Below are 72,089 nucleotides of genomic sequence, written 5' to 3'. Positions count from 1 at the left end.
GATTATTGAATTTGTTTACCGTAAAAAAAACCTTGGAAAGGCTTTTCTGTTTGGTACATGAGCATTATTTTGGGATCGCTAGATTTGTTGGATATCGGTAATGATTGATTGGAAGTGCTAACTTTGGGGATGTGTAAAGCCTTGGAATTTGCCAAGCATTTGTCAATATGAGACCTAGAGGTAGAGTATGAAGATAGCTCCATCATTCAAGAACTTAATATGCTTTAAGATTGAAAACCTTCTGCACAACCTGCTAACTCTTCGTCATGCTTTCAGGTGCATCGCATTCTTTTGAGGTGACACAACATACTCAACTCATGTACTTGGTAAGATATTCTAGAATGTATTTCAAATTCAATATTGACTGATGTACAAGTTTTATAAGTTCTCAATCAATACCACTATTGTTTTGTTAAAAAAAAAAAAAAAAAGTTTTGTGAAGGCCTTTTAATTTTTTTTTTTTAAATTATCAACAATCAAAATATATTCAGGGGAGAAGGTGGAAGCAAATGGGACTGGGAAGAAGGAGGCCAAGGTGAACTGAGGTGAAAGGTATTGAATTGTTGGGGAGCTTGGGAAGTTGGTATTGCTATTGGGTTTTTTGTTTTTTTGTTGTTGTTGTATTTTGTTGGGTTTGTTTATGTGAAGAATAATGATTAATGGGTATTTGTTTAATTATATATTGAACTAAATTTACAATGATGGGCATGGATATCTAATGTTATCTGCACTTTTTTGTGTCAGTTGTATTGGATTTAGTTGCCAAGGTTAGATCTTTTTGGGTCCTTTTTATTATGGTTGTTAGTGAGGAATAATGGTTAATTATGCATTGAACTTAATTTACAATGATCTATACTACTAGACATTGAGTACATTTTTGTTGTGAATTGATCTGGACTTGTTGACCGGTTATGCATGGCATCATAATTCAGCTTCCAAATCAGTTTGTAACAAAATTGCAATAGAACTTATAATACCTAGAGCAATTTTCATGTGAATTGGAATTATAGGAGAGGACACAATATATGAGTTTGTAATGATACTATTAATACTAAATAAAGATGATTCCAAAGGGACTATTCTTTATAAAGGTTGCCTTTTAATATATTTTCTTGATGGTTTATATATTATCTAAATTACAGACCTATTATCTTGCCATTATGTAATTATGGTGTACATTTTTTGTGTTAGCTTTCATCAAACTCCTGACAAATTCAGTGTTATATCTATTTCTTACAGTGATATTTTGAATTCGCTTAATTTTCAGGTGGCTTATTAGAAATAGGCCCCCAGAGATTAAGAACAAATGTCCCATCAAATTATCATTTACAACAAACCCTTGATGAATATCCTCCCTCAATGTACTGACTCGACTTTGAAGATTAGTCCCAAATGTTTAGACAACAATATTATACCAATTCATTGGATATATTTGCACTATTTTCTAAATGATTTCCACTATAATAAATTGTTATTATTTGTTTCCCCCTATTTCTAAGTAAGTTATGATGTCTGTTAGTTGATGACAAGTACACCAAGTTTTGATTTTTATGTCCATCTTCTTGCTCAAAGTAAGTCAAGCTTTAATTGCTTTGAAGATATTGGATGGCTTTGAAGATATTGCATTTTTGCATGCAAAATAGAGAAGCATTCTAGAGAATTCCCTTCATTCAAACTCATTTGAACGCAATGAAAGTAATACAAGTGGTGGTTGCTCATTTCATATATTCTTCCAAGTGTTCTATTGGAGAATGGAAGTACATACATGATGTGATTTGAAGAGAGTAATTTTTACAAATTTTAGTGGATATTGGATACTATATGCTTAAATATACTAAATTATGAGAACTAAGTTTATGTTGGATGCAAAGATCATTAATATGTAAAATGATCCCGCGCATTGCGCGGGCTAAACACTAGTATATATTAATAAGTAAAGCTTCAAGAAAATCCAATTAGAGTCTAATTTTGCGCCACATGTCCCATCTAATCAAAAAATTTAAAATTTTGAACCTAGTTAGTTTAGTGTAAAAATTGGATTTCAATTAGGATTTAATTTTACAACACATGTTCCATCTAATCGAAATTTTAAAATTTTGTACCAAATGAGTTAATTTAGAGTGAAAAACGAGAAGTCTAATATAAATAAATCATAAAAAACATTATCATATATCTAACGCTATATAAAATTAGAGGAAGAGGGAGTTTGCACCACATGTCCCATGTGTTAGGACATATGTGTTTCACTTGTTAGGGATATATGTCATTATTTTATATAATTGGCTAATCTTTTGACAAAATGTATGTTACTTGTATTTGGACAAATCTAGGATGTGTTTAATACTTCAAGAAACCTTATTTCTAGTTCAAGTGTTAAATCCATGCAAATCTGTTCAAGATTCAAGTGCAGAAAGTGTTGTTCATTAAAACTCGACAGCTAGCATTTATCAAGACTTGTAGAGTTGTTCTAGCCTGTGGCTCGACAGATAGGTATCTGTCAAGGTTTATGAAGTTCAGTTTTTCAGAACTGTTTTTCATTCAATTCGTGATTGTATGTTTGAGCTTTCTTTTCTCACAACCCTAGAGATTTAAAGGGATTATTTTAAGGGCTGTCACAGGTGACATAAGTTGCACAAGTGTTGAGCAAAATTTGTTCAAGCAAATTGTGACCGGAGACAGAATTTGCCCTAGTTAATCTTTCTTGTGAAGAAGCTAATGTGCTTATGCACCGTAGGGTTTTGTAACCAAGGAACTTCTCGATCTTCATCGTGTGATGAACTGAAGAACTTTGCAACCAACAACCTTCTCTAGTTGGTGATTGAAGTCGCATACTAGGATCCATGCAATTGGTTAGTCACGTATTGGGAGCCGTGCATTACAATGAGAGATTGTCACTATAAAACAAGTCCAATTGGGTATTGGGGTAAGGGTTCAATTGTAAGTTGGTATAAGGTGCTGGGATTCCTTTACTTGTAACCGCTTGTTTTGATAATAGTGGATTCTCAGGAGTGGTGACCTTAAAATCACCTATTGAGATTTTTGCTGTGTTGGTTTTCCTCATTTGTAAACAAATCACTGTGTCAATTTATTTTCCGTTGCATACTTTAGTTAATTGGTGATTTGCTTGTGCTGCCATGTACAATTGCATGTTAATTTGATTAATTAATAAACTTGGCTAATTAATCAGTTAATTTATCATAATGGGTCAATTCGTTTTTGGCCTATCACCATGTAATCTAAGTTTTTAAATTTTTGTCCAAATGAGTTAATTTAGTGTAAAAATTAAATTTCAATTAGAGTTTAATTTTGTGCTGTGTCCAATATAATCTAAGTTTTTTTTTTTAATTTTTATTTTTTTAAATTTTGTACCAAATGATTTAATTCAGTTTAGAAAATGAGGAGTCCAATATAAATAAACCATAAAAAAACATAATTATATATCTAACTTTATATATAAAATTAGAGGAAGAAAGAGTTTGAATGGTTTTATATATATGAGCCCTTTTTTTAATAACTAATGTAAGGTTGAATTTATTCAACCATCTAATTGGCTTTATTCCGTGCCAAATTTGCTTGTATTTCAGCATTTAGTAACCCTGTATTTAGGTGGGCTTGTTGTAAGGGTAGTGAGTGAGATAGAGTGAAGTTTGCTCAAGAGTGTGCAAGAAAACAGAGACTCGCGAGTGACTCGCGTCTGCAAGCCGCCAGACGCAGCACACGTGCAAAGCATGCCAGAAGGTGAACAGTCATGCTAGCTGGAGCACTACAGGACAAAACAGGACAACTGGCCATACGGTTATCTTGCGACTGGATCTCGCGACTCAGTCAAGTCGCAAGGCCAAGCCGCGAGCCAGCCCTGTTTTGAAAAACCTGACGTTTCACATTCCTCTCTCACCCTAGTATATATACCCCTTATACCCACAAAAGAAAGAGAGCTTCCAGAGAGAATTTTGAGAGAGAAACCCTAGAGAAAAACAAGATTAATTCATCCACAATCTTCACCTAAGGGACTCTTCAAATTCTTCTACTCTCTTCCTCTCCATTGATACATCCTTGAGAGGTTCTTGGCCAAATCCTTTTCTCACCATACCCATATCTGTGAGAAGGTTTATTTGGTGCTTTGGGAAGCAGTTAGGAAGGTACCAATTCATATTGGTTGATGCTATGGTCTAGTAGTGGAATCCGGGCAGCTAGAAAAGAAAAAGTTTCGGCGCAACCTCGTTGGAGCAAGAAGGTTGGAGGGCTTAGGTGCACTCGGTAGATTAGGCTTGGAGGGTCTATTGCTGTCCATGTATCCCAACTACATTTTCTAGTGGATTGTTTATCGCTTGGAGGGCGGCGGAGAGGTTTTACGCCGAGGGCTTCGGTTTCCTCTTCGATAACACATCGCGTGTTGTCTTTGTATTTGCATCTTCCTTCCCTTTTATCTTTGCCTTTTATTATCTGCTGTGGGTTGTGATTTTAATTTGGCTTAGATAGTTTTTCCAATTCCATATTATAGCTTATGTTAATTTTCCGCACACTAGTTGTTTGACATAATTCTTGAATTGGTTAAGTTGTAATTTGGGGGTCTAAATGTTCAAGGGTGTTTATACACATATTTGAACTTTCAATTGGTATCAGAGCGGGTGCACTTGCTGTGGTTTAATTACCTAAGTGCGATCCTAGACCCCTTAGCTTTGGATGAAGCTATGAAAAAGGGCATGCTGAATTGTGGTTTACATGTTTGTGATAATGACTCTATGAGTATGTTTGAAGGGTGTCCTAACAATGAACTCTTAGAGTTATGAAAAACAAAGAAACATGCTAGAATGTTTGTTCACATGCTGAAATATTTTGAAAATGAGAATCACATTTTACACAATAGTCTATATGAGTCTAATTTGTTGGTTAAGAAGTATAAAAAAAGAAATAGAATGTTGTGTGAGGAGATTGATAATCTGAAAATGAAATGTCAATCTAACAGAAGCATGAAAACTAAAATTCTGTTTGAAGGTCAAGAATGTTTGTCTCATGAAAGCTTATCCATGCATACCCCATTGAAGGTATTTAATTCATGCTTATGGTATCTTGACAGCGAGTGTTCTCGTCACATGACAGGAGATAAATCACTATTTAAGACACTCAAAAAGAAGGTTGGTGACTATGTGACTTTTGGTGATGGAAGTCATGCTCAAGTTCTCGGTAAAGGGACTATTGAGATACCTGCATTACCTCTGTTGAAAGATGTATTATACATCAAAGGGCTGAAGACAAATCTTCTGAGCATCACTCAAATATGTGATGAGGATTTCCTTGTCCAATTCTCAAAGAAGGGATGCTTAATCATCAATGAAGAAGGGATTCAAGTCTTGGAAAGAAAGAGGATTACCGACAATTGCTATGGAGTGGTTCCTACAGCACCAATTTCCTGCAGAATTGCTCGTGTTGACATGTTGGAACTTTGGCATCAAAGATTCGAATATGCAGACTTCAAACAACTGGCTAAAGTCTCCAAATTCGAAGCTGTTGAAGGACTTCCAAAATTTGGAAAGGTGGAGAAGACTTTTTGTGGTGCATGCCAAATAAGGAAGCAAACAAAGGTAAGTCACTACAAGGTGAATGTGATCGCCACTTCACGATGCTTAGAGCTCCTTCATGTAGATCTAATGGGGCCCACAAGAACTGAAAGTCTAGGAGGAAAAAGGTACATTATGATCATTGTTGATGATTTCTCAAGATACACTTGGGTTGAATTTCTTAGAGAAAAATCAGAAGCGTGTGAGAAATTGAAAATTCTTTGCAAGAGATTACAAAACGAGAAAGGGGTTCCTATTGTCAAAATAAGGAGTGATCATGGTAAGGAGTTTGAGAATGCAAGATTTGAGTCGTTTTGTGAGAAGAATGGAATCAAAAGGGAATTTTCAGCTTCCAAAACTCCTCAACAAAATGGGGTGGTTAAGAGGAAGAATTGGGTGATTCAAGAAATGGCAAGAGTTATGCTACTCAACAAGCAAATTCCTCAAAAGTTTTGGGGAGAAGCCGTGAACACCTCATGCTACATTGGTAATAGAATATTCTTCCGAGCAGGAACAAAGAAGACCGCTTATGAAATTTGGAATGGAAAGAAGCCAAAAGTGAAGTACTTTCGAGTATTCGAAAGCAAGTGTTGCATTCTCAATGATTGTGAGAACCTTGGGAAGTTTGATGCGAAAAGTGATGAAGGCATCTTCCTTGGGTATTCTACTAATAGCCGGGCATATAGAGTATTCAACAAGAGAACAAAGATGGTGATGGAGTCCATCAATGTGGAGGTTGATGATGCTATAACGAAGGTAGAGATGGTTGATGATGGAGAAGGGCCAAGCTCCAAAGAACTCACAACTGAGGGTGAAGCCCAAGATATTGAAGTTAGAGAACCTACACTAGAAAAGGAATCAACTCCTGTGAACTCAAAAATGGAAACAAGATCAATGTCTAGGACATCAAGTCCTCTCACTCCTCCGGAAGTTCATCCTCCCATCTCTCGGAATGATGAAGTGTCTACCTCAAAGAAGCCATCATTAAGAGTGATCAAAAACCATCCGGGCAGTAACATCATTGGATCTTTAGATGAAGGTTTCCGTCTTAGAAAGGGAACCTATTCTGCACTCATGACCATTGCTCATGTTAAGTCTTCGGAGGACTTGAATTTGCTTTTGCAAGAGCTTGGGGAGCATAGTGATGAAGAATCAATCGGAGTTGTTGAAAAATTAGATGCTAAAAAGGATGAAAGCATAACCAATCTTCAAGAGAATTACAACTCACTCCTTAAGAAGTCGGGAGAGCATGCAAGGGTGGCCAAAGAGCCGGTTGTAGTTGCCCCTACTGTGGAGAAGGCAAAGGTTGAAAAGAAGAAGATTGTGGCTGACCAAAAGGTGTTGAATAAGCCTCGGAACCAATCTATGGTTAGGTCTGAACTCAGAGGGAAATCTCTTCCAAGATCACAAAGAGGTTCTAGAACGAACCATGTTTGCCATCACTGTGGACTTCAAGGACACATCAGACCAAAGTGTCATAAGCTTAGAGCATTGAAGAATGCAACTGATCAAAGGTCAAGAGGACCAAGAAATGACAAGAGAAATTGGGCTGGCGAACCATCAAGAGATCGAAATGGTGATCCCGGAATGATAGACGTGATGAAGATGATTGGTGCATTCACCAACTGCTTGGAAAGCTTCACACGAAGGTTTGAAAGCCCTAACTTCCGTACGCAATCCTATAAGGATATCACCCCAAACGCAAGTGACGTGTGGATGAAAAATGGTACTCATGCATAAGCATTACAACATGTTCATGCATTAATTCTTCCTATGCTTTGTGACGGTGTTTGATTGTTTGCTTATTGTTTATGTTGATGGCTGTTTGTTTGTTTATTTGTGCTTACTTTTGGTCATTTTTGTTTTTGATCAATCTTTTTCTTCTTATGTGTCAAAAATCCAAAAATCACATAAAAAATAGAAAATCAAAAAGTTCGATTGACATTGTTGAGTTTTGTCTCAAAACTTGTTTTGCCTTGTACCTTTGTGCTAATGGCTTTGTGCATTTTCGAGCGTAGCTTGTTTCATTGCACTCTTATCACTGTGGGAGAAATCTTGAAATCTATGTCGTTGTTGTAAATAGATCTTCAAACTTGTCATGAATGATTAGTGAATGGTTATGTTGATCTTGAGACATGCATAGACTTGTGTCTATATATCTTCCCACTCTTTATTTTTGTTTTTGCTAAAAAGAGCTCACCAAATGTAAATCTCCAAATGAAAAGAGATATTGAGTTGCAAAAGCCTGTCGCACATACTAGTATTTGACTAGGAAAAAGGGAAAGCGACCAAAAATTAAAGTGAAAGTTTATTCAAAAATCCAAAGGCTATCTCATCAAGATGAAATATAAAATATCACTCTCACAATGAGAGGTGATTGTCTCAAAAAGGATCAAAAAGATTAAATGGTATGATTGAAAGTGGAGTCAAATGTAAAGCTCCAAGATATGTTATCAAGTTTTGTGGGAGGTCATATATACATATTTCTATAATTGAGATGGATCACATGATTTAGTGCTAATTGTGTATGCCTTGGTTGAATTGATCATTGAAGCTTCACATTAGACTAAGGACTATCTCATTGTTGATATCCACATACAACACACAAGTTTATGTTCAATAAATGCCATATTCATTTGTGTGATTGTACTTTTTGAAATGTGTTTTCACATGCTCAATTTTTGTTAATTTAAGCACAAAAAGATTTTTGAGTGTTTTAGGTGTTTTTGGAAAGTATTTTGTTAGAAAAATCTGAAAATTTTCAAAAATCCATTTTTGCCCTGTTTTGGCAACTCAGTCGCGGGAAAGTCAAGCCGCGTGCCTTAGTCGCGTGTTCGTGGGTCATATTTGGCGACTTGTTCGCGAGTGGAAGGTCCAGTCGCGAGGGTTACACAAAGATTTTCGCGGCTCAGCTCGCGACTCCCTCGCGGGTAGACCCTCTAGTCGCGAAAAACACTTAGAAAATTTTTTCAAAATTTTGTCTTTGAGTGTTTTGGCGACTTGACCTGGCGTCTTGTTGGCGACTCACTTCAGTCGCGAAAAACGCGTGTTTTGCATATTGAGGGTTATTTTCAAAGTTGTTTTCAAAAACTTTTCATTTTTCCCTCTTGCATCATTATCATTGTTCATACCTTCGTCTCTTGCCCTCTTTTCTCATTGACCCCTTTGTCTATTCGTTTCAAAAAGGGATAGAGTATACTCTAGAGTAGTATACCGTAAAGTTTTTGTCATTTCTATATGACCCTCGTGCACACTCTTAGGGGGAGAAATTCTATTTCTTGTGCACATTTGTAGGGGAAGAAATTCATTTTACTTGTCCTTTTATTACTTGCTATACCTTAAGGGTCTAATGTGTTTGTGCAAGTGTTTCAGGTTACAGGTTTAAATGTTCCAAGTTCATCACAGCTCATATGATTCATGATAGGGGGAGTGATATGATTGGGGGAGACAGAGCGAAAAGAGCTTTGTGTTATATTAACTATGTTTTTGCTCTGCTCATAGTTCATGATTATGTTTAGCTGTTTAAACTATTTTTAAATCTTGTACCCATGTTGCTTTGTAAGCTTTTAGGGTTATGTTTTATGCATAGTTTGTAGGCTTTATGGTTTGTACCATGCTTTATGCAGCCTTTTATGCTTTGTTTAAATTAGTACTTCTATATAAATGTATTGCATTTTCTTTTAAGTACTGTCACTCTTGTGCCCTTGTAGGATTGTTCTTAGATGCATATACTTAGTGTATTATGCATTGGTTGAGTGTTTGACATGCAAGAGACTTGCATTGAGCTTGTTAGCTTGTATGTCCTAGTGTTCATTCCAAGTGTGAATGAGCATTGTGGTCACTACCTTGTAGTGATTACTTGGTTGATCAAGCCATGGTTTGTTTCTTAACTCCATCTTTGCTTGATCACATATTGCTTGTTTTATATGCATTTCACGATTTTCTGCTTACAATGATCATGGTGTATTGTTGTGTTTCAGGAGTCTTATGTTCATATGATTCAAGTGTTTCACAGCTTCTAGAGTTAGGTGTGAGTGAGTTTTGCTCAACTATTCCCAACTCACATGTTAAGTCTAGAATCTGTTTTAGGGTTTTGTCATGGAATAGCCAAAGGGGGAGATTGTAAGGTTGAATTTATTCAACCATCTAATTGGCTTTATTCCGTGCCAAATTTGCTTGTATTTCAGCATTTAGTAACCCTGTATTTAGGTAGGCTTGTTGTAAGGGTAGTGAGTGAGATAGAGTGAAGTTTGCTCAAGAGTGTGCAAGAAAATAGAGACTTGTGGCTTGGCCTCGCGGGTGACTCGCGGCTGCAAGCCGCCAAACGCAGCACACGTGCCAAGCATGCCAGAAGGTGAACAGTCATGTTAGCTGGAGCACTACAGGACAACTGGCCATACGGTTATCTCGCGACTGGATCTCGCGACTCAGTCAAGTCGCGAGGCCAAGCCGCGAGCCAGCCCTGTTTTGAAATACCTGACGTTTCACATTCCTCTCTCACCCTAGTATATATACCCTTTATACCCACAAAAGAAAGAGAGTTTCCAGAGAGAATTTTGAGAGAGAAACCCTAGAGAAAAACAAGATTGATTCATCCACAATCTTCACCTAAGAGACTCTTCAAATTCTTCTACTCTCTTCCTCTCCATTGTTTATCGCTTTGAGAGGTTCTTGGCCAAATCCTTTTCTCACCATACCCATATTTGTGAGAAGGTTTATTTAGTGCTTTGGGAAGCAGTTAGGAAGGTACCAATTCATATTGGTTGATGCTATGGTCTAGTAGCGGAATCCGGGAAGCTAGAAAAGAAAAAGGTTCAGCGCAACCTCGTTAGAGCAAGAAGCTTGGAGGGCTTAGGTGCATTGGGTAGATTAGGCTTGGAGGGTCTATTGCTGTCCATGTATCCCAACTACATTTTCTAGTGGATTGTTTACCGCTTGGAGGGCGGTGGAGAGGTTTTACGCCGAGGGCTTCGGTTTCCTCTTCGATAACACATCGCGTGTTGTCTTTGTGTTTGCATCTTCCTTCCCTTTTATCTTTGCCTTTTATTATCTGCTGTGGGTTGTGATTTTAATTTGGCTTAGATAGTTTTTCCAATTCCATATTATAGCTTATGTTAATTTTCCGCACACTAGTTGTTTGACATAATGCTTGAATTGGTTAAGTTGTAATTTGGGGGTCTAAACGTTCAAGGGTGTTTATACACATATTTGAACTTTCAACTAAAAACAATTCAACTTTATAAGTCATTTATGTAATATATCATGACTATGTATGGTCCATTATTAACTAGGTAAAAATGCAAATATATTATTAACTATGGTCCATTTTTAAACTTTAGTTTAGAGAAAATTCAATTAAAATTAAAATTGGATTTCACCTTTGTTAGCTTTCCATACAAATTAAATTATTTAGATTTTTGCTATTATTTTTTCTCTGAATTAATGAGGGTATTTTTTATACTGTTTTTATTTGGATATTTTGCATGCGAAGATATTGAATGTAACAAACTACAATTGAGTTGAACAACCTCATGCACCTATCCTCATTCAATTTAGGAGATACTATTTGACCAATTTATTATTTTATTTTGTGTTATATTTAGTAAAATTTCACTAACAATAATTGTGAATTGACATTATATATGTAGTATCCAATAGTGATTTTCAAAATTATATATATAATAGCAATGTAATGAGAAACTTGGCATAACCAATATCATGAAATTTGCAAGGAAATATTATTTTAGTACCTCTAAATGTCTTGGTCGAACTATGTCTTATATATTTAATAACCCAAACAAACATCAATAGCACCACTACATTTCATCATTCCCATGCGTAAGCACGGGTTACATACAAGTTTATATAAGTCGCAGTGTCTACTTGTGAAAATACCAACTCTCCTCTTGGTGGGTTTTACATAATCATTATTTTTAAATAAAAAAAAAATGGTTTGCTTATATTCATATATGGCACTAAAACCCTTGCCTCCACTCTTCTTATCTATTAGCTTTTATTTTATTTTTTTAAATCTCAAACTTTGTGTTTTCGCTATAATCCAAATTTTAATTGCTTAAAAGAATAGAGAAAAATGTTGAATTCAAAATAATTTATTAAAAGCATTTAAGGTGGTGAGGAAACGACCTTGCTAGTACATTGTTATATTCTTAACACTTTTACAATAATTTATTTTAAGAAACCAAATTGCTTGTTTAAACTCTATATTTAGATCAATCTCTAAATTACATTAATATATATATTTGTTTATTAATTTAGTTTGCTATTAATATCAATTAATTTTTTTAGATTAGTTTTGCTTTCAATTTGCCCCCTTTTGAACTAAATTTCTGTCTCCGCTAAGTGGTATGCCTTAATATGGTAGAATCACATTCCCTCCACCCAATGTGTTTGTTTCTACCTTCTGTCGTGACTTTACTCTTTTGCAAAAAGAATGAGATATAAACTAAAGATTTCAAATTCGGTAAGGATGATATGTAAAACTCATGTTTTACACCATCCAATAAAAAATTACCACATTAATTTTTTACTTAAAACTTAATAGATCCTACAATATATATAATAACATCTCAATAAACTCACAATTAAGTTGGATTTTCAATGGGTATTAGAATTGATTTAGTGTAGTTGTACCTATTTTTTAATATGTAATATGATAATGTAGTATGTTGGAATTGGAGGAATAAAACTCAGGTTTTACCCCATATCTTCAGAGAATTTAATCTCTAAACTTAATGGCCCAAAAGATTTAGACTTTGGATTCTACCTCCTGTCGTTTGGAGGTGTTTGGATTTTACATTCTTATGTTTCAGAATTTGGATTTTATCCTCTATATTTTAAGAGTGATTAGATTTTACTCCCTAAAGTTTGGGAGTGTTTGGATTTTACACCCTAAAGTTTCAAAATTTAGGGGTATAAAATCCAAACACTCCCTAACTCTAGATGGTAAAATTCAAATTATGAAACGTCAGGGTGTAAAATTCAAATCCCCCAAACTTCAGGAAATAAAATCCAAACTTTGAGACTTTAGGGTGTAAAATCCAAACACTCCAAACTTTAAGGGTGCAATTTTCAATTTATCCTTCTTTTTTTAAGATAAAAGAGGGCCCAAAAGATTGATACACAATTTTCTGAGGCCACTTTAAGAGTGAACGGACCTAAGCTAAAAATAATATTTAAATGAAGTAGTTAAAAAATAGAACAATTGATATTGAGTGTGTTGTAAAATAGTAAATTAAAATAAATAAAGTGGTTTTTTGTTGTGTCAAAAAGTTAAAACTTTGCTTTCACCAACGTGGATGATCTAAGTAGTAACTCCTACCGTCCAAGCAACTTTTAAAAGCAAATCATAAGCACGTGATACATAGTCAAACCTTTTATCGTCTTTTGGCTCAGCATGAAACATGCTGAAACTTGTTAAGGATACAGCTATAGTTGCCGAGGATAGCAACTAATCAGTATGTGATTTTGTATATTTGAATCATATTTGAATAAGATATGATCAGATAGGTTTAGGCTTGTGATGAGATAAAGATTAGGATAAGATAGAATCATATTTAAATTTTGTATCTATGTGATAAGCTAGAGGTATATCCGGATTGTATAGCTGAACTGTACTTACAATTTGTATTTGTAACAAACTCTCATATAAATGAAATAGCCTAAACTGTGTAAAGGTAAGGCTTGGAAATATTTTTTATATCTGATTTTACATGGTATCAGAGCCATTGTGACATTTACAAAACTTCACAATTCCTCCATTCTGCGAAAATTTATTTCATACTGGAGTATGCAATAACAATTTATAATCCCTTTTCTGCTTTCTGCTTTCTATTTATTGACATTTATTAATTGCGTTTGAAATGGAATTACGTTATTTTGTGAATTTTTTGTCATAAATTTTGTAGTAGTTTTAGTATATTATTTTATTTTTATAAATTTTAATATACTCCATTATGACTGGCATATAATAAAAATAGTATCAATCATGTTATGAATTTATATTAAAAATAATATTATTTTAATCACGATTTATTATTTAAACAAATTCTAAAATAACAATGATAATTGGGGAAATTTTAGGGACGTTATTTGTATTTTTTTTAAAATACATGTGGGTGAAAAAGTGTGTAAAAATACGTATAATATTGTTTAAAAATTAAAAATATGTGTTTAAACTCCTATACCAAACGACTCTTTAGTTTCTCCCGTTTTAGAGGTAAATAAATCATGCTTTGTACTGTACTTTGCAACAATTGCTGAGTTTGCTTTATTAAAAAAAAAAAAAAATGAAAAAACGCTTTATTTAATTGATTGGCAGATAAAACGTCTTATGTATTTTTTTGGCTAAACGACAGATTAAATTTAATCATCAAAAGTTTTCAGCCTAGGAATTGTATAAATGATCACATTGTCATTTGTAGTGTTGTATAAGCTGTAAAGATAAAGTGTGATTTAGACAATGATAGACTCTTCTTTTCTTTTCTTTTCTTTTCTTTTCTTTTTGGGACAAATTATAGACTCTTATTGACTTAGAACAAAATATTGACTATTAATTAGTTCCGGGAAAAATTAGTATGGACCGTTTACTAGTAGGGGTGGTAATTAGCATTAGTGGGTATTCATGTCGGTCAATAAAAGTGATAGGACCAACGATCTCTCTCACACAGACGAGCAAACCAAATATCTTAGCCAATATATCCACGTCACTAATGAAGGTAGGGAAGCTATTCAATGCAGTCATTGATGCCTCAGACGATTACAAAACCAGCTGTGTAGACCGTTGGAAGCCCATCAAACCCCACATTACTAAGCATGAAGCGTTACCAAGAGAGGCATTAAAACCACAATAATAGCCACAACGGCTAGGGGCTATGGAAACATATATAAAGCCTTCACAGCACCAACACAAGGTACATAGACACACCTAAAAACACTCATAATCACTCTGATATTCTGTGTTATTCTCTAAAGGCTTCCTTATACTAACTTTGGCATCGGAGATGTTGTGGTAGGTACCACACCGATGACCTTGAGGGAGCCATCTTACCATATTTGTAGGGATGCAGTCGGGGACTCAGCTCCATCTGGACGCACTTACAAAGCCTAACAATTTGCACTTCATCAGTTTGGCACCGTCTGTGGGGAATGATACTTTCATACTTAGGTTCAAAAGTGTAGTTCCCAATTAACTTCTACATTTAGATGGAGTCCAATCAGGATTTTGTAGCACTAGCTCTGCAAGTCTAGGCTTTTGCGGCTAGCGTCGAAGAGTTCATTAGACAGAATCAGAAAATGAGGCTACGGCTTCAACAAGAGGAGAATTGGTCTAGAGTCAATCAAGAGGATGAGGGAGATAGCCATAGAAGGAGTGACCGTCGAGGACCAACTACTCTAGATGAACAAAATTCAAATCTTCTCCGGAAGATGAGAAAGAAAATGGACGAACTGAGGAATGCCATTAGGGGGAAAACAGACCGAAGCCAGGATAGAATGGTCAGGGCAACAGATTTGCCCTTCAACCTGGCAGTTTTGGAATGCCTTGTGCCGTCAAAATTTCACTTACCTCAACTGGAGCCGTTTGACGGACTTAAGGACCCTCAGGACCACCTTAACACCTTCAAGATGACACTAGGCCTTTAATAGCCTCCTAACGAAATACTGTGTTGTTCCTTCCCCACCACTCTCAAGGGAGTGGTTCACAAAGTTACCAACATCGTTCATTGATAGCTTCGAACAGTTGAGCAATGCCTTTTAGCCCCACTTCATTGGGAGACAACGCCCGAAGAGGCCAGCAGACCACTTACTCACCATTAGACAAGGAGAGAAAGAAACCCCGAGGTTGTATGTGACACGCTTTACTCGAGAAACTCTAGAGGTGGATAAAGCTGACAACAAGGTGCAGTTGACGACCTTTAAAGTAGGGTTGAAGTCCAGAGAGTTTATGGTGTCACTTGCGAAGAATTCTCCTAAGACGATGGCAGAGATGCTTTTGAAGGCATAGAAGTACATGAATGCTGAAGATGCTTTAGCCGCCATAAAGGACGTGGAAAGGTCAAGAGACAAGGGAAGGAAGAAGGACGATCATAGAGGATGAAAAAGAGAGCGCTCGGATCATCAGACTAAGGACGGGAGTAAAAGGAAAGATGAAAAAAACTCCTCGAACAATAAAATTCACTCCTTTGGTTATGCCTGTTGACCAAATTTTAGCGCAAATTAAGGATGAGCACTACCTCAAATGGCCTAGGCCATTACATTTGTCGCCTAACATGCGTGACAAAAAGAAGTATTGCCAGTTCCAAAAGGATCACGACCATTACATAGAGGATTGCAGGGGCCTAAAGGAGCAAATAGAGGAGCTTTTACAGAGAGTGAAACTGCAAAAGTATGTGAAAAAGGGGGAATCTAGTAGGTTCGGAGGTAACAACAAAAACCAATGCAAACTTTCACCCAGGGACGAGGATCACATGTCCCAACGCCCGCCAAGTGTGATCACGGAGATAAAGATGATCATAGGTGGCTCATCCACAGGTGGATCGTTCAAATCCCTCAAGAAAGCATGCCAGAGGCAAGTGAACAGTGTCCACAAAATGCCCCAATTTAAGCAAAGATAGACAGACCATGACATGTTTTTCTTGGAAAAGGATGATAGAGGAGTGAAGCAACCTCATGACAACCCCCTGGTTATAATGCTCACGATAGAAGGATTCAATACTAGGAGAATCCTCGTGGACAATGGCAGCTCTGCGGATATCATCTGCCTCTCCGTTTTTCAGCAATTGAAGCTAGATCCAGGAAGGTTTTGCCTGTTTGACTCCCTCCTCCTTAGCTTCAATGGAGACAGGGTGTATCCTAAGGGCATAGTGACATTGACGGTTACAGTGGGGTCTCACTTGAGGCAGCTAACTCATCAATTGGACTTCCTAGTGGTAGACTGTCCTTCCTCTTACAATGTGATCATCGAGAGACCCACGATCAACCGTTAGAAAGTAGCCACGTCCACCTACTGCTTGAAGGTAAAGTTTCCAACAGAGAACGGTGTAGGCAAGGTAAAAGGAAATCAAGTACTGGCTAGGGAATGCTACCAGGCTGTGCTAGCTGCCAAAGAAAACCATACATGGATGATCGAGGAGAATGAAGAAGATAGAGTGGAAGCTCTGGAGATAGTGGGGTCGATTGAAGGAGAAATAGCAAGGACGACCAGAATAGGGACAACATTTAGTCCCGAGATGAGGACGAGACTCATCCAGTTCCTCAAAGAGAACCTAGACGTCTTCTTATGGAGTCACGAGGACATGCTAGGTATATCCACGAAGGTCATCCAACATTAGCTAAATGTGGACCCCGAGAAGAAGCCCGTTTAGCAGAGACGACGAGTCTTCGCTCCAGAATGGAATCAATCTATTACAGACGAGGTTAACAAGCTGCTAACGGCAGGTTTTATTTGAGAAGTCTACTACCTAGATTGGCTCGCCAATGTCGTCCTAGTGAAGAAAGCAAATGGAAAATGGAGAATGTGTGTGGATTTCACTGACCTGAACAAAACTTGCCCAAAAGATATTTTCCCCTGCCAAGGATAGACCAGCTAGTAGATTCCACAGCAGTGCATAAATTACTGACGTTCATGGATGCATTTTTAAGATACAATCAGATTAATATGGCTGAAGAAGACCAGGAGAAAACTGCTTTCATCACAAGCCAATGGCTCTATTGCTATAAGGTAATGCCCTTAGGACTGAAAAATGCAGGAGCAACCTACCAGAGGTTAGTGAATAAAATGTTTAGTAAGCAGATCGGGAGAAATATGGAGGTATATGTGGATGACATGCTCGTTAAGAGTAAAGAAGAGTGTACTCACTTGGACAACCTCAAAGAAACATTCATGACACTCGGACAGTACCAGATGAAGTTGAATCCCGGTAAGTGTACATTTGGAGTAGCCTTGGGGAAGTTCTTGGGGTTCATGGTGTCCTAAATGGGGATAGAGGCAAACCCAGAGAAGGTACGAGCCATACTTGATATGATGTCACCAAAGACCGTCAAGGTAGTCCAAAAGCTCACAGGAAGGATAGCGGCACTCAACAAGTTCGTCTCTAGGGCGACGGACAAATGCTTACCCTTCTTCAAGACACTGAAGCAAGCTTTTGCTTGGACTGATGAATGTGAGATAGCATTTTAAGAACTCGAGCGTTACCTAAGCAATCCACCCCTACTAAGTCCATCCAAGGAGGGGGAAAACTTGTATTTGTATCTAGCAGTATCAGCTACCACCGTGAGTGCAGCCTTGGTTCGAGACGAGGACAGAAAATAGCTCCCAGTTTACTACGTCAGCCAAGCTTTCCAAGGGGCAGAAGCCAAGTACCCAAGGATTGAAAAGATTGCATTCGCATTGATAGTAGCCTCGCGCAAGCTGCGACCTTATTTTCAGGCAAACCCCATCTTGGTAATGACGAACCAACCCATCAAGAAGTCTATGAACAAGCTTGAGTCAGCAGGGAGAATGGTCTAATGGGCGATCGAGTTTAGCCAGTTCGACATCGAGTACCACCCCAGGACAGCCATTAAGGCGCAGACTCTGGCGAACATCATCACCAAGTTCACTCTTCCAGTTGAGGACAAACCCACCAACAAGACAGAACGGTGGACGATACAGACCGATGGTTCGTTAGCCCAAAAGAGAAGAGGGGTAGGGGTCGTTATTACCACCCCAGACGGAGAAATGCTTAAATATGGAGTTCAACTAAAATTCCTGGCCACCAATGATGAAGCCAAGTACGAAGAAATATTGATAAGGACAAGGGTCGGAAAAGCACTGGGAGTTAAAAACTTGCTCCTCCAGCGATTCTAAGCTAGTAATAGAGCAAATGAAGAAGCAGTATGAAACAAAGGAGGAAAGAATGCAAAAATACCTCAGGTTGACGAAGCATTTGACACAGGAGTTTGATAGGGTGGAGTTTGTGTAGATCCCTAGGAGCCAGAACATGATAGCAAACAAAATCGCAAACCTATCATCGTGAGAAAAAGGATCAACAAGCATGGGCCCAGAGATGGAAGTCCAGAAACACCCTAGCATTGAAGAAATCTCTACATTTGCAATCTAGAGCACAGGTAGCTGGATGACCCTGATCATATCATTCCTCCAAGACGGCCACCTCCCAGAAGATGTCAAGGAGGCTAGGAAGGTTAGGAAGAGAGCAGCCAGATTCATGATCCTGAATGACACCCTGTACAAGAGAGGCTTTTCCATGCCTTACTTGAAGTGCGTAGATGAAGAGGAAGCCAAGTATATTCTAGAAGAGATTCATAAAGAGGTTTGCAGAGACCATGCAGGCCTCAGATTCTTGGTAAGTAAAGTTGTCAAAACAGGTTACTTTTGGCCTATTATGCAATGGACGCAAAGGAGCTTATCAAGAAGTGCGACAAGTGCTAGAGGTTTGGGAATGTCCAATGCTTTCCAGCCGAGAAACTGATGACGATAACCTCCCCTTGGCCAATTGCAAATGGGGAATCGACATCGTCAACCCATTGCCCTAAGGTAATGGATAGGTAAAGTTCCTACTAGTCGCTATTGATTACTTCACAAAATGGGTTGAAGCGGAGGCATTAGCAACTATCACCAAATCAAGAATCCAGAGCTTCGTATGGAAGAACTGTAAGGTTGAATTTATTCAACCATCTAATTGGCTTTATTCCGTGCCAAATTTGCTTGTAATTCAGCATTTAGTAACCCTGTATTTAGGTGGGATTGTTGTAAGGGTAGTGAGTGAGATAGTGTGAAGATTGCTCAAGAGTGTGCAAGAAAACAGAGAGTCGCGGCTGGGACTCGCGACTGGACTCGCGGCTTCAACCCGCCAGAATCTGCACACGTGCCAAGCATGCTGGAAGATGAACAGTCATGCTAGCTGGAGCACTACAGGACAAAACAGGACAACTGGCCATACGGTTAACTCGCGACTGGAACTCGCGACTTAGTCAAGCCGCGAGGTCAAGCCGCGAGCCACCCCTGTTTTGGAAAAACCTGACGTTTCGCATTCCACTCCTCTTCAGTATAAATACCCTTTTAACCCACGATTGAAAGAGGGCTTCCAGAGAGAATTTTGAGAGAGAAACCCTAAAGAAAAACCAGATTGTTTTACCCACAATCTCTACCTTAGAGTCTCATCAAAATCCCTCACTCTCTTCCTCTCCATTGTCAAATCCTTGAGAGGCCTTTATACCAAACCTGGTTCTCACCATTATCATCTCTGTGAGACAGTCGTGTGGAGTTCTGGGAAGCAGTTAGGAAGGAGCCAATCTTTATTGGTTGATGCTACGGTGAAGTAGCGGAATCCGGAAAGCTAGAAAAGAAAAAGGTTCGGCGCAACCTCGTTGGAGCAAGAAGCTTGGAGGGCTTAGGTGCATTGGGTAGATTAGGCTTGGAGGGTCTATTGCTGTCCTTGTATCCCAACTGTATTTTCTAGTGGATTGATTACCGCTTGGAGGGCGGCGGAGAGGTTTTTCGCCGAGGTCTTCGGTTTCCTCTTCGATAACATATCTGGTGTTATCGCTGTGTTTGCATCTTCCTTCCTCTCTATCTCTGCTTTTACATTATCTGCTGTGGTTTATTTTATTGTGGCTTAGATAGTTGTTTAATCAATTCCATGTTATAGCATATGTTAAGGTTCCGCACACTAGTTGTTTAACATATTGCTTGTGTTGATTAAATTGGTTTTTGGGGGTCTAAACGTTCAAAAGTGTTTTTGTACACGTTTTTGAACTTTCAATTGGTATCAGAGCGGGTACACAGCTGTTTGGTGTCATTACCATTTGTGTGATCCTAGACCCCTGTGTTGTGGTTGCTGTTCTTGTTTATACCATGTTGAATTGTAGCTCAAGTGTTTGTGAAAATGTCTCTATGCACATGACTGAAAGGTGTCTTACTGATGACCTTGTAGAGTTATTAAAAACTAAGAAACATGCTAGAGTTTTTGTTCACATGCTGAAATTTCTTGAGAATCAGAATCTTGTCTTACACAGTAGCATATCTGAATCAAAATCATTGATTAAGAAATATAAAAGAAAGAATAGAATGTTGTGTGAAATGATTGAGAATCTGAAAATGAAAAATCAATCTAAAAGTAGCATGAAACCTGATGATGAGTTTGTGTTTGAAGGTCAAGAGTGTCTATCACATGTGAACCTATTTGTGCATACCTCTTTAAAAGTGTTTAATGCTTGTCTGTGGTATCTTGATAGTGGGTGTTCTCGACATATGACAGGGGATAAGTCACTGTTTAAGTCACTCAAAGAAAAGGTAGGTGACTATGTGACCTTTGGGGATGGAAGCCATGCTCAAGTCCTAGGCAAAGGAACCATTGAGATACCCGGTTTGCCTCTGTTGAAAGATGTGCTGTTCATAAAGGGGCTGAAGGCAAACTTGCTGAGCATCACTCAAATTTGTGATGACAACTTTCTGGTACAATTCTCCAAGAAAGGATGTTTGATCATCAATAAAGAGGGGATTCAGGTTTTGGAAGGAAATCGGACTACGGATAATTGTTATGGAATAGTTCCCACGGCACCAATATCATGTAGAAGTGCTCGGGTCGATATGTTGGAGCTGTGGCATCACAGATTTGGGCATGCCAACTTCAAACAAGTTGCCAAAGTCTCCAAACTTGAAGCAGTTGAGGGACTTCCTAAGTTTGGAAAAGTAGAGAAGACCATTTGTGGTGCATGTCAAATGGGGAAGCAAACTAAGGCAAGCCATCACAAGGTAAATGTGATAGCCACCTCTCGTTGCTTGGAGCTACTTCATGTTGATCTGATGGGGCCCACCAGAACTGAAAGCCTAGGGGGAAAAAGATATATCATGGTCATTGTGGACGACTACTCAAGATACACTTGGGTTGAATTCCTTAGAGAAAAATCAGAAGCTTGTGAGAGGCTAGAGATTCTGTGCAAGAAACTACAAAATGAAAAGGGGATTCCAATAGCCAAGATTAGAAGTGATCATGGGAGAGAATTTGAGAATGCAAGATTCGAGTCCTTCTGTGAGAAGAGTGGTATTAAAAGAGAGTTTTCAGCTCCCAAAACTCCGCAACAAAATGGAGTGGTAGAGAGAAAAAATCGTGTGATTCAGGAGATGGCAAGAGTCATGTTGCTGAATAAGCAAATACCTCAAAACTTTTGGGGAGAAGCTGTCAACACCTCGTGTCACATTGGCAATAGGATTTTCTTTCGAGCTGGTACAAAGAAGACTGCATATGAGATATGGAATGAGAAGAAGCCTAAAGTGAAGTATTTCCGGGTATTTGGAAGTAAATGTTATATCTTAAATGATCGAGAGAATCTTGGGAAGTTTGATGCAAGAAGTGATGAGGGTACTTTTCTTGGCTACTCTACTACAAGTCGAGCATATAGAGTGTTCAACAAGAGAACAAAGACTGTGATGGAATCCATAAATGTCAAGATTGATGATGCCTTACCTAAGGTGGAAATGATTGATGATGTAGAAGGGCCGAGCACCGAAGAGCCTGATGTTGAGGTAGAAGCTTTGGATATAGAAGGTGAAGAACCTATACCAGAAGTAGAATCGACTCCCATCAACCCAAGAAGGGAAACGAGATCGATGTCTAGAACTTCAAGTCCTCTTACTCCACCAGAAGTTCATCCTCCTATCTCTCGTAGTGATGAAGTTTCCACTTCAAAAAGGCCTTCCTCAAGAATTCTCAAGAATCATCCGGAAAGTAATATCATAGGATCACTTGATGACGGTCTTCGCCTCAGGAAAGGAAATATTCTGCTAGCCAATCATGTAACATATCACTGTTATCTTGCACAGTTTGAACCAAAGAGGGTTGAAGAGGCTCTTCTAGATGAGAATTGGGTTGAATCAATGCATGACGAGCTGAATCAGTTTGTGAGAAATGACGTGTGGGAACTTGCTCCACGGCCTGAGAACGTTCATGTTATAGGCACAAAGTGGATTTTTAAAAACAAAACTGATGAAGATGGGGAGATAATTCGAAACAAGTCTCGATTGGTGGCTCAAGGCTACACACAAGTAGAAGGGGTGGATTTTGATGAATCATTTGCTCCGGTGGCAAGACTCGAATCCATTCGAATCCTCATGTCCATTGCGTGCACCTTGAAGTTCAAACTTTATCAAATGGATGTTAAGTGTGCGTTTCTGAATGGATATCTAAATGAAGAGGTTTTTGTTGAGCAACCAAAAGGATTTGAGGATCCTCATTTTCCAGATCATGTATTAAGATTAAAGAAAGCACTATATGGTTTAAAACAAGCGCCTAGAGCTTGGTACGACCGTCTTACACATTATCTTCTAGATAGAGGTTTCAAGAGAGGGTATGCTGATCGAACTCTATTTGTCAAAAATGATGAAGATTATCTCCTTGTGGCACAAGTCTATGTAGATGACATAGTGTTTGGAGCAACTATCGAAGATCGTGCTACTGAATTTTCTGAGGAGATGAAGAAGGAGTTTGAAATGAGCATGGTGGGGGAGCTCACATTCTTTTTGGGTCTTCAAGTCAAACAACAGAAGGAGGGTATATTTGTATCTCAAGAGAAGTATGCCAGAAATATTGTCAAGAAGTTTGGCCTAGACTCCAAAAAACATGCCTCCACTCCCATGAGCTCTGCCACTAAACTGAATGTGGATTCATCAGGAGTTGAAGTAAGTCCCACGTTGTATAGGAGCATCATTGGAAGTTTGCTCTACCTTACAGCAAGTAGACCGGACATTGCTTTCAGTGTGGGCGTTTGTGCCAGGTACCAAGCTAATCCAAAGGAATCTCATCTGACTGCTGCTAAGCGAATCATTCGATATGTGAGTGGTACTGCAAACTATGGTCTGTGGTATTCAAAAGACTCAAATGCGTGTCTTGCTGGGTATTCGGATGCTGACTGGGCTGGAAGTGTAGACGATCGGAAAAGCACTTCAGGTGGCTGTTTTTATCTTGGTAACAATCTTGTTTCGTGGATGAGCAAGAAGCAGAATTCAGTGTCTCTATCTACTGCAGAAGCAGAGTACATCGCTGCTGGAAGTTGCTGCACTCAGCTTCTTTGGATGAAGAAATTACTTCATGATTATGGAATTCCTCAAGAAACGATGTGTGTCTTCTGTGACAACACCAGTGCCATCAATCTTTCCAAAAATCCTGTTCAGCATTCAAAATCGAAACACATAGAGATACGTTACCATTTCATTCGGGATTTGGTAGAGGAAAGAGTTGTGTGTCTTGAGTTCATACACACTGACAATCAAAAGGCGGATATCTTCACCAAGCCTCTCGATGGTCCACGGTTTGAATCCCTCCGTAAGACCATTGGTGTCGGTACAATTCCTTGACTCTCTTGTGTGTTGAGTGCTTCACTGTTTTTATATCTGTCTGTGTTGGAGCACACATTTTTTTTGCAACTTGTTTCCTGCTTGCTTGTTCTTTTGTGTTTGCTGCTGGTTTTGTTTGTGTCTGATTCATTCTTTTTGTTTCTTGAGTCAAAAATCCAAAAATCACATAAAGAATTTGAAAATCAAAACACTTGATTGACTTTGTTGAGTTTTTTGTCTTAAAACTCGTTTTGCCTTGTACCTTTGTGCTAATGGCTTTGTGCATTGTCGAGCATTGCTTGTTTTCATGCACTCATATCACTTTGGGAAAAATCTTGAAATCTATGTGATTGTTGTAAATAGATCTTCAAACTTGTCATGAATGATTAGTGAATGGTTATGTTGATCTTGAAACTTGCATAGACTTGTGTCTATATCTCTTCCCATTTTTTTGCTAAAAAGAGCTCCCTAAATGTAAATCTCCAAATGAAAAGAGATATTGAGCTGCAAAAGCCTGTCGCACATTCTAGTATTTGACTAGGAAAAAGGGTAAGCGACTTTATATTTAAAGTGAAATTTCTTTCAAAAAAGGCCAAAGGCCTATTCTTCTAAGAAAAATGTTATATATCCCTCTCACAATGAGAGATGATTGCCTCAAAAGATCAAATGTTATGGCTGAAAGTGGAGTCAAATGAAAGGCTCCAAGTTATGTTATCAAGTTGTGTGGGAAGTCATATATTCATATTTCTATAATTGAGATTGGTCACATGATCTAGTGCTAATTGTGTATGCCTTGGTTGAATTGATCATTGAAGCTTCACATTAGACAAAGGACTATTTCATTGTTGATATCCACACACAACACACAAGTTTATGTTTGATAAATGCCCTATTCATTTGTGTGATTGTACTTGATAAAATGTGTTTTCACATGCTCAATCTTTGTTAATTCAAGCACAAAAAGATTTTTGAGTGTTTTAGGTGTTTTTGGAAAGTATTTTGCTGAAAAATCTGAAAATTTCAAAAATACAGTTTTGCCCTGTTTTGGCGGCTCAGTCGCGGGTGTGTCAAGTCGCGAGTTTCAGTCGCATCTTCGCTGGTCAGTTTTGGCGACTTGTTCGCGAGTGGAAGGTCCAGTCGCGAGATTCACTCAGAGATTTTCGCGGCTCAGCTCGCGACTCACTCGCGGGTAGACCTTCCAGTCGCGAAAAACACTTAGAAAAATTTTTCAAAATTTTCATCTTGCGTGCTTTGGCGGCTTGCGCTGGCGACTGTGTGGCGACTTGAACCAGTCGCGAAAATCGCGTGTTTTGGTCATACAGGGGCAGTTTTTAAAATTTTCTGTTTTCCCTCGATCTTTTTGTGACTATTCATTGTCTTTTTCTTCTGCACTTTCCCTTTCTCACCGTGCCTTCATTGTCGATCCCCATTGTTTGCTTCTTCTCCGCTAAAAATCGTCGACTCACAGGTATGGTTCCTTGTCTTGCACTCTAATTGTCCTGTTGTTATGGTTTTCCCTCTGGATTTTTCTCGTCTGAATATGGGTTTTGTGTTGGGCTTTGATGTCATCGTTGTCCTTTCTTAGCTTATGATAACCTGTGCTTCTGGTTTTGAGCTCATTTATTTTGTTGGCTGTGTTCTTCATCATATGCTTAGCCAGGGTTAGCTAATTTTTGTCTGATCTGTTGTTGCTATCATATTTCACTTTGATCTTGTGTGGTATCTTGTTAATGTGGTGTTGATTTTGGTCCCTTTACAGCTGTTTTTGTGGGCATATTTGATCTCTCTACTGTGTAGTTCTAAGTTGGACCTTTGGTGTCCCTCATTTTTTTCTGACCATACTCATCCAGCTGTTAGGGTTTCTTCAATTGTTCCTACATTTTCACTAACCCACTGCTGATATAGTCTGTTGGATTGTGTTTTTGTCATTTCCCTTGTTTCTAATACAGACTGGTCATGTCTCCATTCAAAAAGGCTGCTGTGAAAGGAGGTTCTTCCAAAGGGAAGGAACCCGTAATTGATGTTGATGAAGACACACCTCTCCCGAAAGTGACTCGCTCTTCATCACAGCGGTTCGATCCCAATAAGTTCCGATCCTATTCAGCATATCAGTCATATGAGAACTTCTTTCTTCATGCCACACCACTACTAGAGAGAGCAGTGGATCTACCTTCACTTCATAACACTGACATCCCGATATACTTTGCTCACAAGGATTGGAATTACCTTCTCTCGGATCCGGATATCGTGTATGACGAGTTGGTTAAAGAATTTTATGCTAATGCAATTGTGGAGGGAGATGAACTTAAGTGCTGGGTTCGGCAAAAGAGCTTTTCTGTCTCTCCTACATACCTGGCAGAAATTCTTCACATTAACAGACCAATTTTTCGTCATTCACCGGTCTATGACGCCCTATGTCCTGATGAGGAGCTTCTAAAACAAGGTCTTGGTCAAGACTTGGAATTCTCGCCAAATGGAAAATCCATCAGTGTTTCCTCCCTTTCTCCGAAACTGCGAGTGCTTACAATTGTGATGTTTCACAATTTGTACCCTTTGTCCAGTACTGGGTATATGAATCTCGGACGAGCTTTGTTTCTTCATGATCTGGTTTCTGATGAAGAAATTGACATTTGTGCTCACATCTTTCATGTCCTGCGCAAAACAGTTCTTCGCAGTGAGTCTCGGATCTGCATTCCTTTCTGCAGTCTCATTTCACGGATCTTGAAGCTCAAGGGGATCTATCCATCGACTGATGAGTCTCCTATCCCCAAACCGAGTCCGATCAACATGCGTACATACAATGCAAGTGTTGGACATAGTCGGAAGAGAGCCAAACCAGAAACTTCTGCATCTCACAGTGATTCTCAGTTCAGCAATCTCTCCCTCGATGAGAAACTTGATCGCATTGTTTCCTCTGTCCACGAAGTGAATACAAAGATGTCTGGACTCACTGCTTCTCTACACCATCAAAGCAACCGATGGGACATGAAGTTTACTTCTCTTCAGACTCAGTTGGATCAGATTCAGAGAAAACTAGAAGAGGATGACTAGCCTATTCCATGACAAAAAGGGGGAGTGATAGGCATAATCAGAGGGGGAGGATATTACCCTAAGGGGGAGTGTCACTATCTAAGGGGGAGTGTCTTTATTTTTTTTTGTTGTTTCCTTTTTTTTTCTCTTTAAGTTGATATATTATGTTTTGTAAAACTGTTATTCAGGTATTTGTTGGTTTGTACCCATATGCTTTTGTAAGCTTTGAGGGTTTATGTTTTATGCATAGTTTGTAGGCCTTGTGGTATGTACCATGCTTAAGTGCAGCCTTTATGCTATGTGAAATCAGTATTTTAAATCTAAATGTTCAGCATTGTGGTTTATGTACTGTCACTCTTGTGCCCTTGTAGGATTGTTCCTAGATGCATATGCCTTGTGTGCTATGCATTGGTTGAGTGTTGAGCATACAAGTGTCTTGCCTTGTGCTTGTTAACTTGTATGTCTTTGTGTTCATTCCAAGTGTGAATGAACACTGTGATCACTACCTTGTGGTGTTCACTTGGTTGATCAAGCCATGGTTTGTTCATTAACTCCATCTTATGCTTGATCTCTTTTTACCTGTTTCATATGCATTAATAATTTTCTGCTTACAATGATCATGGTGTATTGTTGTGTTTCAGGAGTTTATGTTCATATGATTCAAGTGCTTCACAGCTTCTAGAATTAGGTGTGAGTGAGTTTTGATCAACTGTTCCCAACTCACATGTTAAGTCTAGAGTCTGTTTTAGGGTTTTGTCACGGAATAGCCAAAGGGGGAGATTGTAAGGTTGAATTTATTCAACCATCTAATTGGCTTTATTCCGTGCCAAATTTGCTTGTAATTCAGCATTTAGTAACCCTGTATTTAGGTGGGATTGTTGTAAGGGTAGTGAGTGAGATAGTGTGAAGATTGCTCAAGAGTGTGCAAGAAAACAGAGAGTCGCGGCTGGGACTCGCGACTGGACTCGCGGCTTCAACCCGCCAGAATCTGCACACGTGCCAAGCATGCTGGAAGATGAACAGTCATGCTAGCTGGAGCACTACAGGACAAAACAGGACAACTGGCCATACGGTTAACTCGCGACTTAGTCAAGCCGCGAGGTCAAGCCGCGAGCCACCCCTGTTTTGGAAAAACCTGACGTTTCGCATTCCACTCCTCTTCAGTATAAATACCCTTTTAACCCACGATTGAAAGAGGGCTTCCAGAGAGAATTTTGAGAGAGAAACCCTAAAGAAAAACCAGATTGTTTTACCCACAATCTCTACCTTAGAGTCTCATCAAAATCCCTCACTCTCTTCCTCTCCATTGTCAAATCCTTGAGAGGCCTTTATACCAAACCTGGTTCTCACCATTATCATCTCTGTGAGACAGTCGTTTGGAGTTCTGGGAAGCAGTTAGGAAGGAGCCAATCTTTATTGGTTGATGCTACGGTGAAGTAGCGGAATCCGGAAAGCTAGAAAAGAAAAAGGTTCGGCGCAACCTCGTTGGAGCAAGAAGCTTGGAGGGCTTAGGTGCATTGGGTAGATTAGGCTTGGAGGGTCTATTGCTGTCCTTGTATCCCAACTGTATTTTCTAGTGGATTGATTACCGCTTGGAGGGCGGCGGAGAGGTTTTTCGCCGAGGTCTTCGGTTTCCTCTTCGATAACATATCTGGTGTTATCGCTGTGTTTGCATCTTCCTTCCTCTCTATCTCTGCTTTTACATTATCTGCTGTGGTTTATTTTATTGTGGCTTAGATAGTTGTTTAATCAATTCCATGTTATAGCATATGTTAAGGTTCCGCACACTAGTTGTTTAACATATTGCTTGTGTTGATTAAATTGGTTTTTGGGGGTCTAAACGTTCAAAAGTGTTTTTGTACACGTTTTTGAACTTTCAAGAACATAGTTTGTAGATTTAGAATTCCATGAACGATCATATCAGATAATGGGTGGCATTTCGACAGTCAAGGATTCAAGGACTTTTGTTCAAGTCTGGGGATAAAGAACCAGTTTTCATCCCTGGGACATCCACAGGCAAACAGATAGACGGAGGTAACTAATCGAACACTACTCAAGATTATCAAAGCCAAGTTGGACAACGCTAAGGGTACCTGGCCAGAAGAATTGCCTAATGTCTTGTGGGCTTACAGGACCACAGCAAGAACCCCAACAAGAGAAACCCCCTTTAGACTCACTTACGACACTGAGGCAGTAATATCAATCGAAATGGGAATAAGCAGTATCAGACGAGAGATGTTCCACGTGGATAGCAACGATGACCAATTAAGAGTCAACCTGAACTGCTTGGACAAAGTCAAAGACAAAGCCTCCAACAAGATGACGAAGTACCAGCAGAAGATGGTCCATTACTACAACAAGAGAGTGAAACTCAGACAACTTAACATACAAGACCTTGTCCCACGCAAAGTCACCTTGGTAACCAAGGACCCTGCCCAAGGGAAACTCGACCCAACTTGGAAGGACCCTACTGGGTCATCCATTACTCCAGACAAGGTAGTTACCACCTGGAGACCACAGATGGATAGAGGTTTCCATGACCATGGAACATTGAGCACTTGAAGAAGTACCACCAACAGATGTAACAGAAAATTATGTTCATTCTTGAAAGCAATAAAAGAACTATTCAGCCAATGTCTCAATACAAGCGAACCCAGCAACTTAAAAATCACAAAAAAAATGGCTAAGTTACAAGATTCTGCCTAGATAGATGTAAGTTACTAACAAAGCCAAATAATGACAAAATCCCATAAGAGGGTGAGTCACAAAAAGAAAAATGGCTAGGTAATAAGATTTCGCCTAAACAAATACAAGTTACTAACGAAGCCAAATAATGACAAAATCCCTTAAGAGGGTGTAAGTCACAAAAAGAAAATTAGCTAAGTAACAAGATTCCGCCTAGACAGATGTAAGTTACTAACAAGGCTAACGAACAACAAAATCCCTAAGGGGGGTGTAAGTCACAGGAAACTAGCTAAGTGTCAGAATCCGCCTAGACGGAAATAAAGTACTGACATAGGCAAAGAAGGACAAAATCCCTTAAAGGTCACAACAGAAAATTTGGCTAAGTACAAGATATTGACTCTGAAAGAGTAACTAAAGGAACGAGGTAAATAGGAATCACACAAAAACAGGAGTACAAACAAGTAAGTATACAATCACGAATATAATTTAAAGCCCAAAAACAACGAGCAGTTACCATTTTTTTAACAATAAAATTAAAAACCCATAAACACTGGGCTAAAAACATTGTTCTTAAGTTAGAAGTATTGTTCTGAAAGTAGAATCTAAAAGCCCCAAACACACTAGGTAACAAAAAATATAAAAAGAAAAAGAAAAAGAAATGAACATAAGGCAGGGTCAGGCAGCAGCAGCATTGTCACCATCTAGAGGAGGCATAGGAGTATCCCTAGTAGCAGCTTCAGCAGGAGTAGTGGATTGGGAAGCCTCGTCTGCCGCTATCTCCTGGTCAACCACCTCCTTGTCGAGATTCTCGAGGTCTACTCTAGAAGGATGTTTGACCAGATACCGACGAAGGAGCTCAAAACCCTTGAAGTACCAACTGGAGCACAGTGTTGTTCTCTCAGTTTGCTAAAAAGCCTCGACGACCTTTATAACACCCCGACCCAACTTTATAATTAAACTAGGTGTTTAAGTGATTAATTATTATTTTGAGCCACTTACTTTCTAAAATTAATATAAGAGTATTTGATAAACATATTATTTTATAATGCCTTTGAATAAGAATTATAAAGATTATAAATAAGTGAATGGCTAATTGTATTATAAATATACTAAGTATGTACAAAATTATATTAAGTGGTTTAAGTTATTAGATACATAGTTGTTGAGGTTTAATTAAGTATAAAGGTAAGGGTTTATATGTAAAGTTATATTGTTGTTTGGGCCTTTCTAGAATATAAGCTTATAAGGGGGAGGAAAGTGAATTTTTAAAAGTTAAAGGTTGACTCACCAACCCTTTTCCTTTAGCATTACACGTGCTCCCCACAAAGTCCATTTCCTTATCTTTTCTTGGCTGCACCAGAAGGTTCAGCCCTTATTCTTCTTTCTCTATTCCCTTTTCTTTGTTCTTATCTCTTTCTTCTTCTCTTGTTCTTACACGGCAGCACCCTACTTCTCTCCAACAGCTCTCCCTCTCTCACCAAAACCATCAATCTTACTCTAAGGAAGAAATTAAAAGATTAGCCCTAAGATTTTAGCTTCAAAGTTTGTGGGAAGTAAATAAAAACCTCATCTTATTATGGGAATTTTTAATGGTGGTATGGTTTGCTTTAGTTTCACTTCCATGTTCTCTAATATGATTGTTGAAACTGAAATTTGTGGTTTGTAAAATTAGAAAACTTATAAGTCTATATATATATATATATATATATTTGTGTGTGTTGTTTTAAGAAGCTTTGAAACTATGTTGGTGATTTGTTGAAGGTAAATTAGGGTTTTTACGAATTAATGATGGTATATGATTAAGGAAGTAAGGAAAAGTTAGGATGAGTACTTTTGATGTTACTGCTGGGATTTTTGGTTGTATTTAATTTTGCTATAAATGATTAAATGACTGTGTATAAGTGTTTTCTAACATGTCTAATGAGTGTATAAAAATCCCCATATGAAAATACCACTGTTTGGTAATTGTTTGTGAATTTACAAGAAAATGTTTCAAAGCTGCCTCTGTGACAGATTCTGTGTTTATGCATGATTAATTATGTATTAAATTTTATACAATGAATTAGGATGATAGGAGTAGTTATTATGAAATCTAAGACACATATGATTGTTATGGAAGTGGTCTTACATCATTTGGAGCAATATAAAAATAATGGTTTAATTTCTAATTTGCATGAAACTCTGTCAGGATAGATTTGAGCACTTTGCCATGTATGATTTTTAGTAAATTATGGTTTTATGCTTTGAATCCTAAATTTTTATGGTATATACTAGACATACAGGGGAGAGGTTCTGTAAAATTTCATGACATTTGGACGTGTATGGACAACCCATTTGTATTTTAAAATTGAGACATATGCTACTGAAATGAGCAGTAAACAGTAATTGTTAACTCTGACTTTGAGGACTTAATTCTAAATTTAGGGTGAATGTTTTGAGCTATAATTTAATATTCTTATCATTTATTATGTCGAGATCATATATTAATGTTTGTGTAAGTTGGTTTGAAGTTTAGTACTCAAAGGAGGGGTTCTAAACCATGCGACGGCTGTATTCATGAAGCTGTTTTTGTTCAACATGTTGTATGTTGCCTTAAGAGTGTGTACGGTTATATGACCATGCTTAAAGGATTTTATGTTTATGCATGCAATATTGCCTAATCTCAAAGCGTCTTTTGAAATGAAGTTAACTCTTCTATAGATATGAGATTAATGTGAGAATGTTGGTTTCTCTATGATTTAGTACATCATGATGTTTGATGAATGTATTTTGTGTTTGTGGGAACTTCATTGAGGTGGGTTTAAGATTTCCTTGATTCTAAGATATAGGTTTTGAGATGACTGTGTAAGTTTATGATAAGAAATAATTGATAGTAATAAACTTTGATATTTGATTTAGGTGTTACCAATTCCCAAGTCTAAGCTCCTTCAATTTTAGGCTCTCGGTTCCTCTGCTTTCAGGTAAAGGATAAGTTATATGGGCATTTGGTAAGTCATGAGGTTATTTTAAAGTATATTATGTATTAAAATGATTTTTATTAGAGATATGGCATATAAGCATGTTTTAGACAAAGATATGTTCGTGAGCTTTCGAAATCTTATGTATATGATTTAAGCATATTGATGCCATTACGAATTTCCACGAACATGATGTTTAAAGAAAAGAATGGAAATTCTATTATTATGAAATGTTATGCAAAATAAGAAATTTTAGTATGATGTATAAGTATGAAATGTTTTCGGGTTATGTCCTCTGGTGATCTGAACTCGGCCAGTAGGGGTTAATTACTAGCTTTCTATGGAAAATGTTATCTATTTGGCCATTTAAAGTAGAGGAAATGGGACTGCCCGTAACTTTAGGCCATTTAAAGTAGAGGAAATGGGGTTGCCCGTAACTCTAATTTGAATAAGGCCTTCTCCCCAATGTGTACAGACAACGGGGAGGAACAAAACCTTGAGGGGATGTGCTATCAAGCTTCCCAAAGAGGACATTATCATGCACACGAGGGCACCCAAATATGATGAGGCCTTCTCTGTATAGACTTATTATCAGTTATGGACTAATCAATATATTTATAAAAAACTATATTATGTTATTAATCATGAGAGAATGATTTTGTTTAAATGCATTATAAAAAGTTAAAAGCTCTCATGAAAAGAAGTTTATGATGAAACGAAAAGTTGTTCTTTAAAGATAAGAGTTTTCTGAAGTTTTGTTACATTTTAAAGATAAAGCTTCTGATGAAAGTACAAGTTTATGTTAAAAAGTTATAAGATATCTGTTCTTTATGAAATGTTAAGTTTTATGACTATGAAAGTTATAATATTTTATGAGAAGAAGTTTATGAAGAAAAGTTTTGTTATTCATTAAGATGTTTCTAGTTTAGAGACAAAGTTACCAATTATTTAATTTAAGTTAAAATGATTATTTTGTAATGAGAATACATATATATATATATATATATATATTGATTTTAAACAACCAATATTATATTTGGTGACTTTGTAAGAAACGAAAGAAATTAAATCCGAAAGGTTTTGATAATATTATTCTGATAAGAAAAGGGAGAACAATTTTTTTCCTATGAGGTGCGTATAAGTTATTATTATGAATAGTATAAAATACTATACATGAAAAGATGTTCTCCTATCTGAATATTCATAAAATGAAATGATTTGATTTACATGCATCCTTATTAAATTCTCATATATCTTACCTTTAGTGAGTTGTGTAGCTCACCCCTTCCACTCTTTCAGTTAGCAGGTTTTATTTTGGAGGAGAGGGAGCCTTTGTCGAGTTTTGGAAGGAGCTGGATTTAGTTTTATATGTATAGATCCTAAATTAGTATTTGATGTTTAGTTTTATGGTATGGTGTATTTTAGGATCTACTGAAAGTTGTGTACCTTAAAGTATTAAGAGATGTATTATGTGAAATTCAAGATTTGAATAACTGGTGGATTGTGGTATCCTTTGAAGTACAATGTAGATGCTTTGAATATCAAGTGAAAAGCTACATCATTTAAGTAAAGAAATAAGAATGAAAAGAAAGAGGGAAGCTTTTGTAAAAGTTAAGTTGGTTCTTGTTAATACTAGGTTTAGGCTTGATATTAACATGCCGGTCATGGTCACAAATCTGGATATCGGGTTTGGGGCATGACAACCTTGGCAACAATGGTCTTTAGCTTTTCCCTAGCAGTTAGGAGTTGCTCATCCTTCTCCAATGTGAGCTGCCTCTCCACTCTGAGGTCATCTTCCAAAGACTTGGCCTTCTCCTTGATGGTGTTGACCTCGTCCATAACAATAATTAAATCCTTCTTCAACTTGGAATTTTCTGCCTCTAGAGCCTCCACCCTGGACACTGTCGAAGTAATTTTTGCTTCCTGCGTAAGATACTCGGAAGTAATGTGAAGACTCTCTCCTAACACCTAAAAATTGAATCCAACCTTGTTGGCATAAAAGGAGAGAAAAAGAAAAAGGTAAAATCGTATAAGTACAATACCTGGACGAGCTTGTGGAGATGATGATCCACAACATCGTTGGTAGACACCCTTGAGAACACTTTCATGTCCTCGGCAGTAAAGGTATCTTGCGCTTGAGCCAGCATAACCCTAGCATCGTCCTAGACATTGGAAGATTGAGGGTCAGCCTTCTCTTTTTGCTTATCCCTGGTTCGCTGCCTTTTATTTTGTTGAGGAGGAATCTCCTCAACTGAGGTGGCTAGGGAAGTAGTCCTCACCGACTCAGTGCCTGGACCAAACGGAGTCACTGTAGTGACGGGGGTCCCCTTCTCCATCACTCGTACAGTCCTAGCCCCAAGATTTGATAGGGACTCGTTCTTCTTAGCCCTCATCCAAGCATACATTCCTTGGTTAAATTTGGTCTTCATTCCTGCAAGAGGAAAACACTTGTAAAAAATAAAATAAAATAAAATAAAAGAGAGAGAAAGTGGGGGCAAGAGAATCAACATGGATGAGCCTAACACTTACTTTTTTTTCCTTCATCTCAATATTTTGCAGGATGAAGGCAGACAGTTCTGGACCAAGACAATAAAAGGCAAGAGTTTGTGGATCCACCAGATCATCGAAATCCTCGATCGTCCTCTCGTACTCAATGGCCTTCTCAACACGTCCCTTGTACCTGCTTTTAAGCTTAGGTCGTCTCTTAACTGCACAAGACAATGGGCAAAGGAATTAGTGACGATAAAAATTAAGGGACTAGGAGAAATAATGACGCACCTAAGTTTGGGGTACTCCACCAACGAAGCAACCTTGGGAGATCACCCCAAACTTCGTTAGAAGGAGTCTCCCAGTCATCCCCGGACACAAAAAGGAACCGAGACTTCCAGTATCTGAAGGACGAAGGTAGGTCCCGGATGATCCTATTCCTCCTCTCCCATGGCACCAACTCGTAATACCCATACTTCTTAGACTCCATTAAATGGTACAGGTAGACGAGCTTGTCCACTCTAATCATGTCTCCGTCCATAGCAGCCAGCCATATCCCCATACAATTGACCACTATCCTCCACAAATTGTGCATAAGTTGCTCGGGAGCAATACCAAAATGGCCTAACAACTCCATAATAAATGGGTGGACGGGGAATCTAAGCCCACACAGGAAGACAGCCTTGTAGAAGCATAACTCCCTAGGGAAGAAGTGGCAAGCCCGTTCCTCCTCATGGGTAGACGAACCCTAACCCTATCTAGGAATTGGAATCTGTCCTTAAACCTAGAAAGTATCTCACTATCCAAACTACATACCTCCTCAAGGGCATGGAAAGCCCTAACCTTTCGAGGGACAAAGACGGCGATATCCCCTCCACGGGTTTGTCACTGGACGATAACCCAGTCTCTAACTCACTTGACCTCACCTATGACATCACTCCCGGCTCCCTTATTAAACCCTAAAACCAATCAATTGACTGATAGAGCAATGGTAGCAAATCACCCAATGCAATGCTCAAGCCACCACCCTCTAATACAAAATTCTCAAGGTACGGGAAAGCACCTAAGGATCCCCCTAAACGTCTGAAAAGGAAAGAGACAGAGGGATAAAGGGCCCTAACCTCAGAGCTACTAAGCATAAGACTCAAAAAAAGAAGAAGGGTAAAATCCTAGAAAGACCAAAAACACAAAAAAGATAAAGAAAAAGAAAAATAAAAAACTTTTACAAAGTTATCTACTTTAAAAAAAAAAAAAAAAAAAAAGTAGCAGGAGAAAGAGGCCATACCTCAAAAGTGCTAGAGAGAGAGAGCAAAACGCAGAGATTCACAACAACAATGGCAGCACAAGAACAGCAATGGCAACTCGGAAAGCACAGAGCAAAAGGGAAAGTGAAAAGTGAGGAAAAAAGAGGAGGAAGGAAGTTTAAAAAGCTAAGCACAGAAAACTGAAAAAACAGCGAGAAAACCGAGAGTCATACGAAGTGGAGCATTAAAATCACCCCTCAAGTTACGCCATGTGGCCACAACACACCCAGCGACGCCATTGCACATTGAATACGGAGGGAAATCCCAAGAGACATGTCAAAAAAAACCTTTCGCCTTTTAGTGATCATCACTACACGGACGACCACAGAGCCTGGGGGGCAACTGATAGGACTGACGATCTCTCTTTCGTAGATGAGCAATCCAAATATCTTCGTCAATATATCCACATCACTGACGAAAGTAGGGAAGCTATTCAATGCAGTTAATGACGCCTTGAACGGTTACAAAATCAGCTGTGTAGACCGTTGGAAGCCCATCAAAGCCCACATTACTGAGCATGAAGCGTTATCAATAGAGGCATTAAAACCACAATAATAACCACAACGGCTAGGGGCTGTGGAAACATATATAAAGCCCTCACAGCACCAACACAAGGTACATAGACACACCTAAAAGCACTCATAATCACTTTGATATTCTGTGTTATTCTCTAAAGGTTTCCTTATACTAACTTTGGCATTGGAGATGTTGTGGCAGGCACTACACTGGTGACCACCTTGATGGAGCCATCTTACTATATTTGCAGGGACGCAGCTGGGGACTCAACTCCATCCGGTCGCACTTAAAAAGACTGACAATTTGCACTTCATCAAAAAGTATTTGGATACTTATCTCAACGTTAACCTAACCCATTTAAAAGTTGTTTCAAAATCTCTTAACCCCCTATTTATTAATCGAGTTGACATGAAACAATCCATTTCAATCTGTTTAATACACGATCTAAGAAAAAACAAAAGTGAAAAAGTATATAATATTTATCACTTTTTACAAATTTATATAACATGACGAATATGTGAGTAAATAAGTCGTCCATCAGTATGGACAACCGTCAGCACATCCTGATTGATAGTGGGAAAGATAGAAACAGGCACATTAAAGACAAAAATAAACTCCATTAAACCTTTTAATGATGGGAAAATTCTAGAAGAGCCATTACAATGGCCTTAATGAGCCGTTTAGGTGTTACAAACCCCTATTCATTGAGGGACTTCATTGCCATCAATGCCATAAATCACTTAGGTGCAACGGGCAAATGTATTAACTCAAGGCTAGGCTATATAAAGCCAACAAGCTCAAGTAAAAAGGCTAAGAAACATTCAATTACAGGGCATATACTAGAGTTTATTTGACTTAGCATCAAAGGGTATTTGACTGGTGCCACCCTGGTGTCCTTTATTTCTATCTCTTGTTCTCTCTACATGTACCAAAGCTCGTCCATTGGCACCGACGAGATGCATACTCACGAGATTGATTTTGAGCTTCATCATAACATTTATCATTTTTTGTGTTTACAATATAAGTTTAAATTGCAAATACAATATAAACATATAAAGGTCGTATTCCTTATGTCAAAAGATTAAATGCTCACATGCACAAAAATAGCCTTGTACAAATTGATGCCACAAATTAAATCATGGAAAAAGTAATTCAATGCTTGTTTAATATATTGTCAAAGTAGCGCCAATCACATTCTTTATTACCTTAATATATGAGTTTTTGTAATAAAATGTGTTGTAGTTCTAAAATTTTCTAATACTCAAAAGCACACAATAAGAAATTGACTTATGACGAGGTATTGGCTAACATATATATATATATATATATATATATTTTTTTTTTTTGAGGAAAATGTATTGGCTAATTGTTAAAGTCGAAATATGAGAGAAAACTCCATATGGAATTTCAGAGGATCTTGTAAAAGGAGCCCGTAGTAGTGTTCTTAAACCGACTTGGGAGGAAACGGCAAGGAAGAACGCTCCTAATCACTTTCCAAGAGAACCTCACTGTACTCATAAACGCAACATACAGAGGGAACTGCAACAATGCGAAAACCGAGACCGGAAGAAATGCTGCAGTATAAATGAGCGTAGTAGTCCACCGTTTCTTCAAATGAATGATGAGTATAATTGTTGCCGCAAATGCAAGCATGGTAACTGCCACTGAGAAGAAAAGGAAGATGAAGCCGAGTGTTAGTTTCTGAGGAAGAGAGTGACGAAAATCTTGGAGCTCAAATGGTGAAGTGAGGATAGAAAGGAACATGACAACAGAAGTCAATGAGCTTGCAAGTGAGAGAACGTCCATGACTGTGAAAACCAAGAAGAAAGGATCGTGTAGTAGAATGGGAACCCCAGTCTCCTGATTGGAACCTCCGGGGACTGTGTAAGCAGCTGCAAATGCAACAGTGGCAATGAGAACAGCAACAGCAGAGCAAGCCTCAGAGGTTCGTTTCAGCCATTCTTGTGCCTCCTTTAGAAGTTCTACATGGGTTTGTTCGAAGAACTCTCGAGCGGTTTGAAGGGTTTGAGAGGCTTCATTCTTTTGAGAGGTCCGTTTTAGATATTCTTGTACCTCCTTGAAAATTCGTGCATGGAATTCTTGGTAGCACTTATCTTGAGCAGCTTCAGCGCTTTGAGGGATTTGATGAGTGGTATTGCAACGATGCATCTCGTAATGGGAGGGTATTATCTTCAGCACCCTCTGTATAAATTAGAGATAGGTAAAGATTGATAAAACAGCATGCATGAGATTATTTATTGGCTAAAATACAAAACCTTTTAAATTTCACTAAAATTCATTTTAATTATCTAACTTTACTTTCATTCATTTCAGTTCTTTAAATTTTAAGTTTATTCAATTAAGTCTCTTTGTTAACATCCATTAAAATTTAAATAAAAAAATTTCTTGAAAATATTTTTTCAATTGTTGATTGCTTTTTTTAATTTAAAACTTTTGAAGAAAAAAAATTTTAAATTTGAATAATTAACCGCAACATTTAACAAAAGCTGACAAAGAGATCTTAAAATTAAATATACTTGAAATTTAGAGAATTAAAATGAACGAGAACAAAGTTAGAAAACTGAAATTAATTCTTGTAAAATATAAAAGCTAGGTTTTGCTTTTATTTATTTTTATGTAAATATGGCACCAATCACTTTTTATTTTTGTGTTGGGAGAGCCAAGAGGGAGGATTTAAACCTTAATTCTATTAATAAAGAAGTGCAAGCTAAGGCTATGCTACTACGCTATAATAATCTTGAGATGAGTTAATATGATAATTTGGTAAATACTTCGGATCATACCTAATGGAAAATTAAAAATAAAAATAAAAATTTTGTAAAAAATAAAAACAATGGCCGCATTGTAGAATAAACTAGATCACCATAATATTAGTTTTGATAAATAAATATTATATTTGGGGTTTAGAACCATAAACAAGAAGGGCATACCTCGAACCATTGCAGCTCTTCTTGCAATTGTAGAACAGGACCAGGCAGGGTACCCCCGGTGTAATACTTCATGACTCCAACATGGTGCAAGATGGTGTACCCATCCTCATCAATCCGTCGAACTAACCTGGTCATTGGTATATCCATCTTCTTTACAGCGTGAAAGATTTCCAATTGACGATGGCTAATGGCCACATGCAGTATGTTCCAACCCTCATCAGGAGTTACGTGATCAACCGCCTGGGGATACACAGTAAGAATCTCCTCGACAATTTCTTTTATTCCTGTGCTTGTTGCCATAAGCAACGGTGTAAGAGTAATCCCTTTGAGATTTTCTGGCTTCGGGGGTATTTCTTCACCATTTGGATTGATGTTACTGAGGCCTTCTTTTTTACTACTTCGCATCCACGAATGATCTTTTTCTATTAGAAACTTGGCGAGTTTGAAAGCTGATTCATGCCTTTTCTTTGCTTTATATATTCTTTCCATCATTGGCCACACTGTTAAAGTTCAAAATGACAGGCACACAGGTTTAAAGAAGGGAGAAGGATTGATTTTGTGTTCGAAGAGATTCCACTTATTTTTCTATAAATTTCAAGATAAATACGGCATCACCTCATTTAAAAATCAGTCGTCATTCTTTATTTTAAAAAAGTAAATTTCACCATAAAATAAATTCTTTTCATTTTAATTTCCATTTATGAGAAAGAGAGATGATATTATACCTTGACGCAGAAATCTCCAGATTGACATGTTTGTCCTCCCTGCCACTGCCAAATAAATCACTTATCAAACTTTAATTAAGTGTGTCTTTGTATTAAAACTTTTTTCCCTCTTCTTACGTGTGTGTGTGTGTGTGTGTGTTTATTTCTTAAAAAAGATAAAATTAAATTAAGTGAAACATATGTGTGTGCGCTCATCCCATCTCAAAGATTAATTATGCAAAATGAAAATTTTTTAAAAAGAAAAATTTAAAAAGGCTTTTTGTTTATTGTTTAAGATTTTGAGTTTTGTTGTACCCTTTTCTTCACACTTTAATATAATTGAGATATCCTTCATAAAAAAGCTTGAGTTTTTGTATTCATTGAAGTTCTTTAACTAAGTTTTTATAATTTTTACATGTGTGGGTTATAGGAGACAAACAAAGCAAATTTTAAGTAGGCAAAGTGACACTTTTAGAATAACGGATAGAAAATGTGAATTCGGGCCTAGGCACATGTGAGTTTACTATATAACTTTTTTTTTTTTTTAATCTTGTATTTATATATATATATATATATATATATATTGCATGTATGATGTGTGGCTTAGTTAAAAATCAAATGTGAATAAATTGAAATTACATTCACAATTAGTGAGTCATTTGAAACTTTAATAATTATACCTAAAGTAACTTAACTATCTTACTAATTTATAAGTCACATGACAAAAATATATTAATAAATTCTATGTATGCTTTATATGGAGGTGCGGCCCACAATGATATAAGGATCGTTGGGCCTGAACCCCCAATTAATTTGTGTACTATTTAAGGGTATATCTTACAATGGGAGATCCAAAGAGAAGTTTGGCCAATAGATAGTGGTGATAATTGGTAGTGAGGTGGTTTGCAACTAGAAATCTAACTACCCGAGGATGATCTCAGATAGCTGAGGTGCCCTTTAGATGTCCCAAGCTGGATTATCTTTCCCAAGTATCAATTGATAATTCTCACTTCCTCTCGTGTTTCTATCCCCTGAAAATGTTCTAACCCTTATTACTAACCCCTTCTCTCCTTTTTATATCCTTCTATTAGTAGACCCTTAATGATGAGAGAATATTCTGTTGGCATGTGGTCCCTCCACTCGTGGTGTCTGGGTGGCCTTTTACATGTACAATCTCAAGTTAGGGGTTGGGACCCATTACTTTGCTACTGGAATAGTTCCCTAGTAACTTGAGTCATGCTCGGCTGCTAGACTTCCTCAAGGCATTACTTCCCTTCCTCAGGGGATAGATGGAGCTTGTTCGAGCACCCTTATGAATACATGATGACTTAAGCGTAATTTGGATTGGGTCTCTTGTACATGGGCTGGGCCAGGGATTGATGATCCTTGGCCCAAGTTCAATAGAGGCCAAACTTCCAAAGTTAAAAAAAAAAAAAAAAAAAAAAAAAAAAAAAAAAAAAAAAAGAGGAAGGAACAACATAAATAAATCCTAATAAAAAAATAAAAGACCATATAATTGTGGATTTGGAAGGCATCTACTCTTGATGGTTGTAGGGGCACAATTTTTATGGTCCAATCCCTGTTGATCAAGTCTTGGCCCAAGAAGCCCCACACAATAAATTTCTTGTAAAGAATGGGTTAAAGAACTTAGTCTCAGTGAACTTAGACGGTTTGTTGCATGGACAATGGAAATACAGAAACAAGAACATAGAAATGGACGTGAAGAGAAATTTTATTCATGGGCATAGATGCATAAAACAGAATTTTGCTCCTGTATTCCTTTTTTCTATTTTTTTTTTCGTCCCCTTCTCTTGGGGGACTCTTCTATGTTATATAGGCCCTCTCCTATCATCTGGACTTTACACTTGTTGATCATCCAAACCCCTACTTGAGCACCTGTCCTATCAGACACCTTTATCAATTCTTTGTGAGTTGTAGTGGCCAAGGTAGCACTGTTTAGGGGTCTTTTCCTCATTAATGCAGCCAAGAGAGTAGTTGTGATACATTTAATGTGGTGGTGGTGGCAGCCTTTTATGAGATATTTCAGGTTACCTTCTTTTTTACATGTTTGGAGGATGAACTGCAGTGGCTGGGACGCACCTTTGATCCAGATTTCGCAATGTCCGAGGAGGAATTACTCCTCGGACACATTTTCTTTGCCCCAGTGGGCCTAAATAAAGATTGTTTGGGCCACGATTTCTCCTCGAATGGGCGCTTCCTCGGACAGGCCCAGGGCCCAGCCAGCCTATTATTCTGGGCCGGTCCCCACAGTAGCCCCTCAAAACTCTGGTTTTTAATCTCCTTTCGAGGAGAAAAGCGAGGTTTTGACATCTGTAAAGGGTGGAATTAATGAGATTTTGGTTCGCGCGTGTGCAGGCAGTTACTTTTGACGCGCTACAATTTACGAGGTGCGGCCATTTACTCCCGATAGCTTTATGTCTCCTTTATCCAACGGCGAGGCGCAGATCTGACGGCCAGCACTTTTCCTTGAATTTTTGAGCGGGAGTGATTTTTTCTCTCTCCTCCTTGCTATATAAAGCGCTAGAGAGGCTCAGCTTTTCTTTTTATCCGTATATCAGAACTCCAAAGAACTCCAGAGAACTCCAGCGCCTAGAGATCTATGAACACTTCCGTTCTTTAAACCTCCATAACCATTTTTGTGAAGCGTCTTTCCCAGGAGAGATTTCCAAGCATCTTACTGAGCATTTTGTGAAGGTACTCGTAAGTTTCGTTCGTTTCGTTGTTTTGAACTTCTTCTCAAATTTTCCTTTTCTCCTCGGTTTTCATTCCCGTCCCTCCAGTTCAACTTAGATGGGTAGATTCAAGGACCTAGTAGACACCCCGGCTACCATGGAGGCCTTTAGGGCAAAATACCACATCCCGTAGGGGGTGGTTCTGTAGTACTGTCCCCTAGAAGGAGTATTGACAAATAAAGGCGAGGGTGAAGTTGTCATCCCTATGATTGCTTTTATAGAGGGAGGAATGACACTCCCCATGAGTAGGATTACCCGGGACTACCTGTTCAACCATAGGTTGACGCCGTATCAGTGCGCTCCAAACATGTTCAGGATACTAGGCTGTGTAGATGTCCTGAATGAGCGAATGGGTCTAGGCCTCACTTGGCATGATGTGGTTCATCTGTACGAGTGCCACTACGTCGAGAAGGAGGGGTATTATCTTAAGTCCCGGTCCAAGGTCGTTAGGTTGATCTCTTGTCTCCCCATATCCAATAAGACTATGAAGAAGGATTTCCTTATTGCCTCAGGAGAGTGGAGCGATGGTATTCATTGTCCAACTCGGGCAGGAATCCCAGGTGCGGCGCCTTTAGGGCCAATCCTTTTAGGGAAAGGGTTTAGCCCTTTGGATTCATTCTTCTCGCTTTCTTTAGAATCAAAAAATTTTATGAACTAACCCTATTCTTCTTCTCGGATATTTGCAGATAAAGCTCACGTTGCTCCTCGGCTAAGCCACGTAAACGTCACGGCCTTAAACTACCTCCTAAGGTCAGAAATCTACGTTACCGCGGATGGGCAGCTACGTGCAGCTCATCTGGTTTTGGGCTACCAACCCCTAACCCGCTCTTTCCAAGCCATTGGCCACGCCATAAGAGCTGGTAGTCCAAAATTGGCTAGGATTGACGTGTCCAAGCCCAAGTTCTTAGCCCGACAAGACCTCAGACCAGTCGTGCTACCTGGTGTTCGGGATCCTCCACCAGCTATGCAACTGCCTCCGCCAGACAACCTTGACGTTGCTGCGCCAGTTGAAGGAGGGACCGAATCATCTCATCTTTCTCTTGAGGAAGAGATAGACGAATTCTATTTTGAAGAGGAGGTTCATCAAGCCCCTTTGATTGAGCTTTCAGACCCTGAAGGAGAGCAGGATCGAAACTCTGCAGTTGGCACTCCTATTATTATAGCCTGCTCAGATGACTCTTCAGACGAGGAGTTAGACAACATGGCCGGTAAAGGAAAAACCTTACGAGAATTGATGGCCTCCCGAGGAAAAGGTCAATCCTCAAAGGGACCAGCTCAGTCGCAGACCCAGGCCCTTCCTCCTGTTGCCCCTTAGGTTCCTTCTGACCTCGGCCTCAAAGTTAACCCGAACCTAAAGAAGAAAAGGCCGGTTGACACCCTTGAGGAAGGTGAGATGGTCCCCCACCTGGCCAAGCAGCAAAAAACCACTTGAGGGCAGAGGAGTAAAAGGGCTTCCTCCATGGAGAGCCGAAAGGAGGAAAACCAAGTCGAAGTGCGTGTTCCCCCGCGCATTTGGAGCCTAAAGCTGGAGCTTGATGGGGTTGCTATCCCTTACACTGCATCGGTCAGAGAATATAACAGGGGCCGAGCAGGGCACATAGCTGATGCTTTGGAGCAGCCAGTACTCCTTCCTCGGGATATGGAGGCCTACAGGCGGTTCTTTTAGCCCAAGCTTTTTCTATCCCTCAAAAGGGATCTCGCCATGGTAAGTGACTCTTTTACCCTTTCATTAAATTATTAAACCTTGTTGCATTCTAAGACAGTTTTGTTTCGTTGGCAGATTACTCAGCAGGTGTTTGTGGCTGAGGAGTTCTGTCGCGACAATCGCAGCCTGGCTGAAGCTGAGGCCCAGTCTCGGACAGAGGTGGAGAAGGCCTTGGGGTCCCTTAAGCAAGAAAACTTTGAACTTGCAGAGAAGTTCAAAGAGGCGGAGAAAAAGCGTCGGAGTGCTGAGGCCGACTTGAAGAACACTGAGACTCAAGCCGAGGACCAACGCCAAAAGCTGTTCGTGACCGAGACCAGCCTTGCGACTGAAAAGCAAACGGTACTGGATCTCAAGGTCGCGCTACAGAAAGCTGAGGAGGAGGTGCAGTGGGCTAAGGAAGAGGCTCAGTTGATTCGGGAGGCTGCCAATGCTGAAAAGAAAGCTGCTTATCAGCTTGGGGCCAAAGAAACTGAAGCTAGACTCTCCGAGGAGATTCCAGAGGTGTGCAGGGATTACTGCGGCATCTCATGGGCTCACACCCTTGATGCTGCAGGAATTCCTGCAGACTCGGCACTGAGACTACCTGAGAAGGTCTTCTACCCGCAGGAGATCCGAGAGAATCCTGAGGGCATTCTAGCAACTTCTGAGTAGGGGTTGGCTATTCCTGATGCCATCCCTTTGCCTGATAAAGCCATGGATCCTGCCAAGGACTCTATCTTCGAGGTCCCTCCTCCCCAGCCAGAACAGAAAAAGGATCCTCCTGCTGAGGCTTAGTTTTTAGGTTTTTAACTATTGTATTTGCTTCTTCTTTTTTTTGTTTTTTGAAATGAGAGTTGTCTTATTTTTCATTCTTTTGTAAAGACCTCTCTTTGTATATATCTCGGCTTATTAATATAGAATTTTCTTTTTTCCACCTTCTTCTGATGTTTACTAATGTAGTTCTTTTACTTAACGTTGGCAATAATATGAACAAATATAAATGAGTAAGAAAAAGGAAAACCGTGTGGCGAATTTAGAATGACAATTGCAATTATACTGAACTATGCGCGTACCTTAAAATTGCCAAAGAGTTCTAATTTATAAATCTCCACTAAGTCTGTGGTCCGAGGAGCCATGCAGGACTTAGGTTCTGTTTAAAACTTGAATAGATGCCATAAGTTATTAATTTCCCCTAAGTCTGTGGTCCGAGGAGCCATGCAAGACTTCGACTCTGTTTAAAACTTGAATAGAAGTCATAAGTTATTAATTTCCCCTAAGTCTGTGGTTCGAGGAGCCATGCCGGACTTAGGTTCTGTTTAAAACTTGAATAGAAGGTATAAGTTATTAATTTCCCCTAAGTCTGTGGTCCGAGGAGCTATGCAGGACTTAGGTTCTGTTTAAAACTTGTATAGATGCCATAATTTATTAATTTCCCCTAAGTCTGTGGTTCGAGGAACCATGCAGGACTTAGGTTCTGTTTAAAACTTGAATAGAAGCCATAAGTTATTAATTTCCCCTAAGTCTGTGGTCCGAGGAGCCATGCAGGACTTAAGTTCTATTTAAAACTTGTATAGATGCCATAAGTTATTAATTTCACCTAAGTCTATGGTCCGAGGAGCCATGTAGGACTTAGGTTCTGTTTAAAACTTGAATAGAAGCCATAAGTTATTAATTTCCCTTAAGTCTGCGGTCCGAGGAGCCACGCAGGACTTAGGTTCTGTTTAAAACTTATATAGATGGAAATGGATCGGTTGGTACACGATGATCATGGAACAAAACACAGGCAGAGCCATTTTCATTAATAATAATATCTTCTTAGGTTATTTACATTCCACGGGCGAGGTACAGTTTTTTCGTCCAAGTTTTCTAGGTAATAAGCACCTATTCCGCCCACAGATGTGATGTGATACGGTCCTTCCCAATTGGGCCCCAGCTTGCCCCAAGAGGGATTTTTGGCGCTGCCGAGAATCTTTCTCATCACGAGATCCCCTGGACCTAAAGGTCGCAGTTTTACATTAGCATCATATCCTTGTCTTAGCTTTTGATGATAATAGGCCATATGGATCATTACTTTTTCCCTTCTTTCCTCGGCTAAGTTTAGGCTTCTCCCCAATGACTCGTCATTGCTGTTTGGGGTAAAGGCGTTAGACTTCAGTGTAGGGAAGCTGTTCTCGACTTGGAGCACGGCCTCAGCCCCGTAAGTCATTGAAAAGGGGGTTTCACCCGTTGACCGCCGCAGCGTCGTCCGATAGGTACATAAAACGTGTGGGAGCTCTTCCACCTATCTCCCCTTTGCCTCATCCAACCTCTTTTTCAGTCCACTCACTATGACCTTGTTCACAGCCTCGGCTTGTCCATTTCCTTAGGGGTAGGCAGGAGTGGAATACTGGTTAGTGATCCCAAACTTGCAGCAATACTCCCTGAAGTTCTTGCTATCAAATTGCAGACCGTTGTCCGAGATGAGTGTGTGTGAAATTCCGAAGCGTGTAATAATATTTTTCCAAATGAATTTCTGGGCGTCCACGTCCCTGATGTTGGCCAAAGGTTCAGCCTCCACCCATTTGGTGAAGTAATCAGTTCTAACTATTATGTATCGCTTATTCCCTGCAACTTTGGGGAAAGGACCGACAATATCAAGACCCCACTGAGCAAACGGCCAAGGGTTGGAGAGGGGGTTAAGGACTCCTCCAGGCTGGTGGATATTCGGGGTGAATCTCTGGCACTGATCGCACTTTTTTGCGTATTCTTGGGCCTCTCTTTGCATGTTCAACCACCAGTATCCTTGGGTGAGCGCCCTGTGCGCCAACAATCTCCCTCCGGTGTGACTTCCACAAATCCCCTCATGTAATTCTTCAAGCATGGACTCGGATTCTTCTGGGTGTATACATAGCAGGTACGGCCCAGAGTAGGAGCGCCGATATAGTTTGTGGTCTTCTGATAACCCAAACCGATGAGCATTCCTCCTTATCTTCTCGGCCTCCAGTTTTCCTTCTGGTAATATGTCGTCCTTGAGGAAGCACACTATAGGATCCATCCAACTAGGATTCTTTCTAACCTGATGGACCTGAACTAGGACTCGTCTGGCACAAATCCTCAATAAGGATTATTCTTGGCAGGTCATGTGCAGAGGATGTGGCTAGAGTGGCCAGGGAATCCGCATGCGTGTTCTCGCTTCTAGGAACACGTGTCAGATTAAAGGATTCGAAGTTTGACTGCAGGCGTTTGACCCGGCCGAGATATTCCTGCATTTTGGTATCTCTAGCTTCTAGCTCACCCATCACCTGGCCAACGACCAATTTTGAGTCCGAGAACGCTTCCATTGCCTTTCCGCCTAGTTTTTGAACCACCATCATTCCTTGAAGTAAAGCCTCGTACTCGGCCTCGTTGTTCGTAGTCGAGGACCCGAGTCTTAGCGATTTCTCAATGGTAATACCTTCGGGCGATATTAGGACCAGCCCAATCCCAGATCCTCTTTGGTTGGCCACGCCGTCCACGTAAACTTCCCAATGCAAGATCTCTCGCGCTGAGATTGTGCCAACCGATTTTCCATCCATGTTTTCCTTCTCGGTTATTGTTTCTATAGAGGGCTCAGCGAACTCTGCAACTAAGTTCGCGAGGACTTGACCTTGACAGAGGACCTAAGCATGTATCTGATGTTAAAGGTACCCAACAGTGCACTCCATATGGCGATCCTTCCTGTGTAATCTGCGCTTTTGAGCACCGATCGGAGAGGAAGCTGGGTTAAAACAGTAACCGTATGTGCCTGAAAGTAATGAGGGAGCTTCCGTGTAGCATGCATTACCGCCAGAATTGCTTTCTCCAATGGCAAGTATCGCACTTCGGCCTCATGTAGTGATTTACTTACGTAATACACTGGTCGCTGTACTCCATTATGATCCTGTATCAGTACCAGGCTTACAGCATGGGGGGCTACAGCTATGTATGCAAACAACGCCTCGTTTGCCTCTAGGCTAGACATGATGGGTGGTCGCGACAAGTACTCCTTAAGTTGCTGGAATGCCCGGACACAGTCCTCCGACCACTCAAACCCTTTCCACCTGTTTATCAAGAGGTAGAAAAGTTGACATCGGTCCGCAGATCGTGATATGAACTGGTTTAATGCTGCGATCATGCCCGTGAGCTTCTGCACTTCTTTGGGATTCCGAGGAGCTTGTAGGCCGTTAATCGCTTTGATTTGGCCTGGACTTACTTCTATTCCTCTGTGGGTTACCATATAGCCTAAGAATTTCCCCAATCCGACCCCAAACGAACGCTTGGAAGCATTGAGCCGCAACTTGTGCTCCCTTAAGATGGCAAAGATGATCTCCAGGTCTTTCACGTGCTCGGACACCATTTTACTTTTCACGACCATATCGTCTATGTAGACTTCAATAACTTTGCCTAGCTGTGGTTCGAACATTCTTGTCATCATCCTTTGGTAAGTTGACCTTGCGTTCTTTAGTCTGAAGGGCATTACCTTGTAGTGATAGTTCCCGATGGGTGTCATGAACGCCGTCTTCTCCTGATCTTCTAGCGTAAGGGGTATCTGATGATAGCCCTGGAAGGCGTCCGGGAAGCTCATTCGAGGGTGGTCTACAGTTGCATCCACCAATCGGTCAATTCGTGGTAAGGGGAATGGATCCTTCGGGCATGCCTTATTCAGGTCTGTGAAGTCCACGTAGACTTGCCATTTCCTGGTTTTCTTTTTCACCACCACCGTATTGGCCAGCCATTCAGGGTAGAAAACTTCTTTAATAGCTCCGGCCTTTTTCAACTTCATCACTTCGTCTCTAACGGCATTGGCATGCTCCTTCAATGGACGTCGAGGTGGCTGCTTCTTCGGATTAGAAGATGGATTAACATTCAGGTAGTGACAAATGAGACTAGGGTCAACCCCTGGGGCATCGTAAGTGCCCCATGCAAAAATGTCAACATTCCTCCTTAGAAACCCAACCAGTTCTTCTTTTTCTTGATGTGGTAACTCTGACTTGACCTGGAAAAATCTCTCGGGATCGTTTCCGACGGTAAACTTTTCCAAACTTTCACATTTTATCTCCTCGGCTAGCCCACCGTTTTGCCCTGCCGAGGTGGTTGATTGCTATAAGTTTTCGAAAGTCGAGGACTCATCATTGGACTGACGTGAGATGGCAGCCACCATGCATTTCCTAGCCATGGCTTGATCTCCTCGGATTTCTTCCATTCGGCCTCCGAAGGGATATTTTTACTTTTGATGAAGTGTAGAACACACGGCATCCAAGGCATGGATCCATGGCCTGGCTACTATCGCAGTGTAGGGCGAGTAAGCATCGACCATAATAAAATCCACCTCTATCACCTCTGACCCAGTTTGTACAGGTAATCTTATTTGCCCCTTTGGTACAAAGGTCTTTCCTTCGAAGCTGATAAGGGGAGAGTCATAAGGCGTCAAGTCCTCCGGCCTTATGCTCAGCCTCTTGTATAGATCAGGGTACATTACTTCTACTGCGCTACCCGGGTCTACCAGCACCCTTCTCACTTCAAAACCTCCGATTCTCAGCATAACCAGTAGGGCATCATCATGAGGTTGGATAGTTCCCCTTTTATCCTCGCCCGAGAATCCCAATATTAAAGGGCTCCCCTTTTTAAGCCTTTTAGATTCTTTTTCCCTGTCCTCGGAGGAAAGCTGACCAACGGCCAGTACCCTGGAAGGAGATGACCTAGTTCTTCCTGGTGCGGCGAGGATGACGTGTATCGTTCCGGTGGGGGGTCTCAGTGATACATCCTTTCGAGGCTCTTGCATTGCTTGACCTGGATGACCGCTCAAGGAGTGTAAAAGGTGGCGTAACTTTCTTTCTCAGACCAATTGATCTAGGTGATTCCATAGATTTCTACAATCTTCAGTGGTGTGTCCATGGTCCTAATGATAATGGCAATAAAGGTTCTGGTTTCGTTTCAACGAGTCCCCAGCCATTTTCCCTGGCCATCTGAAGAAGGGTTCATTCCTCACTTTCTCTAAAACTTGTTATACTGGCTCTTTGAACACGGCACTAACCGTTTGCATGTTGCTTTGTCCAGCCTGTCTCGAAAAATCTCTCATCGGCTGGTTATGGCTATATCTTTCTGACCTAAAATCATTCGCTTTGGGGGAAATGATCTTCTCCTTTCCCTTTCCTTGCAGCTGATCTTCTTCCACCCTTTTGTACTTGTCAATCTTATCCATCAACTGATGAATGTTGGACACTGGTTTACCGGTGAGAGATTTCCTTAAGCCATGCTCGGTAGGGAGACCACTTTTGAATGTGCTGATAGCAACATCATCATGATTCTCATCCAACTCGTTATACATCTCCCAATACCTATCCAAGTACGCCTTCAGGGTCTCTCCCTCGTGCATGGATAAAGACAATAACGAACTTAGAGGTCGAGGGACTCTACTATTTGTAATAAAGCGAGAGTAGAAAGCCTGAGTGAGCTGCTTATATGATCCTATGGAATTTGTCTTCAGGCTGTTGAACCATCTCATCGCCATTGGTCCCAAGCTGGATGGGAAGACTTTGCACATTAGAGCTTCATTTTGCGAGTAAATAGCCATTTTTTGATTGAATTGACTCACGTGCTCCACCGAGTCTGCTCGGCCGTTGTAGATGGCGAACGTTGGTTGATTAAAACGTCGAGGCAGCTTAACCCCTTCAATTCTGTACATGAAAGGTGATCTTGAAATCTGGTCTAAGGCCCTATTCATAGCGTCGTTTCCCAAACCCTTGCTGGATGGATTCTCATACTTTCGTACAGGACGAGACTCTTTCTCGTAAGAAAAGGTTTCGCTTGGGGGTGTTCTCGACCTCCGTCGATAACTCATGTCCTCCTCGTTAGAGGACGCACCTGAGCTGGAGGGAGATCGCTTCCGCTGCGCATGTCGCAACTTTCTCTTCAGATCGTCTATCTCTCGCTGCATGGCTTGTTGACTGTTTCGCCTTTGGGATATGTGACTACCTATTTGGGTATGACTTTGGCTCGTCTGGGTAGTATGTACGCTTCCCTCACAATTTCTCCTGCTACCTGGGTTGGTAGGATTATTTTGCCGTTGGGACTCAATAGGTTCTGTCTATTGAAGATTCTCCTAGTGTGGGCCTAGTTCTGCCATGCTCAACCGTTGTGCTTACTGATACTCTAGTTCTTCCCACAGATGGCGCTAATTGTAAGGGCACAATTTTTATGGTCCAATCCTTGTTGATCAAGTCTTGGCCCAAGAAACCCACACAATGAATTTCTTGTAGAGAATGGGTTAAAGAACTTAGTCTCAGTGAACTTAGACGGTTTGTTGCATGGACTATGGAAATACAGAAACAAGAACATAGAAATGGATGTGAAGAGAAACTTTATTCATGGGCATAGATACGTACAGCAGAATTTTGCTCCTGTATTCCTTTTTTCTATTTTTTTTTTCGTCCCCTTCTCTTGGGGGACTCTTCTATGTTATATAGGCCCTCTTCTATCATCTGGACTTTACACTTGTTGATCATCCAAACCCCTACTTGAGCACCTGTCCTATCAGACACCCTTATCAATTCTTTGTGAGTTGCAGTGGCCAAGGTAGCACTGTTCAGGGGTCTTTTCCTCATTAATGCGGCCAGGAGAGTAGTTGTGATACATTTAATGTGGTGGTGGTGGCAGCCTTTTATGAGATATTTCAGGTTCCCTTCTTTTTTACGTGTTTGGAGGATGAACTACAGTGGCTGGGGCGCACCTTTGATCTAGATTTCGCAATGTCCAAGGAGGAATTACTCCTCGGACACGTTTTCTTTGCCCCAGTGGGCCTAAATAAAGATTGTCTGGGCCACGATTTCTCCTCGGACGGGCGCTTCCTCGGACGGGCCCAGGGCCCAGCCAGCCTATTATTCTGAGCCGGTCCCCACAATGGTATTTAAGAGATAATTTTGATGATAAATATTAAGTTTTATTTTAAATTTCTTGAAATATATTGGTGGTAGAATTTTAAATTTGTTCAATGTGACCGTTACTGATTTGAGGATAGAATAAAAGAAGTGAAGGGGAAAAAATAATATCTACAAAACGTATAAAAAAGAAAGGGAAAGAAAGAAGAAGACCTACCCCGAGTAAAAATTATATGTTTGTCATACTTCAATGTAATTTTTATTGATTTTACAATTAATAATAAGAATAATAATAAAATAAAAAGAAACGGGAGATCTTAGATATTAACCATTGAGCATCTATGTCTATCCATAAAATTAAAAAGGCAGTAGTGGAAAAGTAAACAATAACAATTAATTTTTTTTTTTTTTGGGTGCAATCATTTGGTAATTAATCAGGATATTCAATTGGTACAATCACAACTTTTAAACTTAATTTTAATTATATAATGTATGATATAAAACCATCAAGGAAACAAGAATTTACTAAATTTTATAAATCACTATTCTTCTTCATTTTTGCACAATAACGAGAGCTTTTGCTTACCTGAAGTTAGTATGCGTATAACTGTGGAGTAGAAACGCGGATGAACGGTGTGCATTGGATCTAATTCACTATTACCTCGTGGGAGACTATCTTCTTTCCCCTCGGTGTCTTTACTAGGGATGCCTGGATAACAGCCACGACACCAAAAACTTGACGAGATTTATGCTTTGTGTTTACACAACTAGGATTTAGATGAGTGAAAAAAAAAAAAAAAAAATGTCCCTTGACATCAAAATTAAGAAAATTAAAATGAACATTTGGCACAAACTTCAACTACAATTTAAAACTAATTTAGATTCAATTTGAAGTCTAATTATGCCTCAATTTTAGTATATTATATATGATTGCCTCGTAAAGAAGAGGTTAATTGTTGACCATTTTACATGGTGCTTACAATTAAAGGACATCGAACTGAATTTAAAATTCTGACCAAAAGATTTAGTAAGTTCTGAATTTTAAGTTTTTATTAATGAATGACTTAAGGTGCGAGTTAAAGTGCATCCAGCATTCTATTAGATAATATATATATGAGTTATGCTAACGAATACCCTCAGAACATTGGTTAACAATCTATTTTAAAAAAGTTTTAACACTATTTTTATAGGAAATGAAAAAAACTATCAAAATATTAATTGTTTTTTTTTTTCTTTTCCTATAAAAACTTTCTTTAAATAGATTATTAACCAATATTCTAAGAGCATTTGCTAGCATTTCCTTATATATAAAGTCAAACTATGCACAAACATTCAAAAAATGCACACAAAATCATAATAAATTTGTATATGTAAACTAATGAATTATTGACAAATGTTCTTTCTTTTTCAAAAAATATACATCACAACTTGTAGTTGAGTATTTATTAACCCGTGTGTTTATGGTACTTTTTAATAGGACGCTTTATTTTGAATTTACAAAAAATTAGAATTGCAATGCTATTTTTTTATTTTTTTTTAAATGTACATTACAGCTCAAGTTGTAAATTTTATCATTTTAATATTCCAATGAGGTACTATTTGATATTAAATGTTATGCACTAAACTTAAGCAATTAGTAGCCAATCATGTACTCCATCCGTGTATTACTGTTAGTCATATAAAACATCCTACTTCTTAAATGAATATCTTTTAATAAATTCTCTTCCATATAGAAAAAGCTATAGGTTTTCAATTAAAACATTTTTTTTTGATAAACACCCTGTGCTAACCGTTAAGACATTGAACTATCCCATGACTTATTCTGTAACACATACCTCCCTTGTGATTTGCTTTATGAGACTTTTACCTCCCTTGTAGTTTGCTTTATAACATATTTCCGCTAGTTTTAATGGAATTTGAAGATATGGCAAGTGCCAACATCTTCAAATTATTCTAGAAACATTATCCTTAAATCCTCTCTAACATTATCCTTAAATCCTCGTTTGGTTTGTGTATGTTTACAATGCATAAGTTTAGAGGAATATTTTTGTTTAAATATTCCTTCTCAATGGGTGTTGCTAGCACTTGCCATATCTTCAAATTCCATTAAAATTGGAAGAAATGTCTCATAAAGTAAATAGTCAAACTAATTAAAAGAGAAAAGTTATTCTAGAAACACAACTGTCTTATGTTGTATATTATGATTGGATATCTGTCACTTTCACATAGACCTATCACTTATTCCCCGCTTCTCACACCTAGATACATGATAGTTACGACAAATGATGTGAAAAAGAGTATGGTCCTAGAATTTTTGGAAAAACAATGCCTCTAGAGCAAACCACCAGTAAATTAAGTGTCAAAATAAAACATATCGTAGCTTCATATTTAAAGGGTATACCGTATTCTACATGAAAAAAATTAACATGATATGTAACTGTCAAAAAGGATGAAGGACCAACAAATTAAATGAGACAATGAGTATGAGTCTCTCACTCTTTCTACTATTTAGTATTTCCCCACTTGAGACCCTAAATTCACGTAATGAAAATCCAATTGTTTATCCAAAAAGAGAAACAATTTTATTAGAGTTGAGAGAAGGATCATACAATAATAAATGAATGTCTTGAGTAATCCATACTTCCTTCCACTTTTGAATGCTGATGGATTTTTTGAGAGGAGCTGGAGTCCATTCATCCCATTTCCATTTTTATTTTTTATCTCAATTAAGTATGGATACTTCATGGCTATTTTCAGCGCAAGATCTGTGTTTGCAATACAAACAGGGAAAAAGTATTAAGTAACAAACATAAGAAAAGACCATAGGCAACAATATTGATTCATATCACTAAATCCAACCGTGTTCTATACGATAAAGGAAGACCATAGACAAGTAAAAATCTATCATAACATTAAATAAAGTGGTCTTAAGTTTGAAGCGTGTTTCTACTTTGCCTCTCATTAAAAAAAGTTAAAAATCACGATTAACCTAGCGGTAATTTATTAGTGGTTGGGCAAAATATACTCACCAAAGAACTCAGCAAGAATTGCCATGTGAAGAAGGGTAGATCCATCCTTTTCGGTCAAATGGCGATAAATAGGCTGTTGTTTTTTTTCCACTAAATCAGCTAGAAGCTCGAACATTTCAGTGCTGCCAAAGCGGGCTGCTGTGAAGAGAGGTGTTTCCTCATTATGATTTTGCATTGACAGCAATTCTGGAGCTAATATTAACAAATCCTTCGCAATGCTTGTCATATTGGCTGCCGCAGCCTCATGGAGAACGGTATCCCCTAGTGCATTTTGTTGTCCCAGATCCAGTGGTGGATTATATCTTTTCAGGATTTCTCTTGCGATGCTCTCTTGTCTCATGTAGATTGCCACGTGGAGAATGCTATCTCCAGAAATTGAGAAGGCCTCACTAGGCGTCGTTCCCAACTCTCCATATTTTTCAATTACTTCGGACTTGTCCCCCTTCATAAGGCTAATATAGAGCTCCGTAAACTTGCTAAATTCTTCATCCATGAGAGAGAGAGAGAGAGCGAGATCAATAGAGAAAGAGATGGGATTTTTGTTTTGTGCTGAATAAAATAGAGACTTTAAGTGTGGCTACAAGGACTCCCTCATTGGCGAATATATAGTTCGACGAGACGGGACCACAACCCACTGGAGATTTGGACGGTATTGGATCATTGTTACAGTGACTTTCCAGTAATTCTCTTTCTTACTTTTAAAAGTATGAAGCAAGGAATTATATGCATAATTCCTTGCTTCACTCTTTTAAAAGTAAGAAAGTAAATATATAGTTCGACGAGACGGGACCACAACCCACTGGAGATTTGGACGGTATTGGATCATTGTTACAGTGACTTTCCAGTAATTCTCTTTCTTACTTTTAAAAGTATGAAGCAAGGAATTATGCATATAATTCCTTGCTTCACTCTTTTAAAAGTAAGAAAGTGAATTATAATCCTATATTACTGGAATCTCACTGTGGCAATGACCAAAGCTATCCGGGCTGTCTGGTGTGCCCTGGTTCTGTGGAACTACATATTCGGCACAGTTATGAATTAATACCATTTTGGAGCTTATTTATTGTGCATTAGAATTATATATTTTGATATCAATTTATTTTGGCATATTGTATTGAGATGATCGCTATTTTATTTATTTTTATTTATATACATATATTTCTTTACGTATTATTGGTCAAAACTCGTATTTCTTTTTTTTCATATTACACTAATAACAACAATCACTTCCTTTGGGAGAATAAAAGACTGTGTACTTAGAAAATGACTCCCCCCAAAAAAAAAGTTAAAAACATAAATAAATAGAGATATTATACATCTTTTACCAAAAAAAAAAAAAAAGAGATATCATCATACATCACGTTGGGGAGGGGCCCAGTTGAAAGTAATAAAGTCTGGAGCTTTCCGACTCTTTGTTTTGTCCTTCAACAAGCTTGGATAGTGTTTGGTATTGCATTTTAAACCATATATTTTAGTATTTAAATAATATCACATGTATATTCACATATTTTTCATCAATATATATTATAAAAAATTATAAATAATGTTATTAGAATAACATTACCAAATAGGTCCTTAATCACGCATGCTCACAAAACTTAAAAGAAATATAAAACAATGTAAAGCAAAGAAATTAATAATGTTATTACTATAATAAATCCACTTCTTCTGCCTCAGATGGCTCATAGAGCAAGTTGGAAGTGATGGAATATAAGTGGTGTGTCTATAGGTCCACAACTCTACCACTTAGAACTCGAAACATGACCAAATTGTGGGTTTTGTTGTGTTATTAGTATTATTCAAAAGAATTTGAATTGAAAGAGTAGATGATGAAACGAATAAGATGCAGGAGATGAAATTGTTAGAAGTGTTTGTTAAATGATTAAATTTATCATATCCTAATAGCTTAAAATTTTGGGATAATCGGTAATTTAACATGATATTAAAGCATGAGATCTTGAGTTCGATCCTTATCTCCTCCACTCTACCTCCAATTTAAATTCCCACATGTTGGATCTTATCTATTAAAAGGTAATTTGGGCCCACACGTGAGGGGGAGTGATAAAAATATTGGTTAAATGATTAAATTTACCATATCCTAATAACTTAAACTTTTGGGACAATTAGTAATTTAACAGAAATGAAGAAGAAGAAAGGGGAGTCAACTGTAATGGGTGATCGATCAATGACTATCTGTCTGTGCAAGGTGGCAATTTTTGGTCAAGGAACCTAACTAAATGGTGGATTTGCTACTCATTTAACTTAAGAAAGGAAAAATGTTATGTTTATGTCAATACCATCTAAAATTCACTGAAATATGCAGGAATGGCCAAAACAAGCGGGAATGAACTAAAATTCAAGCCGAAGTGGAATGAGAGGGTGGTTCATATCGATCAAGTGACTGGTACAGTCAAAATATTTCAGCTAAACATAATGGAATTCATAACATTGATTCATCAATAGAAATACTAGGAATGCAAATTTTTATTTTTTACAATATTTTTCACAATTTGTTAAGTTATAAAGTATGACTATAACCGCCATTGACACCGCTTTTTATTATGCACCAAACACAATAAGCTATATTGTAGGAAAGGATCTCTATATAGAACTTTCATACAGGATTAATCAACCACTACCACCACAGCCATATCAAATACAAACCTGTACGGCACCGAGATCCCAAGACCCATATAGGCCCTTGGGCCCAGGCCCAACGGGAACAGCCCCATTGCCCTAAGCCCTTCTTGGATCTGCCTTAGCGTAAAAACTAATTTTGGGCCTTGAATTCTGATATGTGCTCGGCACAAGCTTTCCCGAGCAAGCGTATTAACCGTGTCCGGGTAAATCATGATATGCTTGGTAAACTGCATTACCGAGCACTATCGACTAAGCTGGAACCAAGTTCCAAGGCGATAATTGTTGCACCCTACTCTCACCTAAAAATCCACTTAAATCAGATAATATTGGACCTTCAATAGCACTAACAGAGGCTGAAATCGTAATCTCACCACTAATCTTGGCTATAAATAGCAGAAGTTTGGGAGGAAGAAGGGGTTCAGAAAAATATTGAGAAAACAGTCAAGTGAGAAGAAGAAACTGAGTGTTGCTTTGAGTCTCTCTGCCAAGAACGACCCAGAGTAGGAAACCCTCAAGCCCACTACAAATAAATTGTGAGTCCAAGTGAGTTAAGGCCCAAAAGCCTCATACCTAGTTCCCACAATTGGCGCCCACCATGGGGCTCTCCTACGAAGCTGTGGTTCGACTGAGACTCAAACAAGGGAAATGTCCGAGGAGCGTTCAGGAGGGCGCGCACCGAGCAGTTCCATAGGATCTTCTCGGGGATCGACATGGAGGGTGAGAAGGCAGAAACGGCGAGAAGATAGGGAGCACCCTAGAGGAGAGGAAAGGTCCGGATTTGGAGAAGGGTCGGCCCAGACACACCAAACGGTTTCAGGCGTCTCGGCACATCGGCAGTATGATGATAGAGACCGAGAGCTAGAGCGGTTGCGCATATTGGTAATGGATTTGGAGCTGGAAGCAAGGGGTCGGCGCCAAGAAAGGAATCGTAACCCCCAGCAAAGGAGGAATCGGGGCGAGGAGGGCTCCAGCCGATCTGGTACGCAACGATTTCGAGACCGATCACACTCTCAAGAGTCACACCGGCACTTCCGGGAGCCATGTCATCAGCGGGACCGTTCACGGTCGCATGGATACGGTGACCGAGGGTCAGAATCACCGGAGGAACGGCAGCACCACAATGTCGCCATGGACGCCATGAGCCGAGCCTTACGGATGGCTGCCCGGTCGCTGTTCTCCGATGAAATTGAACGGGCCCCTATGCCGAGCAGATTCACGCGACCGCCATTCAATTCCTATGAGGGGAAGACAAACCCCGTGGAGCATGTTAGTCATTACATCTGCATGATGTCTTTGCATGCACACAATGATGCATTGATGTGTAAGGTATTTCCCTCTAGTCTCGGCTCAACGGCCCTGAGATGGTTTAATGGGTTACGGAAAGGCTCCATACATAGCTTCGCCGAGCTGATTCAAGAGTTCGGCGGTAGATTCATGACATGCAGCCGAGTGCAACAGCCAGTTGACGCGCTACTTTCCATGAAGATGAAGGTCGAAGAAACCCTTCGGAGTTATGCCAGCCGATATTGGGAACTCTACAACGAGATTGGTGGAGGGAATGAGAAAATTGCGGCAAGCACCTTCAGGATGGGGCTCCCCGAAGACTCTGAATTACGGGAGTCGTTGACGAAAAGACCCCCCGAGGATATGAGGCAACTGATGAGACGCATAGAGGAGTACAAACGCCTGGAGGACGACCGACTGCAGAGCAGGGGGAAAACTCCATTAATTGGGAGATCTCGGCAAGGCATTGTGCCAACAAAACCCAAAAAAGACTTCATAATGCAGGAACCAGAGGTGCAAGTCGAAGGGGTTAATGTGGCGTTTAAAGAACCCGTGCACAAAATCTTGGAGCGGATCAAGAACGAGTCATTCTTCAGGTGGCCAAACAAAATGGGGGGCGACCCGTCTCGGAGGAACCAAAACCTATACTACACATATCACAGAGACAAAGGACACACCACCGAGCAGTGTCGGGTATTAAAAAATCATCTCGAGCAGCTAGTAAAGGCAGGGTACCTGAAAGAGTTTGTAGTAGACTCCATTGATCGAGAAGTCGGACAGGGTGTCCAACAGAAAAGGAACCCCCTCCCGCCTCCATTGGGGGTAATCGAAGTCATCCATGCTGCACCAAGAGGAATGGCAGCAGCAAAAAGGGTATTAACAGTGGCTTGCATGGGAGGAGATTCAGCCGAGAAGAAGAAGAAAGTTGAACGGCTGACCATCTCGATCGGAGAGGACGATTTGGAAGGAATGGTCCAACCTCATAACGATGCTTTGGTGGTGACGGCCCGGATAGGCGAGTTCCTGGTGAAAAGGGTAATGATCGACCAAAGGAGCGGGGCTGACGTCATGTACCTGGACCTCTTCGAAGGGCTCAGATTGAAGACCCAGGATTTGGCGAAATATGACACGCCGCTGGTCTCATTTGACGGGAAATTCGTAATTCCCGAGGGACAAATCTCTCTCCCGGTGGACATGGAAGGCAAGGGAGTTATAGTTGCCTTCATAGTAGTCCGATCATTCTCACCGAACACCGCAATCCTGGGAAGGCCATGGATTCAAGCCATGAAGGCTATTCCGTCCACCCTCCATGTGAAGGTAAAATTTCTTACTGAGTATGGAGTTGTCGAGGTGAGGGGGAACCAACAAGTGGCGAGGCAGTGTCTTGTCGCCGTGGTCAGATGGAAAAATGAACAGCTCGGACAAGCTGAACATGCCGAGAAAGAAACTTCATAGCAATTACAGAAGCCCCGAAGGGAAACGGGGGCGGACGTGGCCGAGGAGGTATTGAAGGTTAGAATTCTTCCAGATACTGACAGGTATTTCCAAATAGGTACAAGCATGAATGACCGGGAAAGAGTAGAGATGTTGTTGTTCCTTTTGCAGAACGTAGATGTTTTCGTATGGAACCCATATGAAGTGCCCGGCGTAGATCCCGAGTTCATTGTCCACAAACTCAACGTGGACCCATCATTTCCCCCGAAGAAGCAGAAACCGAGAAGAGCATCAAAGGAGCATGTCGACGCAGTAAACCTGGAGGTCCAGCGGCTGAAGGAGGCCGGGGTCATAAAAGAAATATTCTTCCCGAGGTGGCTGGCAAACACTATTGTAGTGAAGAAGAAGAACGGTAAATGGACAGTTTGTGTGGACTTCATAGACTTGAACAAGGTGTGCCCCAAGGACCTATTCCCAATGCCCAAGATTGATCAACTAGTAGACGCCACGTATGGGCACCCGAGGATGAGCTTCCTGGATGCCTTCCAGGGCTACCACCAGATTGCCTTGGTGCCTGAGGATCGAGAAAAGACAGCATTTATATCCCCGAATGCAAACTATTACTACGAGGTCATGCCATTTGGATTGAAGAACGCCGGAGCCACGTACCAGTGGATGATGACGAGAATGTTCCAAGAAAAAATTGGATGCACGGTTGAAGTATATATTGACAACATGGTGGTAAAAAGAAAAAAAAAGTCACAGCATACGGAAGACCTTCGGGGAGTATTCGAGATACTACGACGGCATAAATTGCACCTGAATGCCGAGAAGTGCACTTTTGGGGTGGGGGCTGGCAAGTTCCTGGGTTATCTGATCTCTACTCGGGGAATAGAGGCTAACCCCGACCAAATAGAGGCCATGAACCGCCTCAAACCACCAAGCAATCCTAAGGAGGTGCAAGTGCTCACTGGAATGTTAGCCGCCCTAAACCGATTCATCTCCAAGTTTGCCGATCGCTGCCGGCCGTTTTATCAACTTCTGAAGAAGTGGAAGGGGTTTCGTTGGGACGAGGGATGCGATGAGGCTTTTCGAGAGCTGAAGGAATACTTGGCAAAGGCGCCAAGGTTGACGGCCCTGGAGCCCGGGGAGGATTTGTTTATGTACCTCTCAGTCACTAAGCATGCCGTAAGTGCTGTGTTACTAAGGGACCAAGGAGTACAAATGCCAGTGTATTACATAAGCAAAACCTTGGTAGATGCCGAGACAAGGTACCTGCCCTTGGAGAAGTTAGTTTTAGCCCTGGTACATGCCACTAGGAAGTTGCCACATTACTTCCAGGCATATACGGTGTTAATCCTCACCGAGTATCCATTACAGTCACTGTTAAAGAGATCAGACTTCACAGGCCGAATTGCCAAATAGGGGACTCGGTTGGGATCATTTGACATAAGATACCGACCTAGAAGCTCGGTGAAGGGACAGGTTCTCGCAGATATCATCGCAGAATTCACACCCAAGAACGACGGCAAGGTAATCTGTAGTGCAGAAATTCGCCCGTGGAGGGTATTTGTGGACGGCGCTTCAAATGCTCTGGGGGCCGGGGCTGGTATTGTCATAATCACCCCTGAGGGCATACGATTGGAACACTCCTTCAGATTGGGATTCAAAGCCTCAAACCATGAAGCCGAGTATGAGGCCCTACTGGCCGGTTTGAGGGTAGTATTGCATATGGGCGCAAAAGATGTTGAGATTTACTCGATCTCTCGGCTGGTTGTTTATCAGATCACGGGAGACTTCGAGGCTCGGGACTCTCGAATGAAAGCTTATCTGAGTGCGGCCAAGCAAATTATTGGTCAATTCGGAACGGTAAAGGTGTCCCAGGTAGCTCGGTCACAAAACAAACACGCCGACTCACTTGCCATGTTAGCCTCATCGGCTACCGAGGACACGCCACGACTAGTCACAATAGAACTTATAAGGGAGCCAAGTATCAATGTGAAGAGTACCCCCGACCAAGCCAGAGTAAAGGTGGCGCAGGTAGCAGTGGCTAATCCGTGTTGGATGAACCCGATCATAGATTTCCTTGCCGAGGATAAAGTTTCGGAGGATGAAGACGAGGCCAATAAGATTCGTCGGGTGGCTCCCTGGTACTGGCTATCTTTGGACCACAAATTGTACCGAAGGTCCTTTGCAGGCCCTTACCTTTTATGCTTACATCCCGAGAAAGTCAGAGAGCTTCTGACCGAGCTACATGAGGGAGTGTGTGGCGGCCATGTTGGGGGACGATCTTTAGCACACAGAGCAATGACCGAGGGGTTTTGGTGGCCACAAATGCAGAAGGGTGCCGCTGAATATGTTCAGAGCTGCGAACAGTGTCAAAAGCACGCCTCTTTGATCCATCAGCCTGCGGGTTGTCTAAATCCCGTGAGCAGCCCGTGGCCGTTCGCACAATGGGGGCTTGACATCCTCGGACCATTCCCCTGAGTAACGGGGAACCGCCGTTTTGTATTGGTGGCTGTAGATTACTTCACAAAATGGGCGGAAGCTGAGGCCTTGGCCAATATCCGGGATACTGACGTGAAAAAGTTTGTATGGAAAAACATAGTCACAAGGTTTGGGGTGCCAAATTCGCTAGTAACAGACAATGGGCTACAGTTCGATAGCAAAGCTTTTCAGACCTTCTGCAGCGAACTCGGCATCAAGAACAAGTATTCAACCCTGGCTTACCCACAAAGCAACGGCCAAGCTGAGGCAGTGAACAAGACTATTTTGAACGGGTTCAAGAGAAGGTTGGACGGGGCGAAAGGAAGATGGGCAGAAGAGCTACCCAGTGTATTGTGGGCTTACCGCACGACCCCTAGAAGATCCACGGGGGAGACCCAGTTCTCTTTGACGTACGGAGCAGAGGCAGTGATACCAACCGAGGTGAGCTTATGCAGCGCACGGGTCATAGGGTTTGACCCCGTCCAGAATGCCGAACTGATGATGGAGCGTTTGGACTGGTTAGAAGAATGCAAGGAGGCCGCGACCATATGGCTCGTCGAGTATCAGCAGAAACTAGCCCAAAGATACAACCGAAATGTAAAGGGGAGGGAATTCAGTGCCGGAGAACTGGTGCTAAGAAAAGTCTTGGGAAACATGCGAGACATAGCTGCAGGGAAGCTTGCTCAAACCTGGGAGGGACCCTACAGAGTTACAGCCATCCAGGTGTAGGGGCCTACTACTTGGAAGACCTTGACGAGAGGCCGCTTCCCCGGCCGTGGAACGCCAACAACTTAAAGAAATTCTACGCATGACTATCCGTGTAAGCCAGAACTTGTATTTTGCTAAAATCAAGATTATAATGAAGTTATTTGTATATGCTGTTTTGGTTCCGTAACTGCACACCAAGAGAATTACAAATAAAATCTCTAAGGACAGAAACCTGGCCCTCGGCTCGATCAAAATCGCCGATCAGGTGGAAACCTTATAACTAATATCTGTAAGGACGGAAACCTGTCCCTCGGATCGATTAAAATCGCCGAGCAGGTGGAAACCTTATAACTAAAATCTCTAAGGACAGAAGCCTGGTCCTCGGCTCGATCAAAATCACCGATCAGGTGGAAACCTTATAACTAATATCTGTAAGGACAGAAACCTGGCCCTCGGCTCAATTAAAATAGCCGAGCAGGTGGAAACCTTATAACTAAAATCTCTAAGGACAGAAGCCTGGTCCTCGGCTCGATCAAAATCGCCGATCAGGTGGAAACCTTATAACTAATATCTGTAAGGACAGAAACCTGGCCCTCGGCTCGATTAAAATCGCCAAGCAGGTGGAAACTTTATAACTAAAATCTCTAAGGACAGAAACCTGGTCCTCGGCTCGATTAAAATCACCGAGCAAGTGGAAACCTTATAACTAAAATCTCTAAGGACAGAGACCTGGCCCTCGGCTCGACTAAAATCGCCGATCAGGTGGAAACCTTATAACTAATCTCTCTAAGACAGAGACCTGGCCCTCGATTAATCTAAATTTGCCGAGTGGGTGAAAGCCTTATCACCATCAAGGAATTAAAAGATAAAAAAAACAAGAACATCACCCTCGATAGAATCACAATCACCGAACATACGGGAACCCTAACCCTTTACAAACGCTAAATCCATTGGCGCTCTCGGATTCTCCAAAGCACCGCGCAATAGGTTTTGGGGGTATCATTCCATTAAATGGCCAAAACACTAGCATGATCCAAGCAAAACATACAGATAGATAGAAATTCATTCAACAGATTAAAACAAAAGTCCGAAAAGGAAAGCAGTTTACCAATCAAACAAATAAAGGTAATTGTTCGTTCACCACATCCCGGTGACATAGGCAAATAAACCAATAATTTGAAAATGGGATAAAAATAAGGAAAAGCATAAAGGGACTGCAAAAAGAAAATCAGCTGGAGGGTCGGGCCGGGTCCGTCGCTTCTGGCTAGTCAGTCAGGGGGAAACGCGAGTCTTCGCCGAGAAGCTCCTGCACAGTCAGGATGCTGGTGGCTTCCATGTCCTCTGGCTCAGCATGAGCGTCAATTTGTTCAACCAGCTCCCTCATGCTTGCCGTTTCCTCCTCATCAATAGCAGTAGGGGTATCCTGGACAGCAGCAACAAGGCTCGGAAAGGGAATTTGGCCGGGGTCTCTCAGGTGTGAATCCTCGGGAACACCTAGTGCTTGGAGAGCGGCGAGCCACCCGGCCTTAAAACCCAAGTTCCGAGCCTGAGCCACTACCGGCTCTACAGACTTCTCGGCATCAGCGAAGCCTTCGTTATACAACTTTTGCTCGGCGGCCTCCAGGGCTGCCCTAAGGTCGGCTAACTCCTCGACGTTGGCAGTATTGAGGCTGATGGCTTCAGCTAGCTTAACCTCCGTCTCATTCTGCTTAGTTAAGAGCTCCGCACACCTCTTTTCGGCCAATGCCTTGTTCTTCTCTGCGGCAGCAGCCTTTTTCTCGGCGGACTCAGCTGCCTTAAGCTTTTCCTTTGCCGTTTTGGCCGCTGACTCCCGCGCTCCCTTTTCACGCTCGACTTCCTCGGCGAGATCCCGTGTCTGGCTAGCTACTATATGAGCCAGTTGGACAGCCTAGCAAGCACAAAAGTTAATAAAGGAGCAGAAGTGAATGTATGGGAAGAAACAAATAAGCTAAGTAATTACCGCAATGGCGTGCCACTCTAACCGGCGCCCCACATACTTCTCAGATCCCTCCTCGAAGGCATGCACGTCCTTAGGAAGAAGAAGACCTTCGGCCAAAGTTTGGGCAATACGGCCACCCTCGCCTTTATCCCACATCCGAACACAGGCGGTTGAAGGCAATGGCTTGCCGTCCAATAAGAACTTGTGCTTCCACGCTAGAGCCACTTGGGAGGAGGACGCAACCCCCATACCAGCCTGGGTTGGTGGCTCACGGATAACGATTCCCCTTGTTGGCTGGGGAGGAGTCTGGACGGCGACATCCCCCGGGCCCGTGGAAGGTTGATCGGTTACCTTCTGTTTCTTACGGGCCCGTCCAGCCTGAGAAGAGGGTGGAGGCTGAGGCCCCTGGCCCCGGCCCTGAGAGGGTGGGGGCTGGTTGGGTTGCCGTGCACCGGGCACGAAACGGTCAATGGTCATGACCTTCCTTGACACCATCCTTCCGCCAGGTTGGATAGCTTCAACTGACAAGGCAGCTGCTTCAACCACTGGTTGCTGAGTCTCGGCCAGGGGATTCTCGGGCTGCGGCTGCTCTTGAATAGGGCCCTCTTGTTGGATAGCTTCGTGGGCTAACTCCCTAAGGCGCCAAGACACCCGTTCCGTGGACTCGTCTCGTAATGGGGCTAGCTCGTCCAAGCAGGTGAAGCGTTGTCCAAAATCCCTCGCCTCCCCGGTTGTAAGCTTCGGCGGCAGGAAGTTTGCGTACCGGACGTCTATGTACGACAACAGGGGATTGTCAACTGGAAGTGCCTACTTAAAATTCTGCTAGGTGGAGTAAACTGGCTCTATCCTGAGGATCAGGTGCGAAGCCCAGAGTTGTCCGTCCCAATGCACGTATATCTCGGAACGAAGGATGAAGTTCAAATCCTTGGCGTGGACGGTTCTGATGTCCGGAACAAACACTTTGCCGTCTGCAAAAGAACAGGTGTCATATCAGTATCTGATTATAAAGATTTACTTCATTAAAAAGAAAAGGAAAAGCAGAGGAAAACAATCAGATCAAGGGATTGGTACAAACCCACTTCACGCCATGAAAGGGGGCAAGGGACGTCCCCGGCAAACCAATTGCCGCGCACCCGAACGAACTCCCCGGCGGAGTTCCTGTTCGAATCAGGCAGGCATGATATCAGCCGTACCCGATTATCTCGTGTCTTTAGGTAATAGTTGGTAGCTTTGTTCCCACAAAGGCTATACATATGGTTAATGTCATGGTAATTTAACTGTAAATCGAAGGTATGGTTCAACCTACTGACGTAGCTAACTACCCGGTAAAAGTTCAGGGGAAGCTGGTCGGGACACAGCCCGTAGTACCTAGGTGTGGCGGTCAAAAGGGGATTTACGGGGAACCTAACCCCGCCTTCTAAGATTGCCATCAGAGGAAAAAAGGCTGTACCAAATCCTCGGTGGAGAGCAATATCACTCTCGTGGCAGTAAGCCACATCCACGTCATCGGGAATACTAAATGTGCTCCTAAAGGTGGCCAAGGCATCCGGGGACTCTAGAAGATAAGAGTAATCCATCTATAACACCTAATGCTATGAAAGGGAACTTAAAGAAATAAGCTGAAGGAATAGAAAGAGGAAGAAAAACTTACTTTGGGTTCTAAGGAGGAAGGGAACACTGGGCAGGAGAGTAAGCGCACAGAGAGTTGGTCGGCAGAGAGTAAGCGCGAAATATCAGAGGTGGAGGAAAAATGAGAGAATGTTCTATGGGGAACTATTTATAGAGTCAGAAAGGGGGGGCAAAGAAGCGTTTAATCAAGCAGTAAATGGGCACGATTTACGAACGACCCTACGGATGCCAAACGTAACCAGTATGCACGCCGCTCCGGTTCACAAAGCATCAGGCAATAATGACAACTGTACCTGGCGTCGCGAAACGGCGCGTTTTTTGAGATGAGCATTAATGAGGAACCATAACCATGATTCCCAGGCCACAAAAATCTCTGAGGTCAAAAGGCTCGGCTAGCTCCTTGATTCTTCCCGGCAACCGGGTATGAATCAAGGGGGGGCTAATGTACGGCACCGAGATCCCAAGACCCATATAGGCCCTTAGGCCCAGGCCCAACGGGAACAGCCCCATTGCCCTAAGCCCTTCTTGGATCTGCCTTAGCGTAAAAACTAATTTTGGGCCTTGAATTCTGATATGTGCTTGGCACAAGTTTTCCCGAGCAAGCGTATTAATCGTGTCCGGGTAAATCATGATATGCTCGGTAAACTGCATTACGGAGCACTATCGACTAAGCTGGAACCAAGTTCCAAGGCGATAATTGTTGCACCCCACTCTCACCTAAAAATCCACTTAAATCAGATAATATTGGACCTTCAATAGCACTAACAGAGGCTGAAATCGTAATCTCACCACTAACCTTGGTTATAAATAGCAGAAGTTTGGGAGGAAGAAGGGGTTCAAAAAAATAGAGAGAAAACAGTCAAGTGAGAAGAAGAAACTGAGTGTTGCTTTGAGTCTCTTTGCCGAGAACGACCCAGAGTAGGAAATCCTCAAGCCCACTACAAATAAATTGTGAGCCCAAGTGAGTTAAGGCCCAACAGCCTCATACCTGGTTCCCACAAAACCCATATGAACACACAATAACAAAACCTAATCACAACCAACACATACCCAAATTTTGATCTTAACCCACCATTAGTTTAGTCTCAATTCCGATCATCATAGCAAAGAGAGAGAACAGAAAGAGTCGATTGTCACAACAAACCTAATCGAAAGCAAATCATGACAGCATTAAAGGTTCGCAATGGTGAAAAGGTGGTGAGAGAAGGAATAAAAAGAAAGAGAGGTTGTGGGGTGAGGTGGAGATGGAGAGATGGAATAAAGACGAGGTAGAAAAGAAAGGAAACTAAGAGAGAGAGAGAGAGAGAGAGAGAGAGAGAGAGAGGAATAAAAACTATTAGTAACTTGCTAAGTAACCGTTACTTGTAGCAAATTACCATAGCAAGTTGCTAAGAAAATTTAACTCTAGCAAAACTATCATTGGACACAAAATTTCTCAATGGTAGAAAATCAAACAATTGAATATGTAGTAGACTCTGATTAGCCCAAATTTTGCTTAGAGATAATTATCTCTATTTATCTATTTTGATAAAAATCATATCTTGATAAAGATAATAATCAACAAAGATAAATAATTATCTCTATTTTTTTATTTATTTCAATAAAAATAATTATCTATCAATTTTGAATAGGAAATTCATCTTTATCTTGTGGGACAAATGACATGTAGCAAATTTTAATATGCCAATGTGATGCCAATTTGGATGACACGTGTCATTATTTGATTAATTTAATGAAATATTAATTTAGAATTTGTCACTAAATTTTGATATGACATTTTATAAGTGACTTAAAATTTTGCCTCCTACACTGACAAAGGGTGTTTGAGGTTTTTTAAAAGGGCTAATTGCAACTTGCCCACTTGTTGTTTGGCCTAAATTAAGTTACCTACCCGTTATTTGAAATTTAACACTTTGTGTGCGTTTAGGATGAGCTGAATTTTTCAGTTTATCTCCACTTTCAGCTTATTTTTGCTACTATTCATGGGTCTCACTGCATTTTTTTATACTATTCATGGGTCTCACTGTACTACTCAGCTTATTTTTTAACATTTTTTCTACACTTTCAGCAAAAAGTTTTTAGTTTCAGCTAAATAACTTATTCCAAATGGACACTTTATCCACCTAAGGTTAGCTTAGTTAGGATGTTGTAACCTACTTCTATTAAAAATGGGGCTAAATATGTAATTTTGCTCTCATTTTATGTATCTCTCCTCCCAAAACATAAAAGAAGAGGGAAAAATAAGATCAAAAAGTGAGGGTTTTGTAAATATTAAAAACAAACATGAGTCTTATTCTTAATATTTTCCTAAACCTTTCTTTCTTTGATTGCCTATTTGTAGAAACGGATAAAAAGGGCATGATTAATCATCACAACCTCAACTAGAAGGATTTCTTGATCAATCCCTATCCTTATGTTGTGTTATACTTGCTATAAATTTGAAAAATTCATTAATAAGATGCAGGACCTGAAGCAGAGTTCTAGATAGTATTCGTACCCATAAACATGTAATAGTTTGTCCGTCTTAGACACCAACTTACCAATTATAACAATGCTACCTTTACTTGCACTCTCACAGTCCAACCTGCCTTAGTTCGAAGATTGCTCCCTAAAGAAACAAACATTTAAACTCCCCATTTGCAAGTTGGCAGACTTGATTATACGATTGCGTGTCCGCAAAAAAAAAGAGATTCCAGAACTCAGATACCAGGTAGCAATAGTCATAAACGTAGCACCATGTTCAAATCTGTAGCAAGTATAACACAACACAAGGAGAGGAATTGATCAAAAAATCCTCCTAGTTGAGGTTGTAAAGATTTATCATGCTCTTTTTGTCCGTTTCTACAAATAGGCAATCAAAGAAAGGAAGGGTTAGGGAAATATTAAAAATGGGGCTAATGTTGTTCTTAATTTTTACAAAACCCTTATTTTTTTTATCTTGTTTTCCCTTTTTATTTTATTTTATTTTATTATGTTTTTGGAGGACATAGACATAAAATGTGAGCAAAATTACAAATTTAATCCCATTTTTAATGGAAGTGGATTACAAAAACCTAACTAAACTAACCTCAAGTGGGCAAAGTATCAAATTTCAAACCACAGGTATTGTAGATACTCAATTTTGCACCCATGATTTAATCAAGGAGAATGACTTGAATGACCATCCATGTACCTCAAAAATCGTGATTGCATTACATGCATCAATTTGTTCTTGCATTACATGCATCAACTTGTCTTTGCATTACATGCATTAATTCATTCACTGCATATCATAAAAATGATCTTGAGATTCTAACGATCGCAATGGTGTTTTCGGTCTTCAAATCGGACCATCGGATCAAAAGTAATCCTAATCTAGTTTAATGGAAATTGGTTTTTTTGGAATTAAATAAACTAAGAAAATAATAAAATTAAGCAAATAGTTAAACTAAGCAAAAGATATAAAGCAATAAAAATATGTAAACAATCAAGAGAAAGGAATTAAGGTTTTGGAATCCACCTTGTAAGTCATATCAGCATATATTTATGATCATTAATTTTTTCCAACCACTGCATGATAATCTAGAAATCAATCTTGCTATGATGGAAAATATCATCATTAAAACTTATGTATCTGTAGCTATTCTTCTTCGCTTCTTAAGTATAAAACCAAATCATCAATTGTATCTGTAGCCAAACAAATCACAAGATATATCCAATTCTAAAAATCGAATCATAAATTATATCCATTGACAGATAAATCACAAGTGATATCTAATTCTATAATCAAGAATTAAGAAATCAAGCATTCAATTAATTAAGATAAATCCTAAATCATGAGAAAAACATGATTGAACTCATATCTAGAATCCCATCTTAGTTAATTGATATGAAGCAAGAACGATTTAAATCATTAAAGAACAACTATTATGGGAAAAATCAAATCACATAAATATTACTGATAATCCTTAACAAGGTTTCATCCTCAACCCTAATTATAAATTTAGCTACTCATGGTAATTGAAAAAAAAAAAAAAAACAAAAAAAATACAAAACATTAAACTAGAAAAATAATTAAAACTAACTA

The 72,089-nt window shown here is 40.1% G+C and overlaps 1 protein-coding gene and 1 long non-coding RNA gene across 6 annotated transcripts in view; one reads left to right on the top strand and one right to left on the bottom strand.

Annotated features, from left to right (window-relative positions):
- The window catches only part of LOC126727006 (uncharacterized), a 4,340-nt gene extending 2,811 nt beyond the window's left edge, over positions 1 to 1,529 (top strand). For 3 of the 4 annotated variants that reach the window (XR_007656115.1, XR_007656116.1, XR_007656113.1), the window contains 3 exons: positions 1 to 180; positions 277 to 326; positions 492 to 1,529. The exon at positions 1 to 180 is cut by the window's left edge and continues 110 nt beyond it. This is a non-coding gene — a long non-coding RNA (uncharacterized LOC126727006). The remainder of the gene's footprint in view (positions 181 to 276; positions 327 to 491) is intronic. The other variant, XR_007656114.1, reaches the window with a different exon arrangement.
- A 34,807-nt stretch (positions 1,530 to 36,336) lies between these two features.
- Positions 36,337 to 56,450, bottom strand: LOC126727005 (uncharacterized). 2 transcript variants are annotated; one of them, XM_050432451.1, is made up of 7 exons: positions 55,882 to 56,450; positions 55,462 to 55,617; positions 53,439 to 53,561; positions 40,563 to 40,607; positions 39,838 to 40,337; positions 38,649 to 39,088; positions 36,337 to 38,550 (listed from the first exon to the last, which is right to left on the bottom strand). In XM_050432451.1, exons 1-7 carry the CDS (start codon positions 56,372 to 56,374, stop codon positions 38,370 to 38,372), a joined length of 1,938 nt encoding a protein of 645 aa, XP_050288408.1. In that variant the 5' UTR covers positions 56,375 to 56,450; the 3' UTR covers positions 36,337 to 38,369. The 2 variants fall into 2 exon arrangements, with proteins under 2 accessions (XP_050288408.1, XP_050288407.1); XM_050432450.1 differs by having other exon boundaries at positions 37,382 to 39,088.
- Positions 56,451 to 72,089: the final 15,639 nt, after the last annotated feature.

Source organism: Quercus robur, chromosome 5 (assembly GCF_932294415.1).
Source record: "Quercus robur chromosome 5, dhQueRobu3.1, whole genome shotgun sequence".
NCBI lineage: Eukaryota > Viridiplantae > Streptophyta > Magnoliopsida > Fagales > Fagaceae > Quercus > Quercus robur.
The sequence above is the reverse complement of the archived record's forward strand: the minus strand, read 5'-3'. Positions and strand labels throughout refer to the sequence as shown.

Bases quoted from the DNA above. Each gene is read 5' to 3' on its own strand.
- LOC126727005 (XM_050432450.1), bottom strand. From the start codon at position 56,374: ATGGATGAAGAATTTAGCAAGTTTACGGAGCTCTATATTAGCCTTATG. The intron at 40,608-53,438 runs GTAAGCAAAAGC...TTTATTTGGCAG, and splicing joins TATACGCATACTAACTTCAG to TGGCAGGGAGGACAAACATG. The intron at 40,338-40,562 runs GTATAATATCAT...GAACTTTAACAG, and splicing joins CTGGAGATTTCTGCGTCAAG to TGTGGCCAATGATGGAAAGA.